The 72,089-nt window shown below is 42.1% G+C and overlaps 1 protein-coding gene across 1 annotated transcript; it reads left to right on the plus strand.

The window, feature by feature from the left end:
* Window positions 1-13,654: 13,654 nt before the first annotated feature.
* LOC147630044 (putative serine/threonine-protein kinase PBL7) lies at window positions 13,655-31,338 on the plus strand. Its single transcript, XM_086811658.1, has 5 exons — window positions 13,655-14,101; window positions 15,033-15,232; window positions 16,052-16,241; window positions 16,379-16,770; window positions 30,114-31,338. Exons 1-5 carry the CDS (start codon window positions 13,987-13,989, stop codon window positions 30,552-30,554), a joined length of 1,338 nt encoding a protein of 445 aa, XP_086667784.1. The 5' UTR covers window positions 13,655-13,986; the 3' UTR covers window positions 30,555-31,338.
* Window positions 31,339-72,089: the final 40,751 nt, after the last annotated feature.

Raw genomic sequence — 72,089 nt, forward strand, 5'->3', positions numbered from 1 at the left:
GATTGAGGCGATGGACGATTATTTCTCTGCTGCCGGTACTGGAGTAGCAAATCAGTCTATGCTCGCACGGTTTCGCCTCATCGGAGATGCTAAACTCTGGTGGAAACAGTGGTGCCGTAACAAGGAAGTCACCGAGCATTCTCAAACATGGGAAGACATCAAGCAGGCAGTGAAGGAAAGATATCTTCCTCCATCCCATGAATCCATAAAGATGAATGAGTTTTTTAGTCTTAGGCAGTGCAGCTTAACTGTCAAGGGATTAAAACAAGTGATTGTTTATCATATGAGGACGAATCAATCATCTCTACTGGCCATAGAAGTGATTTGAATATCCTCACATGTTGAGACAATCATCCTATTAAATTGTGCTTGTATCTTGGGGGTGCACATGCAAGATATTTGTACAATAAATTTAAGAAATAAGATTGGGAAGAAAACCTTTTGTGAGGAAAAACATAGGGTGATCAAATTAAGAAACTAGTGAGAGACTGAATGACTAGAAGGATAGACCGAAACTTGTTTAGAGAAATTTTCAGGATATATCTCATTTACTTGCATATTATAAATTATTAAGATTGTAACTCCATTAAGATTTGAATAGTTGACATGTGAATGCCATCCATTGGATGCTTTACACTAGGACGATCATCCAAGATCTAGAACCCATCTCAGACAACATGGATCTCGAATGTGTAATTCCTAGAGGATCATGCTCTTAGAGGTGTTAATCCCAAGATACTAGATGTGTAATTTTCAGAAAACTAATCATCTCAGATGTGTCAATTCCTGATAATTTTTGGATGTGTCAATCCCAAGGCACCATATGTGTAATTCTCAAAAAAATGAAGATCTCACATATATTAATCCAGAGTGCCTTTAGATATGGCGTTGTGATAAGTATTTGATAGTTTTGAGCTTTTCATGGATACAATGAAAGAAGCAAGTTTACCCTTGCTCGTCTAAAAATCGTAAGAAATGCCGAATTAGTTGGAAGCACTGTTGTCAATCTAACCACTGGAGCTAGAATCAGTTATGAGATGCCACGAAATTACACCTTCGTGAAAGGTTTTGTCCTCCAGGACTTCAAGAGAATAAAATGAATGAATTTTTGGAGCTAACCCAAGAAAGGAAGACCCTAAAAGAATACCACCAAACTTTTGTTAAACTTCTCCGATTTACTCCAGAGATGGATGAGGTAACTCTTCTCCATCGATTCATTTGGAAGCTTAATCTACCTTTGAATAACCTCATCAAGAATGTAAAATCATCCTCTATTTCAGAAGCCATAATTATAGCCAGAGACTATGATAAAGTTTTTATATAGAAAGTGTCGAGAAGGACATGAGTCCTTCCATGTTAATCAAGAAGAGGTCTCCTAATTCAAGAGAAACGTCAAGCCCACCCCTGGCTACAAGGAATCATGAGCTAGAGCAAAAATTAGGTCAAGAAATAGGGATAGCTGGGTTAAAGATAACCGAATTCAACAAGTATTTCTATGAGTAAATAGAAGAGGATTGGTACAAGATTCATGTGAAGTAATGTGCATGATGAATAGAGGTATTCTACAAGACGATACTAAGATTATGAAATTGCTATCATAGGTTAGATTGCGTAAAGAATTGATTTCCTTACATTTTTCCATGATAATTTATTAAGTACCATATTACATGGGGGTATAAAATAAGGAATTTGAAGGTTCATACCATATGAGAGGTATATGGATACATGAAATTAGGATAATAAGGTCAATTAACTTTAGAATAATAAAGACCTTTTGGAGGCACAACAAAATGAGCCAAGCACATGAAATAAATGAATCTTTAAGAACAATATTTAGATAAAATAAGATTTTTACCTAGTGGGGACACCACTTTGAAAGAGACAGGAGGATTTACTTAGATACTACCCCAGCTCGTGAGATGAGGACATCTCGAATCTTTTAAGTGGGGGAGATTATAAGGTCCCTCCCAAGCCATGTATGTATGTGTCTCTTTTAATATAGAATTCAATAAGGAAAGAGAGTGTAATTAGAGAAGAGTGAGACAACAAGGCTAGAAACATTAGGAAAGTGTTAGAATAAAAATATTAGCTCCAAAAATCCTAAAAGAAATAAGAACATAAGAATAGTTCTATTAGAGATAAGTATCCCCAAAAATAGAATTTTGAATTTAGGTGATAAGAGGTTATATTTAGAGTAATTTTACACATTTAGAGTCCATGCATACTAAAAATGTGGAAAAACAACGCGTTTCTAAAGATGGCGCGTTTGTGGCTATATACAGACGTTTTTGCCTATTCTGCCCATGATGGCTTGTAGACCAAATCCCTTCCCGTTCTTTTGACTGGTTATATAACCATATTCTGAGTTTTTATCAGAGAGTTGTGGTCGAAACAATTTGCTATTTCTGTCAGAGTCTACACAGAGAAAACTGTGAGAAGGCAGCAAGTAGCCTCAAGGTAATCCTAGAGTTTGAGATGTATATATCCCTTTATTCTTATCTAATATCTTAGAAAAGAAGCTTAGATTGCTATGGTCTTTCGGAGGAAGAGACCAAAAACTCCATAGCTTTTCTTTTAGAGAAAGAATAGTATGCCGTAGCCCTGTAAGAGAAGGCTATTTTGCCATAGACCCTAGAAAGAGAGAAGAGTCACAGTACGAGTAAGAGGAGATAAAGCTTGGAGATGATTGGATGATTTCAATCGTAAGACAAGCCGGACGACAGAGATGTTAGTAAGGCCCGGAGTTGGCCCATGGTATCCCTCATACCATTGGGAGAATGAGGTTTGCCGATTGAGGCGAGTGATTGTGATGCTGCCTAGTTCTGAGGGCCCAGGCTAGTGCGGTGAATTAGCCCACCCTAGTGCGCAGATATCCCTCTGAGGGGCGGGAGGATCGAGCGATGGAGCCTGAGAGGGCGACAGGCCGGCTTGAGTCCTCGTCGCCAGCGCGGCCGACGATGAGGTGTATGGTCCCGTAGGGTTTTACCCAGCATGTAGAGGCTGGAAGGCCGAATTCTAGATCATCGGCAGTATAAGAATAAGAGAGCCAGTTTGGCTTGTATGGAATTGGTTCATGTATAAACTTTTTATATAAATATATCTTGTCCTTGGTATGAAAAACATTAGGCTTAAGGTATTTTTGTTCTGCTACCATCATACATTTGTTGTAATGGACTTTCTACGCCAGCCGGATTCATATGACATTATCTTGGGCAGACCCTTCTCAACGAGGGAAGCCAAATCGATGCATGATTGGGTGTTAGACAAGTGTATGTTCGAAAAGTTTCACAAATTTTGAAAATCGATCTACAGACATGGAAGGCACACCCCATGGAAGGAAAATTTTTTGGAAATGATTCGGTCACCACCACAGAACGAACTACATCCTTACAAGTCTATCAACCAGTTGAGGAGAATTCACGGGAAGAGGAAGAGGCCAAAATATACGTGTCGCTTTCACCCCCAGATTTTAGTAAAATCTGGATGCATGTGCTTGCCACTATAGATGTGTTGCCCCCTAGAGGAACCCATTACCACCTCAGTGCGCATGGTGGATGTGCAACCAAGAGAAGAGAAGACGAAGGATGAAGCCTCTAGCATAAAAGGGTCTGGATCGCAGTACCGCAAACAACACCCAATGCCTTAAGAGATGGCGTAAATAAAAGAGGCATATCGCTCGATGAAATACCCTATTACAAAGTAAACCCAAGGATGCCCAGTGGTTAAGATAAATGCAAAAATCATATCATATGAATCTGAAATATACAGTGATTATAAAGGAGGAAATTGATAAGCTTATCACTACAAATTTCATCAATTTCATCTACAAAATTGAGCACACAGATTGGCTGTCCTCACCAATTGTGATTGTGCCAAAGAAGAATGGAAATTGAGAGTCTGTGTGTGTTGATCTCAAAAATATCAATGTAGCCACTAGGAAAGACCACTACCCATTGCCATATACGGAACATGTATTAAAATGGGTAGCAGGCGAAGAAGCATATAGCTTCTTAGATGTGATTTCAGGCTGTAATTAGGTGTCCATAGCACCAAAAGACTAGCACAAGATGGCTTTCAATACGATGTGGGGGACATATGCTTATAAGGTTATGCCTTTTGGCCTCACCAATGCCCTAGCAACTTTCCAACAACTAATGTGTATGACCTTCAAGGACTACTTGCAAAAGTGGCTAGAGTCATTCATTGATGATCTGTGTGCACACTCATGCTGGATTGAACACTTGGCTTCTTGCTTGAGGAAGGTGTTTGAGAGATGCCGATTATATCATATATCCTTAAACCCTTTTAAGTGTCAATTCTGGGTCAAGCACAATATGATCTTAGGGCACATTGTGTCCAAAAATTGTATTTCCATCGATGAGAGCAAAGTAAAATTGATCTTAGAATTACCCTCGCCAACTAATTACAAAGGTGTACAATGGTTTATGGGCCATGTTACATATTATCGATGCTTCATCATATTCTATGTTGAAATTGCGAGGCCATTGTATAGACCACTCATTGTCTTTGAATGGACTAAGGAATGCCAAGAGGCATATGATAAGTTGAAGAATGCACTGGCTAGTGCACCAATCCTGACATTCCACGTGCACAATGATGCATCAAACTTTGCTATAGGATGCATATTGGCGTAACCTAGGGAATTCAAATTGGATTACCTAGTTTACTTTGCTAGTCGTCGTTAATGCAGAGATAAACTACACCACCACTAAGCATGAAGGGTTGGCCATGGTTTATGTTGTAAAGAAATATAGACATTATCTACTAGCCAACAAATTTGTATTCTTTGTGGACCATTAGGCCCTATTATGTATGGTGAACAAGCCTTGCACCACATGAAGAATCACAAGCCGGTTGCTTCTACTCCTAGAATTCTACTTTGCAATCACGGCGGTGAGAAAAGGAACACAACATGTTTTGGCGGACCATATGTCTAGAATTCCAAATGGAGAACCTTCAAAAACCAGCATTGATGATGACCTCCCAGATGCTTGTCTGTTCAAACTTTACATGGTGCCTGAGTGGAGTGAGGAAATATTTGACTCTCTAGCTCATGGGTTTCCCACAAGGTCAACCTTTGAACAAGGATAAAATGCGTCGACTTATTAAGCTGGCCGCACCTCATCAATTGATTGTTGGAGAATTATATAAGCCAGGCAAGGATGATATCCTCAGGAGATGTGTGCGAGAAGATGAGTTTGTCACGATATTAGAAGAAGCACAATCAAGAATAGCCGGAGGACATTTTGCTGGAGAAGTTACAACTCACAAAGTGCTTTAAGCGGGATTGTGGTGGCCTACGTTATTCGGGGACGCCATATAATTTGTAAAGAAATGCAAGGAATGTCAACAATTTGCTGTTCCACATCAAAAGGACAAGTTGCCACTTACCCCTGTGATTGTGAGACAACCCTTTGAGAAATGGGGTATTGATTTTGTTGGACAGCAGTGCATCCGTCAAACAAGCCCCTTATGTGATTGTGGCCACAGATTATTTCACTAAGTGGGCAGAGGCGATAGCCTCTAAAAGAGCTGATGCTCAAACTACGGCCAAGTTCCTATATGAATAGATCATTTCTAGATTTGGCTGCCCACTTGAATTAGTCAGCGAGGTTCACGTTTCATTAATGAGGTGTTTGAATAATTACTTTTAGGATTCATTGTAGTCCATGGCAAATCATCACATTATTATCCACAGGAAAATGGCCAAGCATAGAGCACAAACAAGATTTTATGTGCTATCCTGACTAAAACCTTAGAAGCCAGTTACACGGATTGGGATCATAAGAGCTAACTATAGCACTATGGGCCTGTTGTACAACTTATAAGGTAGTGATAGGATACACTCCCTTTTGTCCAGCTTACGGCATTGATGTGGTAATGCCTATGGAATTTTTAGTTCCAAGCCAGCGAATTGCCATACAAGAAAGACTCATAAAAAATGCGTTAGTCGAGAGGTTGGTTGACTTGGAGAAACTCGATGAAACCCGGTTGATTGCATCGCATGGGCTTATGGTTGAAAAACTACAGAGAAAACATTGGTTTGACCATAACCTGAAACATAAAGAACTAGAAATGGGGGACCTCATCCTCATGTATGGTGTGGGAAGCACCAAGAAAAAGAAACCAAAATATAGAGAGTTACGGCCTTTTAGAGTGTTTGAAATCACTCCTCAAGGGTCAGTCTGAATTGAAACTATCGAAGGGGTGGAAATGGAAGGGTATATCAGTGGAAGCAAACTCAAGAAATATTATGGACCCCTAACCTAGGAAATGCTCACACAAGAGAATCTCCTAAAACAAAAGAAAGGTCTAGTCAAGGAAAAGATCAAACAAGCTCAAGAGCAATCCAAGGTGAGGGAAGCCAAAACAAAGACTCCAAGGGAGAATGCTACACATAAACATGGATTCACTCACCTTGCCTGACAAGGATGACCTGGATATTGAACCTGCATGACTCAATCTAAAAGTCTCTACAAAGGGTAGTTACATTATAAGCATCACATTAATTGATACAGGGTCAAGTCATAACTTGATTTCCTACGAGACATGGGTAGCCTTAAACAAACCCCCCTAGAGATAACTAATGCACAGGTTCGCAAAGTGCATCCATCTGTTACACAAACAATAGGACTTTTGAATATAAACATCTCAATTAGAAATAATCCCTTATTCGGGAAGGTACTTGTTATGCATTGCAGGAACCATGAAAGAGGAGATGCCTCTTGGATGATCCTAGATTTGTGCCAGCAAACTGTCACATCCAATGGGAAAAATGGGAAGTACAACTCAATGATGGCAAAGACACCATCATCGTGCCATTATGGAGTCCATCAAATAAGGGAAAATAGGTAGTGGCATGCGACATGGAGTCTCCAATGCCAAGAAAAGTAGAGGGCTTAACATAGCAAGCATCCACATCGAAAAATCATCCCTCTTCAAGAGAACCAATGCAAAGGTAGCAAAGGTATCCAGTCACAAAACAGTGGGCTCCAAAAGCCCAACTTCAAGCACAAGGATACTATGATATAAACAAAACCTCATGGGTATCAAGGCAAAAAAACCATGCTACAAGCAAGAAACACGGGAATCAAACCCATGAGAGAAAGCAGTATTCCAAGAAGCAAGCCCGCACACAACTTAGCATTCAACAACAGTGGGTCTGAAAAGACTTACTAGCGCACAGGGCTACTATCAAGAAATGAAATGGTATGGGTACCAAAAACCAATCCAAGACCCAATTCCACATGTACCTCCAAAAGAACAGAACAGAGCTATAAGTACAGACAGGACTAAGTCCCAGCTAAATCAAGTGCTAAGGAAGCACCAAAATTGGTCTAGAGAAAGAAACCAGTTCAACCAAGTAAACAAGGGAGTTCGACACTGCCAATGTCATCCACCAAAGAGGAAAAGTTGAACTAAGCTATGGGCCAAGGTAAAGAAAACATTCACTCACATGCACAAGAAGAAAAACAGGTTCACCAGGATTTTGGTGGATGTACTCCTCCACTAGATAGAAGGAAAAATCAAAAGTTCTCACTTAGAACTTAAGCGGTTGCAACAACACATACCCACAAGTTCCAAAGTACAACATTGGTTCCCGTGTAATAAAAGGAAGGATGACGAGGGGTACCCAACTCTAAGCAACTGGGTACAAGGTAAAGGGGTATGCTTTTCATGCTGTGAAACATGTTCATTCATTTCACGTGTACACTTCTACTCCTCTGAATGCATAACATGTGGCCTTAGAGTGTTTGAGTATATAGGAAATCATAGGGTATCAATATTTGCATGTATAAGGGTACAAGCTATTTCATGTCGTGAACTGGTTCAGGCTAGTTCACGTCGTGAAACGCTCAGGGCTGTTTCACGTTGTGAAACACTTCAACCTAGTTCATGACGTGAACCGACTCATGCCAGTTCACATCATGAAACGGTCAAAAAACCTCCACAAATCGTAGGTGGACACGTGGCATACCCAATTAAGATGGCCACCGGTGCCCATGGCTAGATTATATATACTTCTTTTTTTTTCCTTTTTGTGCATTTTTTGTTGGCTTTCTTCACGAGCTTCTCCACCGTTATCGTCTTCTTGCAATTCACCATTATCGACGCACCTTCTGCCGTGTCTCTAGCATCGATTGCTTATGTGTGCAACCATTTATTCTTAGAGGTAGGAGCTCAATGCACACTTTTGAATGTTTCAATCGTCGTTAATCATAAAACCATTGTTGAAGCTCTTTGTGGTGAAGCATTACAACACATCTCTGCATTTGTGCAAACTGATTGCATTTGTGCTTTTTCTTGTTTTCATCTTGACATCATCGCTCCACTTGCATTTTTTAAAAGTGAAATCTCCAACCAAATCCCCTCACAAAGGCATTAGGAAATTAATCCATAAAATAGCAGTCTGCTATTTCACGAAGTCCAAACTAAAATCTCAGTTTGGATAATAATGCACCGATAGCTACAGTTTGGATAATAATGCACCGATAGCTACAGTTTATTTTCTCACACCAAGCGTAAACCACCACTGACACTCGTTCCACATTGTTAATTATGACACCATAACCTGCTATTTCATGAACTAACAGACAGGTAGTTCACGCTTTAACCCTTCACAAGTTAAGCTTTCACATATTAACCCTTCACGCTTTAATCCTTCATGGGTTAAGCTTTCACATATTAATCCTTCACGCTTTGACCCTTCACGGGTTAAGCTTTCATGATTTAACATTTCACGCTTTAACCCTTCACGGGTTAAGCTTTCATGCTTTAACCCTTCATGGGTTAATATCTCATGCAGTGCTACTTCATGGGTTAACGCTTCACAGAATAACACTAATTCACACACATCCCTTCTTGATTCATTGCTCACCACACTAACACTCTTCCCATCATACATCCATGCACGCACACACAAAAAAGAAAGAAAAGGGGTAGCGAGCTCCTACCAATCACAATGAATGATGTTCTTTTCAAATGTTACCGATGGCCTCCTCCGCTACTTCCAAACCAGAGATTGAGGGGAATCCAACCGTAACTCAAGCCAGTGCCGTAGGGTCACCAACAGAAATGATGAAAAGAGCACCAAGCGGTACCAAGCTCACTTACCATGGTCTATATGCACAGGAACTGCAAGGGACAATGATGCACTCTGATATCCAGACAACTCAAGGGAAGATCACGTTCCAATATCACATCCCGGAGTGTATGAAGATCTTGGAAGATACAATGTCAAGTACAAGATGGAGAAGGTGGGACTTGGCAGAATGGCAAAGGTCCTTCCCTGCACCATCAACCCAACCTTATGTGCGCAATTTCTGAAGTCTTATGACAGAAATACCAAGTGAGGTACAATCACAAAGTTTGATGGATCGATTGAGCAAGTCCTCATCATGGAGGAAATGCTACGGGTAGCTCTACAGTTGCTCCCCCCCATACCGACATGTCCATATACAATCGATCAGATGCCCATGGAACACATGTTGGAAGAGGGTTTCCTATAACTCAAATGGGGTAGAGTATGAAAATATAAGGGATGAAGCAGATGAGAGAGCTTGCAAAATAATGTCAATGCTCATGCAGGTAAAGCTAGTGGATAGATATAACAGGATCCCTCTCAATCGCATAGCAAATGTACATGAGGAGAAATAGGAGGATTGGGCTTGGTATATACACAGGGAAATGGAGAATTACATGAAATTGCACCAATCAAAGGTGTGTAATCCGTACCTCCTAACCAAAGTACTCAACCATGCAGCAAATCTCCCTATTCCCAAGAAACTCAGGAGGCAGAGGTGCCTTAGTCTGAAGGAACCATGGAGCCGTCTGCCCTCATTTTAGAAGAGTTGCAGCAGCAGGGACAAGCGGTCCTGAAGGAGACTAAGGAGCTAGTTCAAGAGATAAAGGGTGGTAAGAAGTCAAAGAAAAGTAAAAAGATGCAGGGCAACCTCCAACTAGTAGAATCAGAGACGCTAGAAGAAGAGGTAGCCCAAGACATTGCGTCCTTTCAACACGTTCTGAAGCAACAGGAAGCAAAAGAAAGGGAGATATAAGCAAGTGCCGCTCCAGAGTCAACACTACACACACCACCTTCCAGCCCTACCCAGTTAGTCTTCAAAAACCTCTCCCCACTATGCGATTTAATAATCTTAGATCAGCCCACCTCAGTGGAGATTGGTGCAACACAAGCTCCAACGGAACAACAATTACCACAAACACATGTGGGTGAAAGGAATGAAGAGGCCACCTCAGCACAACTAGAGGCAACTCAAGAAGTTCAAGAAACTAAGAAGAGAAAGAGAGCCGATGAGACTCCAAGTTCCAATAAGCGAAGGTGAATGGACGCTGAGGGGACACAATAGGAGACGGATCCTTCTTAGACAATCTTGAGGCTGATCGCTTCCTAGAAGAGACCATGGAAGGCCTCAATAGGCTACTGCAGCACCAAATAGAAGGCCTCCATGAGTGCAAATATTTGGTCCCAAGAGCAAAGGGTATGGCAATGTCATTTGCTTACTGCTCATATGCTGTATGACAGGAATATCGAACTCTAAAAACAGGTCCAAGATTCCACTGACCAGGTGAAGGCGCTTAAGGAGCAATTAGCTGCAACGGATGCCACACACAGAGAGGTAATCCTAAAGAGTTTAAAAGCAATCGAAGAACAAGAGGCATGGCTCCAAACCTTGGAGGGCAATAACAAGCTGATCAACAAGACGATAGTCCACACCACCAAGGAAAATGCAGAGCTCAAGGCACAGGTAGACCAAGCAATGGCACAACTTCGAATGGAAGTGGCACATACCAAGTGCCACGTTCCAAGCTAAGGAAGAAGGATATACATGGTAGATCAGCACACTCAATGAAGCCATTTCTAAAGCAAAAAAGAAAGTGGTAAGCCGTCAAACCGAAAGAGCGCAACTGGACAAAGCACTTGCTACGAAGTTGAAAGCCCTTAATGAGGTGACGAGTACAAGGACGATGGAGATAGATCAGATGCTATTTAGCCATCAATAGGTGCTTGAACATGTACACTAGCAACTAACTAACAGCCAAAGCTTGGTAGAGGAGCGTCTAATGAAGGTTGAAGAGGAAAATGCTCAACCCACCACTTCCAAGATGGCAAAGGAGGAAGCTGCAAGAAGATATGATGAGCTGGCCGCCGCCCGCTGCTTGAGATGCGCGGGAAGCAGCCATCTCCACACTATTTACCACCAAAGATTCCAGGATACTGGAACTGGAATGCCAACTTGCCCTCCAACAAAGATCACAAAGGACTGATCAACCGGATGAATTATGCCAACTCATCGAACACGTCTCGGAGATAGGTTCCTTGCCAGTAACTCCTTGGGCCCTCCTCAAACTCTAGCATTGTTTTTATCTACACTAACCCTATCTCTTCTATAATACAAAATTAACCTAACCAAAGACCTTAGTTTAGGAGAACTAACACTAATTCATCACAAAACACAAAAAGGGATGAAGACCCAACCTTGGTGATGGGAATACTTAGAGGGGATATAATCCTTATTGACCTAGCTTATATTTTCTTCTTCCCCTTACATCCCATAGTGCTAAACCTTCCTATAGTTGGTGTTGGGTGCTGCGACAATTGCACATCTTGGATGATAGTGTCGATAAACAACTACTTAATTGTTGCACGTAGCTACTAATGGGTTATAAGCCATGGCTGGATTGAAGTTTATAATACCCATCAGCATCTAAGCCTCTCAGAATCCACATTATATCATCCTTTTGGTATTATAAAACTTTATCGAAATATCCATAAGCATTTGGAGGCTATACTCACTAACATGGTTTATAATTTTAATAAGGAACATATTGAATATCCTAATATAACCATAACAGATATACTTGACCTCCGAAAACTAACAAGCCTAGCATACCGCCCCCAAGTTCTAGAGAGGGTCAAGAAGAAACACCAAGAACCTCCACTTCTTTTACTTATCCAGTGTTATTAAATCCCTTTCCTAGTGTATCTCCTACTAACAAAAATGAGGTCGATTGTATCTTCTCTCGCTTCTCTTCTATCCCCATTGATTGTGTATCTCCTACTAACAAAACTGAGGCCGATTGTATCTTCTCTCACTTCTCTTTTATCCCTGTTCAATAACACTCTCACCCTCGAGGAGATGCCGACACCAACTCTATCTCCACCAAGGCCGGTCGATGAGGTGTGTGATCATCACCCTCAGGATGATATCCAAGCTTTTATTGATGTAAATGTCCATGAATCTTTGATAGCTCTGCACAGTACGAGGGCTTTTCCCGAGCAGGCAACCCCCTCTTGAAGCTAAAATTCATGTTCAAGGTGCTCATGCAAATCACACCATTTGAACCTACCAGAAGGATCTTGGTAGATGCATATTATCACATGGAATCACGGAGGCAGTCGTATGTACCATACCCTCTTTGAGCCCTAATGCCAGAATTAGAGAAGTTGTTACCAATGGGAGGATAGGGGACCTTATGGGAGAATGTGGCTCGTCACACCAAGCTGGCCAATCCGCACTTGGCCAATCTACTAGAGATCCGAATTGTAACATTCATGATCAACTATTGTTTTCGCAGATGTGTAAACAACACCCACAGTACATACAAGGGGAGGCTGTACAACAATAGAAACATATGATACCAACCCCCAACTAGCGGATTTTGGCATATAGCCAGATTGACGCAAGGAGTATCTGGCGGTCCTAGAATATAGTTTTTAGTACCAAAGCTCCCCACCACCAACATAACGAATGGATCCATCATTCATTCCAATAAAAAGACGACCCACTCCACTCTAATTCCAAGAAGCAAAGCAAATTGTTGGATTATGAATGATGATTTTTTGTGAAACGAAACGTTACAAATGGTATCAGAGCTAAGGTTTATGCAATCTGTCTAAAGGATGGAATTGCAAGATCTTGGGAGGAGTCGAAGAGCTTTCCTTAATGTGAGTACTGAAGATATGAATCCAAGAAGCATGGCAGAAGCCAGGTACAATAGTCAAGTAATATGGGTAAGTGCAGTTATCTTTATATTTCAATTTTGGATTGTTAAGAGTATATGTCACTTGTAAGTTATGATTAGATAAGCCTAAGTTTTGCTGCCTCTGAGGATCGAGTGCTTTGAGGAAGGGATGAACATAACACCCAATATTCAAATGTAATGTATTTATATATGAAAATAGATTCGAGAATTTTTATATAATTATAAGTGTCTTGATATTACATGTAAAAAAGAAAGAGTAATAAAATTAGGTACTTATATGATAAAAGCAAGTCAAATTTTATATACGATGCTATTTTGGAAAATGGCCCACTCAAAGCCGCTACGATAGTTTTAAGTACCAACAGGACTATATTTTGCTGCGTAACCAGAGACTTATGACTACTGCAAGATTCTAAACGTAACCTCCAATTTGAGCCCAAGTGCAAAGGGACTTGGACAGACAAGCCAAAAGAAAGGACTAGTTCAACAAGAAGTACACTCTCTTAGCCTAATATATATATATATATATATTCTTATATGTATGCTTGATAGATAAATGATATCCAGAGACAGAGAGCACGGGGGTTGACAAGCTTTAGAGGGGTCCAAACGTGGGTTCCTTTATAATTCTCCAAAATTTCTCTCTCTTCCAATGTGTCCTATATATTTTTGTATATACTCATTCTTTCTCTAGAAGGATTCCAACTGCTTCCATCTCTTCCTAGCTCGGCGTTTTCTCCTTTCTGCAGGTCCCTGCCTGAAGCTAATGAGAGGCCTCTCCCCCCATAGCCAGTTCTCTATTGGCATTCCTCTCTCTACAAACTGGGCCTTCGGATCCTCAGATCGGTTGAATGGGCTCTCTTATTCCCGATCCAAAGCATAGGGCGATCGCTTGATGCGTGTGTGTGTGAGTGTGTGTGTGTGTGAGAGAGAGAGAGAGAGAGAGAGAGAGAGAGAGAGATGGGTTGTTTCACTTCAAAGGGGCCGAACACAAATTCTTCTCTGAACAAAGCCAGCAGCATCAAGGATTCTACACACCCACCGGCATCTCAGCTCAGCAACAAAACGCCCTCAGGTGATCCAGCTCAACTCCCAATTCCTCTTTACTAAACTGATACCTTCAAATAAACCCTTTAGCTGAGTTCCAAGGTTTCGGCTGGCAAGTCTTCACTGGTGACCTCGGACCCTTCCCTGTCACCACCCAACTGATGGGCATGTAGCTAACACATCAGTTATTTACCGCGTTTGAGACCTCATCATTAATGGCTATGCATCTTTAGCATGCCTCAAACAGGCAAGTAGACAGCACATGATCGTTGACCATAATGTTGATGGAATTTATCTCAGTTGCAAGCTTTGCCTGACAGGTATGTAAGAGATTAGTTATTGGCCTCACTCTGTGATCGCAGACCCTTCCCTCATATCAACGTTCTGAGACCCATTTGATGGGCATGCATATAATTATGTTTCAGTTGTTGACCATGATGTGATTTATCATCACTGGCTATGGAAACTTGGGCAAAGCCCATCAGGGCATGTAGATAACAGGTCAGTTATTGACCATAATGTGACCTCATCAGTGGTGTGCAAAATCAAGCTTACTTATCAAATTAAGAATTTCTCAGAATTCTTTCATTTGATGGGCATGTAGATAACACATCAGTCATGACCAGGATGTGACACCATCAACAATGGCTATGCAAACATGCAAATGGGCAAGTAGATGAGAGATCAGTTAGCTCGCAGGTAGATAAGAGATCAGTTATTGGACCATCGTGAACTTAACAAAGATTGCTTGTTGGCATGCAGCTCGAACGACCCATTTTATGACTAGGTTGATTACTTTTCCAATTAGTGCCATTATAGTGGCTTTTGTTATATAATGGTTCATTATGTGATTTTCTTTGTGACTGCCCTGGTATTCGAACCCTCATATTACCACCCACTTGGTTGATCCAGCTTGCTCTTTTTTTTTTTGGGTTTTTTTTTTTTTGATTTGCTTGCAGATAAATTCAAGTCCAAGCCTTCATTTGATAGCAAGAAGGAGAAAGAAGCACAGAAGGATGGCAGCACACAGCATATTGCCGCCCAGACCTTCACCTTTAAAGAGTTAGCTGCAGCAACCAAGAATTTCAGATCAGAGTGCCTAATAGGTGAAGGTGGCTTCGGGAGAGTATATAAGGGGCGTTTGGAGAGTACTGGGCAGGTAAAAGTTATATGACCAAGTGATTTGTTGAAAATGGAGTTTCTTATTATCAAGTGAAAACAATGATAATATATTCATTGTCCTTAAATTTATCATTGCCTATGGCAAGAGAGAGAAACAAAACGACATTTGACTCTTTAGTGCTACCCTTCATCATGGCCGAGTCTTCCCTTTCTCCCTCAAAGAAGTGATATCAATGATTACTCAGCCTTGATTTGGTAATTGCGGGTGATACTGAATGTAACAAGTGGTACCTGAGAGTCTAGACTTCATTACCTTAAGCTATTTGGAGGAAGAAGAAGACAAGGTTTCGTAAAAATGAACAATACGTTCTCCTTTATGTCCCCTTGATGTGCATGACTTGCAAATGGTGAAAATCAATGGCAGTGATGTTAGAGGCCAACCCCAGCTAGGGTGTTCAAAGGGATGACATCAAGATGCTGCTATGACTGTGGCAAGATGGGTACAAGTCGATGGCCTGAGCATGGGGGATTCCAAGAAGTTTGGGTATGGTGGGCAAGCGTGAAACTCCCAAAAGCTTCAGATGGCTGATCATGAACTCCTCGGGCGGCATGCCCATGAGTCTTATTAATCCATGTTTGCATCATTGCCAATTGTCTTGAAGTCATCAATCATCTGGTCCTATACTTGATTCGGTAGCATTTCATCTCGTCCTATACTTGATTCGGTAATCCTATAATTTGGGCATGTAAACGATTTGGTCGTTTGTGTGTCATTTCAAGGCTTTATTGGTTTTTAAATATGTTTCCATGATACCTTTTAAGTGCTTTTCCTGAGCATCTTTGTTTAAAATGGCAGATTGTGGCTGTCAAGCAGCTTGATCGGAATGGTCTGCAAGGAAATAGAGAGTTTTTGGTGGAGGTGTTAATGCTCAGTCTACTTCATCACCCCAATCTTGTAAGTCTGATCGGTTACTGTGCAGATGGAGATCAGCGACTGTTAGTCTATGAATTTATGCCTCTTGGATCTCTTGAGGATCATCTATATGGTACTTCCCAATTTTTGTTGCAATTGCTCCTGCTAGTCGTCACACATGTACATAGTATCTTTTGTATGCCTGCCAACTATATATTATTGAGAGAGACTAACAAATGATAGTAACAGACCTGCAATTTTCTTTTGCAGACCTGCTACCTGATAGAGAACCTTTAGACTGGAACACTAGAATGAAGGTTGCAGCAGGTGCAGCAAGAGGTTTGGAATACTTACATGACAAAGCAAATCCTCCTGTAATCTATCGGGATCTGAAATCTTCAAATATCTTACTTGACGTTGGATTTCATCCTAAGCTGTCAGATTTTGGGCTGGCCAAGCTTGGACCTGTTGGTGATAAAACTCATGTCTCCACGCGAGTTATGGGGACGTATGGCTATTGCGCTCCAGAGTATGCTATGACTGGTCAGCTTACATTGAAATCAGATGTGTACAGTTTCGGTGTGGTCTTGCTTGAACTAATTACAGGAAGGAAAGCAATCGACAATAATAGGGCTAATGGAGAGCACAACCTTGTCGCGTGGGTATGGATTTATCAGTCTTGTGTATGTTTTGTTTTGAAGAACAAGGTTTTACACACACACACACACGTGTCTTTTTTTTTGGGGGGTAAAAGCACTGTTTTCTTTACTATACTAAAAAGGAAGCTCCAAGCGAGGGAAAACTTCCTAGGATGATACAAGTTAAAAACAGTGAAAAAACAAAGCCAAGTGGCCATCATCGATCTGTGGATTGACGCAAGGATTGACAAAAGTAGTGATAGCGTGCATTCTGTACGGAATGAAAAACCAAGTGATTTCTTGCATGCCATATTGTCCACAACGCCCAATATCTAGTCTAGATTAGAAAGGGCCGTGCATGATCCAATCTAGAAAGCCAAAAAAATCTAGAGAAGGAATACCTTGGGAATCTGAGTTTGAGATAATGTGAAATTTACCGAAGGAAACTTTTGGTCTCTGGACAAGACCAAAGAAGATGCATCACTGTTTCCTTTATGCAACGATCAACCGGGAGAACTCCCAACAAGCATCACCATAAAAAGAATCTACATCTGAGTGGCAATTTACTATGCCATATTTTCTTCCAGTTTTGTTTCCACCAACAAGCTATCTTAGTGAGGAGCCAAATCTCTAGATCAAAGCAGCTGAAACCTGAGAGAGAGAGAGAGAAACCACGATAAGATCTAGAGATTCATCTAGGTATATAATTAAGTTGTATTAGTGGACATGCAGATTTCACATTGTGAAGTTTTCGTCCGAGTTGCGGCCAGTTGATATTGTGCTTATTCTTTCCATCTTTAGCGGGTGCATTTGTCCTATCAACTACTTATTTGTTGTACTAATTCTTTCTATTTGCTACTTCCCTTAGTGCTCGGCTTCATTATGGTTGAGTCTGCTTGCATCTCTGGAGGTTTGACAGAAACTCAGTACGAAGGGCTTTGTGTGAATATATTGTTATGTGCACAGTGTGTATCTACCGTGTGCTACACGCACACAAGACTAGCTTCGAAGTTTGGGGAAGCTTGGAGCTAGGCAGGCTGATTGGCGAGCTGAGTTAGGGATAGACTAATGGGCGGGCACCCAAGTATGGACAGGCAGGCGCCCAAGTGTGGACGCCTGATGACCGGCCAAGAGCCTATAAAAGGGTGGCCAAGGTTAGTCATTAGTCATATAGAGTCTCGCGTGTCTTTGTGAGAGCTCTATGGTCAAGAGCCTGGATCTAGTGTAGACGTGCACTTGCTTCATGTAGCCGAGGCCAGCAGCAATCTCGAGGCCCGCGAGGGTAGCTTCGTAGTGGTATTGGACGTCACGAAGTAGAGATTGGTCGGTACGTCCATCTAGTTAGCTCAGCTCGTGGCTCGGTGGGGATAGCCAAGACTTGTGGGCTTGCCCACGGCTGTCAAGGTTGGCAGGTGAGTCAGGCTTGCACCCCCTTCATGTTTGTTTGGTTTGTTTGGAGGTTTCGAGTCTTGTACCAGGAGCGTTCCGCGAGGAGATCCTATGGGGATTTGACAGTGGTATCAGAGCAAGCCTCGGGAACGAGCAAGTTGGTAGGTAGAGAAAAAGAGGTCGAAGAAAAGGTATGAGTTCGAGAAGCTGCTTGTTTTTTTGAGTATACTGCTTTTTTTTTAAAAAATTCAGCATGTTTCTTTGCATCGTAAGAACCAGTGATGAAGGTTTTGGTCTTGTTAAGGGTTGGTTTGCTTAGCAAGAAGAAGGACCGTATGTTTTGCAACTGTATGAACAGTTTGTGGAAGAGAGAAAAAAGAAAAAGCCAGTCGGCTGTTGGTATGAGAGAGAGAGAGAGAGAGAGAGAGAGAGAGAGAGAGAGAAAGTAGCGCTGGTTCTTTGCTCTAAAGGCTGTATCGCCTATGTGTGTTGATGCTTGAAGACTGCGCAGCCTATACGTGTGAGGATACCAGCCAGTCGCAGTCGGGTTGGTACACTTAGGTGTGGGTTGGTACACAGGTGGGCAGGCGAGTGGCCTAGCACCCGTAGGCACACGCGCCTTGCAGTCGGGCTGTGTGCGAAGTCAGAGGCGCAGGTGCGCTGATTTTAGCAAGGCGCAGTCGGGCAAGCACGTGCGCAGGTGGTCCACAGGCCGATGGGCGTCAGATAGGTGGGCGCTAATTGCAGGCGTACGGGTGGCAGGCAGTTGGGCGTAGAAAAAAAAAGCGAACAAGAAAAGCGTGACGTGGAGTTTTTAGCTTTTGTTTTTTTTAGAAAAAACAAAAAACCCACGCCTTGTTTCGTTTGCTGACAGTACACCACATAAAGGGGCCGATGATAGGCTGACCCCCCCCCCCCCCCCCCCCTTTAGGTTATATTACCAAAAGAGTCTGCAAAGTACAAGATTACGGGTGCCTGGGGATTCACCACCAGCCTGCACTTGATTCTTCCAAATACATTATGATTGAATACATTTCAAACAAGAGAATCTGTAGGTACATCCGCCCTACACAGGTACATCCGCCCTGCACAAGCCTCTTCACAGGTACATCCGCCCTGCACAAGAGTATCACAATCCTCACAGGTACTCCGCCCTGCACAAGATGTAAATGGATCCTTAGGCCCTGTTTCCACGCGAGAAACTGATCCAGAAACCTGTGTTCTCCGCGAGCAAGTGTCCCCAATGCTTGCCCTAAGCACCTGCTATACCAGGAATCCTTGAGACACATCCATGCTCACATATTCCATTGCTGTCCGGCCTGTTTTGTGCAATAACCAGTCCAAAACAGCAACTTTCTGTCGCGAGAAATCCACCTGTAAAGGGTCGTACAGCCCTGTGGAGGTCCCTAGAGCTGTCCTGTACTGTCCAAGTTGACTTTGGACACCTGTAACCAGCCCAAAACTCGCAATAACCAGAAATTGCAGGTCTGAAATTTACCAACCAGCCCTTTAGAAGAGTGTGGGGATCGTTGTCCAAGCTTGTGTGAGTCCGGGAAGCAAGCAACCAGCCCTGTAGCAACTCCCAAAGCTCCAACCAGCTCTCCAATATGTTGAATCATGAGTAAAACAGCCCAAAAGGGCCTCTTGAGGGAGGCGCCTTTTTCAGGTGCCACCTCAGGGGCCTGGTGGGTACACATGCTGGCTGACATGTGTCCCCATAAGGTGTCCAGGTAGGTATCCAGTCCATAGTGCTCCATTTGTCCTGTTTCTATAAGTTTAGGTCCAACCAAATGGGAAATGGCCATAAGCTGTCCGGATTTCATTAATTTTGGTCCAACCAAATGCGAACGCATTATAAGTTGTCCGGCCACTTATTAATGAGTGTGGACCTGCAAACCAATAAACCTTAGTAGTAAATGAAGTAAGTTGTAAATTGAGTGTGGACGCACTTACCACCTGCAAAACCCATAAGCCCACAGTTTTAGGCCCAAACAGGAGTGCACACACGTGTCCACAAGGTGCCCGGGCGTCCCCGGTTCCTCGGACTTCACAAGCCAAAATAACAAGCATTGTCCAGGCAGCAAGACAATGTCACACAAAGTAAAATAAAGTTATGGCATGCATCATTTATGCATTGTGCACATGTAAACTTGGAGAACCACCTATCATCATTCTTGTACTTGAAAATATTCCGCCTGCCATCATAACACACCATGTGTGCATGGCCGGAATCCACACGGGCACCGCCCGAAAGTCCACAAATGTCCTGCCATGTTCTTGGACTCATATGCATCCACTCATATGATCCATACACATGCCCAAGTATAATACATACATGCATCCGCATGTTTCTAGGCCTGACACGCATCCGCATGTCCCTAGAATATAGAGGTTTGTGACATTGGTCTAGTCATATTTTTTCTTTTGAACATAGGAACACCCAGTATAGTATCTTAGGTGATTGTATACATCTCTCTCAGGGACCTCTTGTAAATACAGTTGATTTTGGTAATATAATGGATTCTTCTTTGTATACTGCTTTCCATTGTGTATTGATTCCACTTTCTTCATTTCTCATACCTTCTATGGATGTCAATGAATTAAGTGTATTTGAAAGCAAAGAATTACAGAAGATACTTGATTCGTTTCAAGATGTATTTCCTAAGGAATTGCCATCGGGCTTACCACTTGAAAGGACAGTAGATCATCGTATTGACCTGATCCCTGGTGCTCACCCTGTTAGTATTCCACCTTACAGGATGAGCCAAGCTGAGGAAGATGAGTTGGCCAAACAACTAGAAGATTATTTGAGGATGGGCGAGATCCGTCCAAGTAAATCACGTTGGGATGCAACTGTGTTGCTTAGGAGAAAGAAGGACAACACCTGAAGAATGTGTATAGATTACAAGAGATTGAACAAGCTGACAATTAAGAACCGTTATCCTCTTCATAGATCAGATGACTTGATTGATCGGTTAGCTGGAGCGAAATATTTTACGAAGATAGTTTTGCGTACTAGCTATCACCAGATACGTATTCATGAAAGGCATGTCGAAAGAACCGCCTTTCGGACTAGGTATGGCCATTACGAGTTTCTCGTATTACCTTTTGGGTTAACCAATGCTCCAGCCACTTTCCAGCAAATGATGAACGATCTTTTTCGTGAACATTTGGAAAAATTTGTGGTTGTGTTCCTGGATGATATTTTGATATATAGTCGTACTCTTGAGGATCACGTTAGACACCTCACGATTGTCTTAACTATTTTAAGACAGAATCGACTATATGCTAAATTAAGTAAATGTGAGTTTTTCATGACAGACATCATTTACTTGGGACACAAGATCACTAGAGATGGATTGAGCATTGACTATGACCGAGTTCAGAAGGTTCTGGCCTGGCCTATACTGCGGACAATGAAACAACTTTGTTCTTTTCTCGGTTTTGTTGTTTTTCTTTGGAAATCTGTGCGGGAGTACTCTCAGCTCACACTACCGATGACCAACTTGTTGAAAGGTCGTGGACGTAAGTAAAATCAACCTATCACTTGGAATAACGATCTGGATATGGCCTTCAGACTTTTGAAAGATAAAGTCAAGGAAGCGATCCTAGTCGGCCTTATGTTCTTGAAAAACTGATGCCAGTGACTAGGCTATCGGGGTTGCTCTATTTTAAGATGGTAGACTTGCTGCTTTTGAAAGTAAAAAGTTAGACGACACTCAATCTCGTTGGCCAACCCTTGAGAAGGAGCTTTATGTTGTGATTCACGCTCTCAAGGTTTGGAGACATTATTTATATGGCTCCAAGTTTGTGGTATTGACTGATCATCAATCAATCAAGTATGTGTGTGATGCCGATGATTTGAGAGGAAGGAAAGCTTGATGGGCTAAATTGATGCAAGATTTTGATTTTGAGATTCGTTATAGAAAAGGGTCCATGAATAGTATCGCAGATGCGCTTAGTCGAATTAGAGAGGTGAATACTTTGTCGTTCATCGAGATTTTTACTAACTTATTTCAGTCATTGAGAGGGCTTTGCAGGATTCATAGTTATTTTGGTCCATTTTGGCAGAAGATCCAGGACGGGAGCTCATTGATTGACCAAGACTCAATGACTAAGCAGCCTAACATTCAGGTTGCCGGAGGCCAGTGGATGATTCGGAATGGTTTACTATTCCGTAATGACAAAATTTGTGTACCACATTAGGTCCAAGATTCTTAAGGAGTGTCACGACGCCCCTTCTGCTGGACACCCTGGGGTACACAGGACATTATCGTTAGTGAAATACACTTTTTATTGGCCAAAGATGAAAGGGTATGTAAAAGATTATGTTCTCAAGTGTCAAGTTTGTGAAGCAAATAAAGCGGAACGCTTTGAAAGGCTGGGTTGTTGCATCCTTTGTAAATCCCAGCTAATAAATGGGAAAGTATTTCCATGGATTTTATTACCGGATTGCCAAGAACACATCAAGGCCACGATTCTATTTAGGTTGTGGTAGATCGGTTGACAAAAATGACTAGATTTTTACTGACCCGGAAGACCATTACAGCTACGCAATTAGCAAGGCAGTTTATCGAGTATTTGTTTAGATTGTACGGGTTACCGCAGGACATAGTTAGTGATAGGGACTCTAAGTTTACGAGTGATTTTTGGAAACTTGTTTATGAGAAGTTGGAAACAACTTTGAATTTGAGTTCCTCAGATCATCCTCAACGTGATGGCCAGACTGAAAGAGTTAATCAGATTTTGGAGGATATGCTTCGAGCATATGTATCCAAAAGGTAGAGTTCATGGGAGGATTATCTTTCTATGTTAGAATTTGCATATAACAGCACTAAGCATACGAGTACAGGTTTTAGTCCTTTCATGCTTATGGATGGTTTGCAACCTAGATCACCTGTTACAGTGGGATTCTCAGGACTTCAGCATGATGCAGCACGTAATTTTTTGCAAGATATGCAAGAAATGTTACAAGTTGCGAAGGAATCTATTAGAAGTGCTGAAGATCGAGACGGATTTTATTCTAATAGACATCATTCACCCAGAGAGTTCTTTGACGGAACGATGGTGTATTTGCGAGTTCCGAAAGATTCCAACACTTTACGGACAGGTCGATCTCCGAAATTATTCCCTAGATATTGTGGACTATTTCGTATTACACGACGGATTGGTTTAGTCGCATTTGAATTGGATTTGCCTTCTCATGTGAAAGTTCATCCTATATTTCATGTCAGTAGACTTAAGGAAGTACTGGGTGGAACAAACCAGTTAGTTACTCCTCAAGAAATCATAGATGTCGAGGACATGACATTTGTTGCACACGAACCTGAAAAGATTCTTGGATTTCGTGAAAGAAGATTGCGTAATACGCTTATCATGGAATACAAGATCAAGTGGAAGGATCGTGTTGAGGAGGACGCTACAGGGGAGACATTGACTACTCTTCAGAGAGATTACCCTGGCTTTTTAGTGAGCTCAGGATGAGCTCTTAGAGGAAGGGTATGTCATGTGCACAGTGTGTATCTACCGTGTGCTACACGCACACAAGACTAGCTTCGAAGTTTGGGGAAGCTTGGAGCTAGGCAGGCTGATTGGCGAGCTGAGTTAGGGATAGACTAACGGGCGGGCACCCTAGTATGGACGAGCGGGCGCCCAAGTGTGGATGTCCAATGACCGGCCAAGAGCCTATAAAAGGGTGGCCAAGGTTAGTCATTAGTCATATAGAGTCTCGCGTGTCTTTGTGAGAGCTCTATGGTCAGGAGCCTGGATCTAGTGCAGACGTGCACCTGCTTCATGCAGTCGAGGTCGGTAGCAGTCTCGAGGCCCGCAAGGGTAGCTTCGTGGCGGTATGGGACGTCACGAAGTAGAGATTGGTCGGTACGTCCATCTAGTTAGCTCAGCTCGTGGCTCAGTGGGGACATCCAAGACTTGTGGGCTTGCCCACGGTTGTCAAGGTTGGGAGGTGAGTCAAGCCTGCACCTCCTTCACGTTTGTTCGGTTTGTTTGCAGGTTTCAAGTCTTGTACCAAGAGTGTTCCACGAGAAGATCCTATGGGGATTTGACATATATGCTCTTATGTGTGTGTGTGTGTGTGTGTGGAGTGCGTGTGGAGTGTGTGTGTGAGAGCATATCTTGATACATAGTTCTACATCCACTATTGGGCACTGATGACGTTGTCAAGATCGGAAGCGGAAGCACACACGAGAGAGAGAGAGAGAGAGAGAGAGAGAGAGATGACGAACGCACGTGATTAGCAATGAAAGGACAAATACAAATGGTGGGCATGGGGTAAAATATATACTCCTCATAAGGAATTGACCGACCCACAATAGACAAATACATAAATGCCTAAAAGGCGGTTCCCACATGAGGCGCATATTCTAACACCCCCTCTGCAGCTCATAGTGGGCATAGATGAGAAAGCTAAGTTGAAGACGATGCAACCATGGACACCTCAGCATTTGCAACTATTGAGTACACCTTGGAAAACGCACCAATCAACTGTCTTCACAAGAAAATGCCATCTTGAGCTTCAGTTGTCACACAGAATAATGAACTGTAGACACTCCACGTCCATGATTCCCCATTCGTTGAACTGTGAACACATCACGTCCAAAAATCTTCAAACAATGAACTAGGAACACATCCTGTCCATAATCTTGCTAAACAAAAGAACTCGGAACACATCCTGTCCATAGTCTGCTAACAATGAACTGTGAACACATCATGTCCATAGTGTTGTCAAGTCGTGCCTTGCCAGATGCATGTGCCTTGAACTCCGACACACGGGTCCAATGCTCCTGATGGGAGCATTGATTAGCCCCCTCTCCTGCTCACGTGCCTCTCTCTGGCTGAAGCATGTGAGGGGAAAAATGCCTATGGGTTACATTGAAGCTGTCATCTTCCAATCCCCCTCTGCAACATTGGCTCGAAGAAGATAGAAATAATCTGCTCCATGAGGATAACAATATTAGTCCTCTGGTCCCTCTGGTTCATAGTCACAAGGGAACGTCGTTCCAAGCTCTTGGAACGGGGGAACGCGTTCCATAGAGATAGCCGTTCCCGTTCCCGTTCCAAAATGGCACCGCAGACCATGTAAGAAATATAAGTGAACTATGTATCATGTAGAACACTTCTATGCATTATCATGGCCACTACTGAGATGGTTTGAGGTTCTTTCTTTACTATGCCTCTTTCCAAAGCATTTACAGATATATAAAGTAAATTTATAAACACATTTATGCAATGATGTGGCGTTCCCGATTCCGTTCCCTTTTATTCAAGCTTTTCGTTCCCGTTCCAAACAGTTATCCGTTCCCCAAAACGTTCCCGTTCCCTTGTGACTATGCTCTGGTTGTCTGTACACCTGCAACATGATACTCCTCTGTAGCAATGTCAATAACGACCATAGAAACTTGACAAAAGTTTTCCTCGGGAAACCGGAAAGTGCCCAGGTTCGGTAATCATGATCCTCAAAATCACCTCTCGGGATGAAAACTCCAAGTTCAGGGCCTTGTCCACCTGTCCGCTTGTGCGGATGTCCACGCACATTCATAGCCAATGCCAAGAAATTCTGCCAAAACATACCTTGAGCCTTGTAGACTTGGAGGGAGATAGCGTGGGAATGAGCCCCGATAGTAAGAAAATAACCCGAAACCTTACCCTGCATGGGAACCATTGCTAGGCAAAATTTTTAATTATTAACACTGCCAATTTAATGCCTTAACGCTTGGTTGGCCTCGCCCCTCGCCACAGATGCTCGCGCACGGCTTTCTTGCCCGCCTAGGGAGTTGCGCGCTGCTTAGCTTCCAGTCCAGCTGGCTCTAATCGGGTACGCTGCTGTTATGCAGCCTGTTCTAGTGGTGGAAACAATTGCTTGGAACAAGGGGAAAAGGTTTTGCAGATTTCCGTGGGAACCACTCTTCTTGAAAACCTTTATAGGCTTAGTTGAAGAAGAGAAAGAAAATGCAAATGATCTGCACACGGCCGTGTCTACACGTTCCTCTTCTTGCCACACGTGGAAGATGCTGCCACCGCTTGCTCCTTTGCTACCCTCGCCTTGCTAGTGCCCTTTTTTTTTTTTTTGCTTGTGCAGTGCCACAGCCGCCCTTTGTAGTGCCCAAGCTGCCGGGTGCCTGTGTACTTGCTGCTGCGTTGGCTGCTTTGCCAACGCTGCCCTTCAAGCTGCTAGGCTGTGTTCGCTTTGGTCTTGCTCTTCCTGTTTCAGAAAGCTGCCCGCACTACCCTTTGTCTATGGTTAGCGGCTCCACGCTGCCTCTTGCAGCCTGCACATAATCTTGGCTTCACCTGCCACATCGTGTACTGACTGCTGGCCTTGCCCACCACCTTGGCTGCCTTCTTTGCTTGGCTGCTGCGCTTTTGCTGCCACCTCAGCCACCGAGAGGCCACCAAGCTTGCCCTCCACAAGGTTGTCTCCTTGCCCTGCTCTTCTTCGCTGCTGCTCTGCTGTGGCCAGGTTGCGCTCTTGCCCACACACAGGCCTTTGCTTGCGGCTGCCCACAAAATGCAACCAGCGCCCCAAAGTACTGCAGCAGCCACCTTCTCCAACTCCTCCGTGTGCCCGAGAATCAACAAGCATGCTGCTCTGATACCATGTCAAGATCGGAAGCGGAAGCGCACACGCGAGAGAGAGAGAGAGAGAGAGAGAGAGAGAGAGAGAGAGAGAGAGAGTTGACGAACGCACGTCTTGATTAGCAATGAAAGGACAAATACAAATGGTGGGCATGGGGTAAAATATATACTCCTCATAAGGAATTGACTGACCCACAATAGACAAATACATAAATGCCTAAAAGGCGGCTCCCACATGAGGTGCATATTCTAACAGATGTTAGTGGGGATGTCGTAGTATCTAGTCCATACTATGCATAATGGAGTTGATAGTTATATAGTCTCGTGGGTTGACTACAATGAGTATATAACATGCACGTTCCTAAAAGGTGAATTTGGGCATGTTCTTGGATTCATCTAGGTATATAATTAAGCCATATTAGCGGACATGCAGACTTCACATTGTGAAGTTTTCGTTCGAGTTGCGGCCAGTTGATATTGTGCTTATTCTTTCTATCTTTAGCGATGCATTTGCCCTATCAACTACTTATTTGCTGTACTAATTCTTTCTATTTGCTACTTCCCTTAGTGCTAGGCTTCATTATGGCTGAGTCTGCCTTGCATCTCCAGAGGTTTGACAAAAACTTAGTACGAAGGGCTTTGTGTGAATATATGCTCTTATGTGTGTGTGTGTGTGGAGTGTGTGTGAGAGCATATCTTGATACAGGGTTCTACACCCACTATTGGGCACTGATGATGTTAGTGGGGATGTCGTAGTATCTAGTCCATACTATGCATAATGGAGTTGATAGTTATATAGTCTTGTGGGTTGACTACCATGAGTATATAACATGCACGTTCCTAAAGGGTGAATTTGGGCATGTTCTTGGATTCATCTAGGTATATAATTAAGTTGTATTAGCAGACATGCAGATTTCACATTGTGAAGTTTTGGATTGGGTCTTTTTCTTTATCGGGCGGACACTTTGTATGGACACCTGTTGAGGACAACTGTAGTTTTAGTGGTGGAGAATGCAACACACCTGCAAGTAGGCGATGGACAACTTTTGTGGGTGGTGTTTGGACAGACAGGTTTGGGGCTGATTTGGGGCCAATTTAGCAACCCTAAAGGTGCCCAAAAGTGCCGAGGCAAGGCACCCATGGATAGGACACCCTTTGAGCACAATATTAAGGCATTTGGAATGATTTTTGATAATAATGTTACATGAGCAGAAGCTTTGTGTCTTCTTTCAGCCCTAAACACCTTTCCTTGGAACACACAGATGCAACAACCATGTAGAAGCAATGGAGAGAAGAGAGAAAAACGAGAAAAACGCAAAGTTTTTACACAGCATATTCATAATATCCAAAAGAGTCTATATATCTATACAAATTCTTGGTGGCCTTATGCACACCTAAAAAGGAATCTTGACAAACAAAAAGTCCTACATCTGTCCTAGTCTATGATCTATCCCAGAAGGAATGAGATGATCAACACAATAATGTGCCTTGGCTTATATAGGCCCCAAATCTGCCAGTCGGCCATTCATACCGCTGTCGGCTAGTTCTGTCCGCCATAAATCATCATTTAATGCAGGCGTATTCCACATGTGTGAGTTTGGATGACGAGCCAACTGAGTCTTTAGCTGCCAACTGCCTTCCGAGTCTTCTACTGAGCCTAAACAAGCCCTAACAATGTCCTAACTCTTGGCTGCAACTCTGGATTAGCATGGCCATGTGGCATGCACATGACAAATAACTTTTCAAGGTAAAAAAGGGCTGGTCGACCTGAATCCGACTAGGGATGTTTTTCCTATAAAAAGGAGGATTTGGTCCTCATTTGTTCATCTACTAGAGGATGCTCTCCGCTCACTTTAACAAAAATGTGTCCAATTACCTCCATGATCCCTCTTTACAACATACAAGATTGTGGGAACTAGATTATGGAACTAAGGTTATTGTTGGTAACTTCCAAACGAGGCAAGATCAATGATCGTACATGAAGTATTAGCAACTACGAATAGCGACTTTCACTGGTCAGTAGCACTCAGGTGCAGCTTGAGGTCAAAATCAGTTGTGATATATCTTGAGTTCGATTCAAGGAAGAGCCTTGACGAAAGTCCCTTTTTTGATGGCTTTCAGATTGGCATCTATAAGAGAGATGGACAATCTATCCAGAAACAGTATCCTGTGGTGGTGTATGAAGGAAGCATCGTGTCGATTGTGATATATCTTGAGTTCGATTGAAGTAAGAGCCTTGATGAAAGTCCCTTTGTTGATGGCTTTCGGATTTGCATCTATAAGAGAGAGGGAAAATCTATCCAGAAACAGTATCGTGGATGTGGTTGTGTATGAAGGAATCATCGTGTCAATTGTGATACCCATGTCAATCATGCCGACAATAATCTGGAAAGAGCGTAGCACCATCCAGCATCATGCTATCGTTCCTACGTATCATTCTTTGATACACACTAGGTAGCCTACAATCACAAGGATCTCCACAAAAAATGTGGATTCTACCCTGTATAGCACGGGTTACGGAATAAGTATGAGTATTACGGAATAAGTATGAGTAGATACCAACCACATTCCGTATATCTAAATCAAGAGTTCATCAAAACAAACTCATGTTCATCTAGGGCAAGACTAGCCCAAAGAGACTTTTGGTTGTCCAAGTCGTCGGTCTCTGCTTTGGGTACCTCTATTGTGGTTAATGTCTTTTCCAAAAGGAAAACATGTATCTACAACTAGACCTCTCAAATATCAAGTGACAATCACCTTGACTCAAATAATAATTGTCCAACTATTGACTCCACCCGTCCAACCAAGAGTACGCACACTCTTGGATCTGCTCCACTAAATCACCCCTAAATAGGAGAAGTCAGTCCAAGTTGTTCGGCTAGAGATCCGGGATTGCACATTTTGTAAGCGCTGCATCTCCCCTGTTGTTGGTCTCCTAAGGCAAGATTAGGCCAGCTAGCCTTGCCGTTAGCATCAGGTATCAAAACAATGTTGTTGAGCTACAAGAAGTAGAATTTGAGGAAACTAGAAGTCTTAGATGATTAGGGAAGTATTATTGCATATGATGAGCATCTACTAGATCTAGGACATGCTTGTAGGCTGATTACCTATGATGGTTGGTCTAGAAGGCATAATCCAGTGCGGGGGTCCGGGGATGCTCCAGCACAGTTTGCTTTTGAGTCACGTGATCCCCAGCCTGTGGGCTAATATTGTGGGACATGGTTTTATATGGCCATCTTAAAAGGATTGTATAAATAATGTCTTTTAGTGCTAGGTTTGAAGATTTAATTTTTTCCAAGGATCTGGATTCTGTTTTGATGAGGTAAGGGTTGACAAAAATCTTAAGTTGGACCATGTGTTAAGCCTCTCACTTCAAATTATTCCAGGCACGCCCACTGTTTAAGGATCGCAGAAAGTTCCCCCAGATGGCAGATCCAATACTTCAAGGTCGATATCCCACTCGAGGATTATACCAAGCCCTTGCAGTTGCAGCCATGTGCCTGCAAGAACAAGCAGCACATCGGCCTCTTATAGGAGATGTGGTAACTGCATTGACATATCTTGCATCTCAAACGTATGATCCAGGAGCTCACCCTGTTCACAGTAACAGGTTTGCTCCCCCCACCCCAGGAAGGGAGAAGGAGAGGAAGACAAGTGGAGTAGATGAAGCTGGACATAAGGCAACAAGGCAGGGAGGTTTGAGATCACCTCAGTATCAGGGTTCGCCTGATATGCGGACAAAGGATTGTGCCCAGCCACAAGCCCACGATGATACTGCTGCAGACCTACGAAGAGGCCAAGGAGGAGGGTCTGCAAGAAAGTACTGAAGGCTGGGAGACGCTAGAAGGGGTAATGGATGAGTTTGCGAAGTGGTGGCCAAATCCTGTGATTAGCCAGTTGGCAGTTCAGGATGAGACACGGAAGTGGCTGAAGCAAAGACTTGAGAAATAGCTGGCAAGGGGCAGGATGATACATTGCTTGTATGACTAGATTTTTTTGGGATCACTGGAGGATTTCTTTCAGAGGACTGGAATTTTCTTGCTTCTACTGAGTGAGTTTTGCTGCATGGCATCTCAGTGCCTGGCACGTTCTGATGTGCCCACCCAAAACCGACAGCACATGGTGTGGACATTAGTGAAAGGCAAGGTATCAAGGCTTTCAGACTGCCCATGCATAAATAATCTGTAATGCAAATGAAAAGGGATCCCCAAGGTAAGGTAATCTGTTTTGGTACTCAAGTAGATGTTGTCTTGAGGAAGGGTTACTCCATGATCAGGTGGGAACACAAAAGATGCTCTTCTGTAGATTTAGATACAGCGCCTTAGTGTGCCCGCTTCCAATCTGCTCTTTTGTAAGTAATCATGTTGAATGTCACTAGCTGCATGTGCAGCTACATTGTTGTGGTGGAGCTGGACAGGGCCAGAGACTTCAGTAGCATACGTTCCAGCTTAGAAGCTGCTTCATCTTCATTAAAGCTGCTCTTTGGTGTGTATGTTTTTTTAATAAAAAATTTCCTGTCATGGTTTTGATAGAAAGCTTACACAAAAGGGACATTTACTCTGAATATATCTTGATTGTATCAATGGGTAGATATTGCAACAGGACCTTATGTAGGTGTCGACGTTTATGATTTTGACACATACCGCATGGGTGCACTAGTTTGTAGTGTATGCTGTATTTTTGTATTGCTAGGTTGATTGCCATGTCAAGACAATTAATTTGGCATTGTTTTATTTTTGTTATGAAAAAGGCTTGAGATGCATAACTAAGGTTGTCTTTATTTGTCAATTGATGTCCTTGGGAACATGTTATTGCAAGGAAGTACTAAAAGTCTTCACAAAAGTAGGGGCCAAGAGAGAATGTTCTTTGTTTGGTTGGGTTAAAGGCATCACAAAGAGCTTGTGGTCATCGAGTTTTCTGAAAGGTAGAAAGGGTTTACAAAAAAGAGGTCACTATACCTTTGAAAATGCGTAAATGGAAGTTCATGCTAGGACTTTATATTCAAGGGACCTTGGATAATTTCCTACCTGGGAATTCCATTGAAAATGGAGAATTTTGACACACACCTCCACACCTCCACACACACCCATCCTCATTTATAAGGGGTGGCTATGTCATCTAACTGCTATATGTTAAGTTGTAGGGATCCAGTGAACCCAATTTTTTCATAATATAATCAACTTCTACTTTCTCTCTACATGCATGCCTTTGCCATGCACGTCGATGTGCATGTGCACATGTAGATGTACGTGTGCACGCACACAAATGAAGTCCCTTCATGTACACGAAGGTGTGCTGATTTTTTTATTTATAAAATTTGGTACTCCAACCTACCGTAAAAAACCTACCCTTGATTAACATTACTCTTCACACCTAAGGTTGTAAAATGATCTTAAATTAATATCATTTTCGTACCCAAAGTCGCGAGATTATCTTACCTTGGTGGTAATGAGGGGCCCTCTTCTAGTAGGAGGTGACACACTTGGCATTTCTTCAAGCATACAAAGGAGGGTATCAATTGGAGATCTACTTTTTATTGGTTTTGGTTGCCTCTCCAATTAATTTAGGAAATTGGTTTACCTACCACTTCATTGATTTGATCTTGTGAGCATCCATGGGGTTTCAAATGATTGTTTAGAGGGTTGCATTAAGTGCTTTTTTTTTTCTCCTTCATTTGGTTAAAAGAAAGCATGGTTTCTCTCAATTATTGGTAAGCTTGCTAGGATTTTTCCTTCTTTAGTATTATTTGAAGTTAGAAGTGCTATTGAATGGTACATCTAGCAAGCCTTTAAATTTTACAGCACCAAGAAGATCTTAAGGAGCTCACAAACTCACAAAGGCTCACAAATAGGTGGCCGATAGGGAACATTGACATAAAAAGGGACTCTGACAAGGAAAAAAAACATTAACACTAATCTAAAAATGGACCGATGGGATCTTTTTGTTACGTCTTTTTTGATAAGATGAAAAATTCGCCTATTCCATGATTATCCCTATTACTTTTTGGTACTTTGCAAACTCATATTTGTCTTCACGATGGTTTCCACTTTTAGAAATGTCAACCAAAGGATTACTTCAATGACTATTTTCTTCACAGCATAAAAAACAAAGATGGATCCGTAGATGAAGTTAGATTTCAAGTTGGGTTCATAGATGAAGTTATATTTCAAGTTGGATTCATAGTCCTTGAATTTTCCATAGGAGCTTGACTACAATATTCCATTTCAATTTAGATTTGTTCTAGTTCTTGTCACTACCTAATAGCCCACATAGAGTTTGCAAGAGGGGAATATTATAAACATTATCAATAACAACTTTTTAGTTTCAAGTAAAACGAAGGTTTTGGTGATGGTGGCTACTATATGTAGGCATTTCTACAAAGCTAAGGATATGTTCCTTGATCCTATCAAGGGAATCAAATATTGTCCTCACAATTATAAGTTTGAATCTTGTTCCTTGATTAGTCCTTGCTTATATTGTATGTATTAACATGTCATTTTCCTCTACACTCTTGTTTATTTGCCAAAGTTTTTAATTCTAATTTGTTGTGTTCTATAAAAATATTTCCATCAAACTTGGTGGAGGATCAGCCCTTGCAAATCCCTCACACGGCACATGTAGGTAATTTTGTGTTATTATATCTAATAAAGTCACTAAAATAGATGTTGCTTTCGATGGCATTTTTTTCTACACCTCAAAATATATAACATCATCACATGGAGGGGAGTATGGGAGGCTCATAGAAGCCACAACCCTCCTTGGGTAGTGTTGAATGGTGTATACTTGATCATTGGAGTAGGGATTCCTTGTGGATGAAGATGGTTCAAGATATTCATGCTTCAATGAGGTTTTCTAGGGGTTCTAGACCTAGTGCTTTGAGTTGGTTTATTTCAATTCACATTTTTGTGAATTGTTTTTGCTTTTTGTGAGCAAAGAACACCAAAAATGTGTATTTCCAAGAACTTGAATCATCTCTGCATGTGTGGCTTGTTTGGAGACAACTTAGAAGTTAAGGTGGAGAATAAATGGGAGATCACTATAGATTAAATGTTCTTAGTATCACTTTGAGATTTGTTGTGAGAATGTGAGTCTAATCCTAAGAGTTGTTAAACTCTAATAAGAGGGCTCATATTCTGTGTCCTCATCTTCACCATTTAGCATCTTGTTAAAAGCTCTACATATATCAATTGAAGGAGTCCAAGCTTCTCTGTTGTTGCATGCTCTACGTATCGAGATTGAAGTGGTTCAAATTGTTGTATCATTTTTGCAAGAATGCCTCTACCCATGTGATGAGTCCTTCTCATTTTAATTCTCTTTAAGGACTGGTTACCCTTGCATACAAGAATGCCCCTATCCATGGGATGAGTCTTCCATGTTTTTAAGTATATCTTCAAGGAGTGGTTACCCTTGCGTACGAGAATGTCTCTACCCACGGGACGAGCCTTCCTTGTTTTTAAGTCTATCTTGAAGGGTTGGTTATACGTGTGTATATAATTGTGATTGGTTTCCCAATTATGAACCAACCTTGTGTCTCACATGCGACATTTCGAGGATCACAGTGTGTTTGACCCTCTTCTTTGGAAATCCATCACCATGTGAATGTGAGTAGTTGAAACTTAGCCCGAGGGTCTTGATTTTACATCTTGCAGGATGCCCAATGGTTTAGCCATGTCCCAATCGTGAGCCAACCTTGAATCTTGCATGTAAGACCTTCCGAGGATCATAGTGTGCGACCCTCTTCTTTGGAAATCCATCACCAAGAATGAGTGGTGGAAGCTTGGTATGAGGGTCTTGATTTTTCCATATACCCAATGGTTTTTTACTACGTTCTCATTTAGCAAGCTTGACCACGAGGCTTGTGCCTACAAGTAAGCAATCCTTTGTGATTATGTTGAGACATCACCACCATCCAAGATTGTGGGGATTGTCTTCCCTTTATAGACGATAGATAACACCACATTTATTTCATTGCTTTCAAAATAGTGTCGTAGCTTGTTCGTGGGGTACTTTCAGTTGTCCTTTGGTCTTTGTGGGTATGGAAGGAGAGCGCTTATGTGGCATGGCTCCCCCTTATCCTCTTCATGCGCTCAGTGCTATATGTGCAAAAGAGAACATATCGGGACTACTCGGACTTCCAAGGATAAGAAGGCTATGAGGTCTACGCGGAAGATATTTGCACTCACTTCGGAGGTGCGGGCTTCTAAGCACAAGAAGGCTGTCAGGATTGCTATGCCATCATGCGGGTGATATTCGCACTCACTTAGAGGTGGGAGAGGACCTACCATCATGTAGGGGATGTGTACTGACCCTAGGAGGTGGTGCCTCTAAATGATGAAGTCGTTGTTGGATTGGTTGTGTAAGTAGAGGCTCTAGAACTACTGGCTCTTTCTGAGGCCTCTTGAGGATGGTTATAGGTTTGGTCAAGGCCTTTGGCAAAAGCTCTGAGTTTCCCTCAGGTTTTCTATTTGGCTTTGGATAGGGTATGAGATACTCTTAGGTGGGGTCAGTGGTTCTCGTACTTGACCACTTTCTCAAGGAGAATAGGCTCTAGTTCAGAGCATGCACCTTCCTCACAAGCTTAAGTAGGTTCAGTCATTCGTACTCAACCCCATGATCAAGGAGAATAGGCTCTAGTTCAGCCTGCACTCTTGGGGCTTGTTTCATTCGTGCCTTTTCCAACATGGGGTTGGGGTACTCTTTGAGTTTCTTGGGAAGGTTTGCATAGTCAATGGGCTTCTTCTCTTTGGGAATAGCTAGTTTGAGCAGGAGATTTCTTATTATTTCTATAAGGGAGGTAGCTTCAGAGCTCTTACCCGAGCCACTTTTAATAGTCATGACATCGTCAGCCTTAACAACTGATCATGCATTATGCTTCCGTGTGCTCTTTGAGGTCTTCTTATTTTGGTCCTCTGGCTCCAATCCTTTAGGCTTTTCAAGGGCTATTATTTAGGCTCTTTGGCTTCTTGCTCATTAGAAGCAGCCTCAGAGGTTCCTTCTTTGTTGGAGACCTTGGAGCCTTGTGATGGTGGCATTAAGTCGGACTATATGAATAATTCCTCTTTCTACATGCAACAAAGTTAAGGCTCATCAAAGTGGCTGATACTCGATTATCACTTTGTTGGGGAAATCCTTGTTGAAGCATGCTCAAATCTGCACTTGTAACATGTACCACTTAAGGAATGACATTGGGGATAGAGTTGGGGTACTTGGGGGACTTGGTGATGAAAGATCCTTGTTGTGAGGACACTCTATGATATGGTGTGGGTCCCAACGGAAGCATTACTAGCCTACGTACCATATTGTTGAGGTCTCTCACTCTTTATTTCACCATAGCTTTAAACAAGGAGGCATAGTCTATGGTTGGTGCCTATTCTGGGTATCCATAGGGATCATATTGGTTTAGAAGGCTCAGAGTAGCCCTCCTATTTCTATGTTTTTGAATTTGGAGTACTCTTATACTAGTGTGGTTCTTGGAGGAATGCTTTGAGGTGGTAGTAATTGAAGGTGGATATGGAAACTGTGGTGGGATACCTCTCGGTGTAGTAAGGGATTTTGGTAGTTAGATAGGTACTAGGTGCTAGAGCCTATGCTGACTGAGGATGCTAACTGAGGAGTAACTTGTGGGGTTGGTAAGGCTAATGGTTTCTTGGTGCGAGGAGAATTTTTCATGGTGGTACAATCCCACCTTGATGGGTTTCCTTGGTATACCAACAATGAGCTATGTATGTTTCCCATGATGGCGCTAGCAATGAGCATAATACTATTACTATTGCCTAGGCCTTATAATAGACACTCCGCGCTTGTATGGTTTTGGCATTAAATTGCACATCTCTCCATGGGAATAAGTGTAGGTGTATGGTTGTTGAACTAGCTGGGGCCTTGAGGTTTGCCTTAGGGTTGGCCTAATCGATTGAGTAGATTGTCTTCCAACTTGTCCATAAATATGGAGGCTAACTCCTAATAGGTTAGTCCCCCTCAAAAGAGATTAATATGTTAAAGGTAAGAGCTTTCCTTTGCCATAGGGTGATCCTAATAAGCTTGGAGGAATGGAAAAAAAAATGGAGCTAAGTCCTAAGCTATTTTCTAGCACAAAAAGAAGGTGCCAAATATGATTAAGACAAGAGCTTAGCCTTTGTAAAACAAGTGTTTTTTGGGTCTTGCCTTATAGCCCCAAATACAACTTCCCCTGAGTGTGCTTCCATCGTCTCCTCACTCTGTTGTCACACTAGAACATTTACATGGCAAGGGAATGAAGGAAGAGCTATCTTATCTACATGGAGGCAAGGTGAGAATAGCCTTCATGGTGGTTTTTTCTCACAAGGGGTGATTAGAGAAGAAGATCATGAGAGGGGGAAGCCTACACTCAATCCTATTCATGTAAGTAAATCATCAATCTATGTAAGAATTTAAAAAAATACAAGCAACAAGCAAGAGAGTAGAGAAGAGAGAAAGCTCACAAGTATTCTAATGCAAGAGAATGAATGTGTATTGTTGCTTAATGTAAAAAAATGACTAGCTTTCACACTAGGCTAGACAAAGTAAAAAAGAGTTCCATTTGCACTTATTCTAGTCTTAAGCAAATATGTACATGAAGTTTGGGACTTCCCTTTAAGCTCAAGGTAAGGCTGCTGCATAGATTCTAGCACCATCTTACAAGAATGGGCTTCTGCTACATGTAGATAAGAGGGAGAAATACCTTATGGTAAGATGAGCAGGGGAAACCACATTTACTAATGAAGTGGTTAGCAGTATATGCTTTCTCATAATCATGGCCTATATGACTAATAGTATGCTTGCTCATGTTTTCTAATGCGGATACTATCATTGTCTATGTTCAACTTTACGTTTAACCTGATGCCATCCTACCAGCCAAACAATGCTATCCTTCTCCATGTTTAACCTCATGCCTACTTGCTACAATGATGCTATCCTTCCCCATGTTTAACCTCATGCCTACTTGCTACAATGATGCTATCCTTCCCAATTGATATAACTTCATCTAGGTTTGATTTATTGTATTTATTAATATATATTTCAAGCTTTATGCTACTCATGGATAAAATTGGTGTACAGTCTCGTAAACATTGACTACCTTTAGTCCATTGTAGTAGCTAAAATTGATTACCTACAATTCATTTCAATTTATATACACATTTTCTCTAACCTCCCATAAATAACAAGAAATGGTGTTGCTTCTAGTCATCTTCTCTCAAGGTTTTTAAGTAGCAGTGAGTTAACCATGACGATATGAGCTTGAGTTTTGTGATGGACTAGGTAAGTAATAAACAATGCACTTGTAGTAGTGAGTTAAACATGATGATCATACTAATGGTCTAAAGGCTATGATGATCATAATAATGGCGCTTTGTTGACTTCTATGAAATTGAGAAGAATGCATGGAAGAGGGTGAGCTTGAGCTCCTTGCAAAAGAAACCTTCTTCACACACATAAGAATAGACAAACACATAAGAGGGAGATGGATGGCTGAGTTTTATTCTTTTTTCTTCACTACCATAACATAAAGATAAGAGTACATACTATAAAGGAAAGTATTCTACTTCCTAAAACATACAAGGTCCATAGTTTGAACCTGATTATATAAGCTAGTTCTATAACTATGCTACAACTTTAGTAACCAAAGTGGATGTCATAAAATAACTAGCACCATATCAACCATAATCTTACTAACCATGCTAGTGGCAATGCATAGGTTTCATCTAGACATGCATTCAGATGTGCCATCCATATATCTACACTAGTTGAGTTTGATATGTCAACATTTCACCTTGAGCTCAACTCCAAGTAAGCTTCTAAACATGTGAAGCTTCTTTGTACTTAGCCTCTTGATCCTTTATGACATAATCCCAATCCACATCATCATCATCCTCTAAACCTAAAAAGTACATGCCCTGCACTCCAAGTAAGCTTCTAAACCTGTGAAGCTTCTTTGTACTTAGCCTCTTGATCCTTTATGCTGACATAAGCCAAATCCACATCATGCCCTGCACTCCAAGTAAGCTTCTAAACCTGTGAAGCTTCTTCGTACTTAGCCTCCTGATCCTTTATGCTGACATAAGCCAAATCCACATCATCATCCTCCTCTAAACCTAAAAAGCTTCTTTCTACCTAGCCATTAATCCTCTATGCTAACATAAACCAAATCCACATCATCTACCACAACCTTCTCCATAAAAAAATGTTAATACATCTTAATGTGCTTTTTCCTAGTATGATATACTAGGGCACTGGCCAACTATATGCTGTTTATGTTGTCACAATAAATGACAACTTCCAATGCCCCTATACTCAGCCTCTGTACTTGATAAAGCAATTATTGGTTGTTTCTTACTGCTCTAGCTAATAACAACACTATGAAAAAAGAACATACAACCACTAGTAGATCTCTTATTTGAGACACTACCAACCTAATCTACATATGTACCCATGTATTTGTACTCGTATCCCAGTCTCATAAAGAAGTCCATAACGGAATGTGGAATTTATGTACTTGAGTATCCTCCTAGTGGTATCTAAATGTGGCTTCCTTGGGGCTTGCATAAATTGACTCACCAATCCACTAAATAGGTTAAATCTGGCTTGGTAATAGTAGTCATGTAAATCAAACTATTGACTATGCACTTGTACATAGTAGGGCCCTCCAAGATATCACCTATATCTGCAGCAGGAAACCTTCTACTTTGATGGGCCCATTGAGATTGGCTTACACCTTGTCATCCCATACTTGGACACCATGTCTAAAGTATACCATCTCTACAAAATCCAAATTCCATCATGTGATCTGAGATTGTGCATGATAGAGCACATGAAGTCAAAGCTTCATGTGATAGCCGCTACTAAAGGAGATGGTGATGAGCTTAAGAAAGTAGGCCGCCCAAGTAAAGTAATGGTCTTGGACAAGAATCAAAGAAATCTGATTGGGTTTTTTAAACCAATCCAATCCACAGGTACTTAATTCAAGAAAAGGACATTTGTTTTTTTTACAAATGAAATTTTTACTCTAACTTATAGTTTTCACTATGTTTGATATGTAGATGCTTCCAATGCATCAGATTCTAAGTTGCCACAAAGACCTTCAGGTATATAGCTTTAACAAGTCTTATAAAGAGAGAGAGAGAGAGAGAGAGAGAGAGAGAGAGAGAGAGAGAGAGAGAGAGAGAGAGAGAGAGAGAGAGTGACATAAAGAGAGGCAGAGTTGAAACATGTTGAGAGACGAAAAATAAGAGCCAAGAACAAAATAGAAGAGAGCAGTATTAAATTTGAGAAAATAGAAATTTCATATATATCGCCAAAATGCAAAGCCAAATCTAAAAGTTACAACACAATTTATTCTAACCATGCCTAAAGTTTACCATCTCTACAAAATCCAAATCCCATACATGATCTAATCACCTCTAGACCTATGAGGTATTGCAACACTCACCCAAATTATTCTTTCAAACTTCTTCTTAAGAGGCATATTTACCTCATGAATGTCATCATCACTATCATATGTGACAATCATGCCTTCAACATAAATGACCACTGGCACAATCCCTCTCTCAATCTTCCTCACATAGAGTGAGAAATGAACATTGGATATCTAATATTCAATAGTGACAATATACTCCCCTATCTTGTCTACTGACCATGCTCTAGGTGCTTGCTTTAAGCCATACAAGGCTTAGTGCTGCACAACTTGCAAATGAAATCTAGGTGCTTGCTTCAAGCCATACAAGGCTTAGTGCGTAACTTGCAAACAAAATCTACATATGCATGATCCTCATATCTTGGTAGCTAGCACACCAATTTCCTCCCATAGATCACCATGTAAAAATGCATTATTTGCATCCATCTAATGTAAAGGCCATCCCTTAGATGTAGCCATAGCAATGAATTCTCTGACAAGTTGCCATCCTAGCAACTTGGATGTCTCCTCATAATCGATGCCATATGTTTGTGCATATCCCTTTAGCAACCAATCTTGCCTTGTACTTGCTAATAGAACCATCTAAATTATGCTTCACTTTGTATACCTACTTACATCTAATTACATCTTTTCCTTTGGTAAAGACACTAACTCCTATATCTTCTTAGCATCTAATGTAGGCATCTCTTCATCTATGGCATCTTCTCGATGCTTATGTCCAAGTGCTTCCTAAAAACACGTGGGCTCTATTGCTTGTATAGCTTTGACCATATATGCATAATGATGGGAAGTATACCTATCATATCTTAACATTTCCACTTGCATATTTGACTCTATCGCTTATATAGCTTTGATCATATATGCATAATGATGGGGGATGTATACCTATCATATCTTAACATGTTCACTTACATATTTGACTATAGCAAACCTGTGTACATATGAATCACACTAGGTGCTCTCAACATTGCTTTGGCTCTTTGTACTTGAGCTGTAACAATAGTCAAGATCCTAAACTCCTCATCATCAAGGCTTTGTTTTTAGACATTGTCTCTATTAACAAAGTAGTGACTTGCTCTGAAACATCAACCATTATAAAAGGTTGATCCAACTTCTCCTTTCCCTTACATGATAATGTGAACGTGTTGAATTTTCAATACTCATAGTACATGACACATGAGAATGCCTAACACTTTTCCCCTGCAAAGTCTCATAGTAGATCTGTTTTTTACTAGAGGACTCTCATGGCTCACAAAGTGTGTGTGAAGCACTTTAAGGTACCCATCTGATTCTTTGCTTTAGCCTCCCAGAATCCTTCATTGGCATATACCAACTACTATCTCATCAAACACAACATCCCAGCTCACTCCCATCTCATGGGTAGTGGCGTTATAAAAATTATAACCTTTTTTCTTAAGGGAATAACCAATGAAAATACATTTTTTTGCCTTGGGATCTAGCTTACTTCTTACATCATCTCATATATATACATAAGAAATGTACCCAAACACTTTCAAAACACTTTCAAGTGTGCTAAATTTTGCTTTCTACTAGTAAATAGTCACTAATTCATTGAAGGTCATTGGAGAAATATTCTCCCCCACCATCTGACCCTTAGGCATTTAATGTGCCATAGCTTTGTGAATCTTTGAATGTGAGTAAACACTTCACTTTTCTCTTTCATGAAATACACCCAAATTTTCCGAGTATGGTCATCAATGAAAGAAACATAATAATGGCATCCTTTGATTTATGATGCCATCTTTGTTGGTCCCCAAACATCAAAATGCACCACATCCAAAGGTCTTTGACTTCTTACATGCTATCATGTAAGAATGGCTGCTTGTTTCCAATTAGCACACTTCTTCACATACTCTTTGTGCATTCCATCTACGTTGAACTTTGGCAAACCTATAATAGTACTTTGAGCTTACATATTCCATTGAATATTGACACGTCCAATATATTTATGCCAAATATCCAATCACACCTATACTATGTGCAAACAATGTAGTCCTCACTTTTAGGCATGCTTACATCAATGTAAACATTCTGCCAACTCTATTTCCCTTTGTAACCAAGCGGAACTAGTTATTAAAATCTTTCAAATAACATCCATGAGAGTTAAATATCACTTGCAGAACCTACTCAATCATTTTCCTAATAGAATCCATGTTCTTTGTTATGTTCTCGTCACATGTACGTCAGTAAGATACTTCATTTTTCCATCCTCCATATAGACAAATAGACTTTTCCAACATGCACAATAGGGTGAATTATATCATCATATGTTTTTACATAACGTGGTTTTTTCAAATCCCTTAATTCTCTGAACCAATCACTATGACTGGTGATTGGTTCTACATAACATGGTTTTTTCAAATCCCTTAATTCTTTGACTGGTGATTGGGTGGTTCTACGTAATGTGGTTTTTCCAAATCCCTTGATTCTCTGAACCAATCACCATGATTGAAAATGCCTCTAACCACATGACTAATTATCATGACTGGTCATGTGGTTAGAGGCATCCAAATGAATGTAGTATACATCTCTTGAATTCGTTGCATCTATAGTCATGAAACTAAGCATATGTTACATCATCAAAATTTATTCACTTTCATCTTCAACATGCTTACTTGATGAAGCATAGTTTCCTTGTGCTCTACAACTTCCCACTTTTTATATTATTCTACTTTTTTATAGTGGTCCTTTGATTTATTCTATGGGCACTCTATGCTATTTCCACTATAACTTCTTTGTCATCCACCTTGGCCTCTCTAGCTCTCCTTACCTCTAGAGGAAAGGAGATTACAGGCAACTCTAGAGGTAGTGAGGCCACTCTCCCTACCTCTAGAGTGGCCTCTTCCACATGTTTAAAAATCAGAGTCCTGTTCCCGCTATCCATGATTCTTGTTTCCATATCAGCCTCATTCCACCTTGGTCTCTAGATGATTATTAGCCTTTATCTCTACTTGGCCTTCTCCTACATATTACTGAAGGATGATTTATTCCCAACATTTACCTCCTCATCGATGAGAAGGGGCTATAAGGTCTTGAAATTTTGGAAATTTTTTCTGATTTTAGATAGATGATCATAGCCGCCTATATATTACTGGAGGAGGATCCTTTATTTCCAACATTTATCTCCTAACCGATTAGAAGGGGCTATGTGTTGAAATTTTGGGAATTTTTCTCGAGTTAAAAAAAAAGTCTCTCCTTTTCCAAGCCCATTCAAAGTAACCGACACTAAGTTTTCATCATCAATTGGTACCCCAATGGATGCGAGGGCATCTATAAGCCCTTTAATCTTAAATGAGTAATCATTGACACTACATGGTTATATGCATGGTAAGGTGGACTAAAATGCATTGTGCCGGATATTACTATTTAGTTGGTTGAATAACACCCATTTTTGATGCATTTAAATTTAAATTTTGATAACTGATTTTGTAGTCTTAGGTGGTCCCCCCACTCTCTCCTTCCCTCTCACGACTACCTGTCGAGCTACCCTATCTCCCCCTCCCTCTCACGACTGCCTGTCAGGCCACCACTCTCTCCCTCCCTCTCACGACTGCCTGTTGGGCCATCCTCTCTCTCCCTCCCTCTCTCATGACTACCTCTTGGGCATCCCACAAAAAAGAAGGCCCAAGCTCTCGGTACACCTGCATCCCTTCTTGTCTCTAGCATCATAGAGCATCTAGCTGCACCATGGCTGTAACTTTGTTCACTATTACAACTTTTTGAATAGTGCTTTATCAGAACCCTCCCACCACATCGAGATAGTTTCTTAACTTACCTCAAGGTGCCAAGTACTCACTTGTCTGAAAGCTGAAGATTTATAGCCTATATAATCTAGCATCAAGGGCCTTGAATGTATTGTTAATTTAATTTTTTTGACATTGGGTAAGCAATGGTATACCTACAAGCTTCCTTATAGTCTTGCATTTCACTAACTTGATTGGAAAAATGAATTCTATTTAAAGTGAATTAGGGTATTTTCATCTGATGCATTCTCAAAATTTCTCACAACCCTTGGGGTCTATGTGGGACATTGGATTTTTTAAGTCTTCCATGCTGTTTTTATAGGCAGGTCTACGTGTGGGACATGGATTGCATCTAGCAATACATATGAAGGGATGGCAATGCAAAGCACTCTCACACATGAGATGAAAGACATTGTGTTTCAAATTTGGGCTGTCGAGACATGGGTGTCTCGATAGAAAGATGTATATCATAAGGGGATAGGGAGAAACACCTTTGTCAAAACATTCATCTTCTTGATGAACCACATATTTTGTACATGAACTCCTTTTAGCTACATGCCCATCCTATCATCACACTATTTTTTTTTGGCAGTCTCAAGAATGCACACTAGTGCACTACCTTCTAGCTCCCTAATGCACAACATTTCATTGTATTATCATAGCTCTTTTGAACTACCGAGATTTTCTGAGTGCCTTAAAGCAGTCTCACATTGCTTTAAAGCACTTTCTCATAATGCACTTTAAAGCACTATATTAGTGATTTGAAGCACTATCTTAGTGTGAGAAAGTGCCTTAAAGCATTGTGAGAAAATGCTCACTTTGATCAGGTGCTTTAAAACACCGTCTCATAAGCACTTCCTCACAAGCACTTTCTCACAGTGTTTTAAAGCAATTCCTCATAATGCTTTCAAGAACTTTCTCACAATGCTTTCAAGCACTTTCTCATAATGCTTTAAAAAATTATCACTATGAGGAATCACTTCCTCACAGAGTGAAAAGCACTGTGAGAAAGTGCTTGAAATCTTTGTGAGGAATTGCTTTAAAACGCTGTGAGAAAGTGCTTATAAGGAAGTGCTTGTGAGATAGTGCTTTAAGGAAGTGCTTGTGAGATAGTACTTTAAGGAAGTGCTTGTGAGATAGTACTTTAAGGAAGTGCTTGTGAGATAGTGCTTTAAGGAAGTGCTTGTGAAATAGTGCTTTAAGGAAGTGCTTGTGAGATAGTGCTTTAAGGAAGTGCTTTTTGTGATAGTGCTTTAAAGCACTTCCTCACACTGCTTTTGAAGCACTTTCTCACAATATTTTAAAGCGCTTTCCCATAGTTCTTTAAGGCACTTTCTCATACTTCTTTGAAGCACTTCCCATAGTGCTTTAAATCACTTAACTCTACCCTTTCAACCTATTAGGTGCTTTCTATAGAGATTTCAAGTAGCAGAGCTAAATTGTTAAAAAGACGAATTAAGATGCATATTGTTGTGTTTATAATTTCACAGGTTGAACTCTTTTGAAGATTCAAGGATGCATACCCAAATCTCAAAATACAACAATGTTCTTTTGAGTACCTTAAGCCATTCTTCATGCGCATAAGTTAAAGGACAAGTATACCTGCTATTGCATTGTGCATGTTCAGATGACATTTTTGAAGGATGTGATGAATTAAATGTGGCATCACCTATTTGGCCTTCATGGACCAACATGCAATTGTACATGCTCAATATGTCCTTATGAGATGCATATGCATACAAGAGTGTTATAGATAGGTCTTTGGGAGTCTGTATTGTGTCCAAACCTGTTGGAGCCACCTTCCACAAACACAAATAGAAGCGGAGCCACAACCCTAAAGAAATTAGTAAGCTATACATGGAAGAGTTCAGGTCCGAGATTGCAAGAAGTGAGGAATAGGGAGGACACGGAATTTACAAACTCTTGGTGTATAAAATGTCAGGATATCATGTAATAATGGGATAAAAGAAGCCGAGTACTCATGCAACATACAAACAAATTAGAATTCAAAGTGTCGATGGTTGCCCCGAGGATGGTGCTGCATAGATTGAACTCCTAGGAAAATGAAAGCCTCACTTGGGAAGAAAAAGAGCTGTTCCAAGCCAAGTGCAGAACAATGAATGAGCCGCGAGTGAGTAGGGTGGATGGGAATAGTGAGGGAGCCTACTATAGCAAGAAGATCAAGACCACTAGGATGAGCTTACTCACACAATATGCAGAGGTAAGAAGGCAAGCAAGAAGATGAAGCAGAAACATAACAAGCACAAGAAGAAGAAAAAACTTGGACGGGAGAAGTTGAGGGAGAATGCAAAATAAGACAATTATAACCAATCCTAGAGTGCCATATGGCAAGCTTGCCAAGATCCTAAGAGGGTAAAAAAATCCCGTAAACTTTGTAAAAAGGGTTCAAATAGTTTCAATGATTCTTGGTTTGAGCGTTAAGCCTTCTTGGCAATTTGTACTCTAATCATCATTATAATACAAGCATTCATATGTAGGATGGATCCAGCATTGTTGATTACATCTTGATTGTTGTATTGAGAGTGAGTGAGAGTGAGCAAGAGTGTAACTGTCAGTGTGTATTGTAAATTCCAAGAGTAACTCTTTCTTTGCAGTCTCACCTATAGATTCTTGTACTTAGTTGGCCGTAAGACTAACTATATTAATTTAAGTTATTCATGTACTTGAATAATTCCTCGATATTGAGGAGTCTACAATATGTTTCATCGTGGGTATTATATTTGAATCTTGCCTTACATAATGATGACCACACTAGGTGCTTTCTGAAGTCCTTTCAGTGAGTACTAACCCCCAAGCTTTTGATCCACAATGCACAACAATTTGTGTTTGTCACTCAAGTAAGGTTCGGCCTATTAAAACCAAGTTTTTCTCCCTGTGCAACCAAGTTATTTCCATGGTTCTATAGCCAATGCATATCACTAAAATAGGACAACATTGAATCTATAGATATCACTTTTAGCTCTCAAACACCTTGCTGCCTACATATACCTCCCAATACACATACAACATTGAATCTATAAATATCACTTTTGGCTCTCAAACACCCTCATGCCTACATACACCTTGCAATACACATACAATGATCAATCAAACATGTTTTTAAGAGTAACCACATCTTGGCTCTTAAAGTTGAGAGCTCAATAGGAAGTCCACAACACATATGACATGCTATAAGTGTGTTCCATAGTTGCATAGCCATAAATTTCCATAATAAAGGGGGAGACATGTGTCTTATCCCCCATATGTGTATCATTTGCAAGGCCAAAGTCTAAGAGCTTGGCATCGAATTGCTAAAAGTTCATAAGATAGACCCTTAGGTTGTCTTTTGTGCATGTGACTCTTGTAGAGAAAACTTTAGACAAGTGTATATGGTCCATATATAACAATGGATACGATAAATCTAAAGCCCTCTCATTTATCATTTGTACACGAGTGTGGCACTTTCCCATGTGGACTTTTTAAACTAAACTTTATGGGGAGCCACCTTTTGGTAATCCAACAGTGGGATAAAAAACAATGCCCTTCAAATTTATCCAAAATTAAAAGACAATGAGAATGATTTACTTCAATCCACTTGATGAGACTAAAACCATTGATAATCCAAATAACGATGAGAGTATGATATTTGAGGTCTTGAAGTCTTTGATGATATTTGAGGTCTTGAAGTCTTTGATGACCAAGGCCTTGTGCCACATTGGTCATGGTATTTATTTGGATCACCCATGATAATGTTGGATGGTGACTTTCCTCTCTAATGTAAAGCATCATAAGAACAAAGCATCACACATGTCCATGTGATGTAGAATGATCATTTGGGAGTTTATTCTCTAGGGAAGAGGGATTGTTGACCGTAGTTAATGTTGAGAATCTAAGGTGCTAGGGATAGGCTTGGTAGAGTGTTTCACATAATGAGAGAGATTGAATTAGGGAGGCTTAAATTAATCAAGATAATCCATGATTAAGAGATATAGACACAAATAATCACACTTAACCAAATGTATTGCAATATGCTTTCAATCACACAATGAGAGGCTTCTAATATAGATAGACTCTAGTTAAGAGTCTTTGACATGTGGCATCCTTATCCATAAGTTGTCATCTTCCCAAGATAGCACCTACCCATGTTCTTATCCTTCCAACTTTACACAATCGATATAACCCAAAAATATACTTCCAACACTCCCCCTCAATTACATAAATATGTGACACCATATTTTTTAACACTCCTCTTGGTGTCACATTCCATGAATCTAGAAACACTTTGTTGATGCCACAAGAGACTTAACACCATATTCTTTAATAGTCCCCCTTGGTGTTATATTTGAATACTCTCCTACGATCCCAAAAACAAAATATGCCTCTCTCATGACTCTTATACACATACATGCCTCTCTTGGGCCAATTTCCATTTTAAGGCCCTTCGTGGCATGTGCATGCCACCCTCATGTGATATATTAGTGCCTCAACTGGGGCACAAACACTAAACCATCATGGCTTTCTCAACCATTATGTGCCATATAATGGGCATCACCTTGTGTTTCTACATGATCACATGAGCCCATCTCATGCCAGAGTTGGGCACGTCTTGCAACTCCCTTAGTTGCCTGAATTCAAAATCTCACCTTTGACTCATTAAGAAAAGAAGGTCTTAATCATGCACCTAGTTCTCCACCATGACCATTGTAAATCATGTAGTACATATTTATATTTACGGCATGAAAATAGCCTTTTATATCACAAGGTAAACAATTCTACTCCCCATATGAATAGCCTCTAGGACTAGGCTCTTTACTCTTATCTATCTCAAAGGTTTATTAAAAATCTTATCTTGAAAAAGCAAGAAAATTGCTTGTTCACTATGCACCACAAATGATTGTTGTGTACACTGAGCTCCTCGCCTCTGAGGATGTTGACATCATATTTTTGTGTTCTATTTGTAGTAGTTGAACCGTGAATCCTTCAGTCACTTTTGATGCTCACATCACTCAAGGATATATGACCTTGTCTCTCCTCTCTCTGTGGTTACCTATAGCCATAGCAATCCTCTCACAATGCCTCTTTGCTACCTTTGAGCTTTGTGCCATAGTGCCTCCTGTAGGCCGCTACTTAGTGCTAATCCATGGCTACACTCTATATGTGCTTACATCCACAAGCTATGCTATTGCATGTCTTCATAGTTACACTCCTTTGCTCTTCTTTGTAGCTTTCACTTGATCAACTCATTGGCCATTTTGAGCTTGCTTTTGTAGATGTAACCAAGCATCTTCTCTATCTAATCTCAATGCATTGCCCATTGCTAGACTGTGTTATTGATGCTAGGCCAATAACCCAATTTTAATATCATTCTTAGCCTTCTTTTCTTCTCATCTGGAGGTAGTGGTGGTTGGAAGCTTGCATTTTTTCCTATTACTGTGGAGGGCCTTCTTCTAAACATGCCATGGCTAATGAGTGTTTCCTTTTGTTGATGGCTGCTGTAAGCTACCATTAACTTAGCTTTTTATTTGTAGCTGTAGTGAAATTTCTAAGATTTAAGGAGGATCATAGAATATTATCAAATCCATGTCTTAATAAAGATAATTAACAACTTAAGAGAATTAAACCACACACAAGTAACAAGCATAAACAAAGCACTAATCACATTGCAAATTAGCTCTCTAATGAGAGAACCCAATAACACGATTTTATAGCTCTCAAGGAGCACTCATCCACAAGTTACATGCACCCTTGTGCTATCCATGTGTCAATAAAGGCTCACACTCCATGTGCCATCTTGTGCTTTCCATGTGCTACCTTTTTGACCATTGACTTCACCTTTTACATGTAACCATACAAATCAACCTATAAGTTAGGACCCTCAGTCTTTTTATTTCCTTTCTAATGTGCATGCTTTCCCCCTTTCTCTGCTCATGTTGTATCCTCACACATTGCTATTTCAACACTTCTCCTTATTAATATGATGAGGATCTACAACCTAACATGCTACACTAGACCTAAACTCCTAGTCATATGCTGGAGTGGTATATCTTAGCTCTGTTTACCTTGTGGGATACAATGTTGGCTTTGACTTTTCACACAGAAGCATGGGGTTATAACCAAGGGTGAGAATCCATGTTCTCGTGCACAAAATAGCTTCTCTAGGTTTCTTCCATATTTGGAAGCCTCACCTTTGTCTTCATCTTGGATCATGATATTTGCTGCTTCAGCATATTTCTTGTGTTAACAATCCTTTGCCATGCGCCCTATTTTTCCATAGTAGTGGCATGCTATCTTTGTCCTTAGTCCTTCTCTGGTTCTTGGTCTTGGTCCTTCTCTCTTGAGAAGAATGCTTTCTCCTCACTTGATGTAGCTTGAGCTACCTTCCCTTGAATCCATTTCTCTTCTTCTATGATGAGTGCTACTTTCACTCATGCAATGGTTATATTTAGGAGGTTCTTCAAGGTGTCCACCAAGGGGCTATACTCCTCAAGTGTCATGTTTTTCAACAATATGGCTATAGCATCCTCTTTTTCTACTATGGGTGCCCTAAATGATAGCCAATTGTTGTGTTTCACTCTTAATTTTGTTAAAATATGCTGAAAGAGATTCTTGTCTTTGATGTCCGAGCTAAAGAATTATATTTTAAGCTTATTTTTGAATTATTTTAAACAAATTTTATATGTCATCACAAGCACCCTTAGATGTATCTTGTTATGTAATGTGATGGATAAATCCATTCCCTAATCCTAATGCAATGATGATGGCCAATCCCTTTTCATCTCTGCTTAACCAAACATTTTTTTTCTCCATGGATTAGCCCCCAAAGTGATTCCTTCATTAACAAGAACTTGATCTTGACTTGACACCCCTCATCACCGCCGACACTTTTCAAACATAAATGGGGTTGCCATTGTATGCAAATGAGGTGAATGGGAAGGTTTTTGCACTTGAGTATGCCTCAAGGATAGTGTCTAGTCCCGGTACAAGGGTTTAATTGAATGAAGTTATTATTAATGAAGTTGACTTTGATGAAGCACTTTTTAATGAAGCACTTTTCAATGAAGCACTTTTTAATGAAGCGTTCACTAATAGAGCTAATAGAATATGCTAAAATGAAGCCCATGATGTAGGCAATGCTGAAGGTATACATATGGCACTCTCAATACAAACACAAGCCATTTTTTAAAATAGCCCATGTGACCACACCCTTTTGCAAGACTTTTTATAACAATGCCTTAAAGGATAGGGTTATCTTTTTAATAGCTCATGTGACACACCCTTGTCATACATTGATATGGTAGATCATGCCTTTGACTTTTCGAGTGGTGCTACATGGGGCAATGGCATGGGTTTCCATTTGATTCTACATGAGGCCAACCTTGAGATGAGTTCATTTGGCTTCCATGGGTGTATACATGATCCTATGATATTTGGAGTTGGGATATTCATCTTTGGGTGCATTCTATGCCACTTGAGATGTATGGTGGATGATTATGTGGCATGACACTCTGATGCACCTGCGACACACACACCTTTGTCTTGGCCTACATGATGATTCTTTTGCGCTAGGACCATTTTTCATTCCGACCATGTGTAATCATTCTTTTTGTGCTAGGACCATTTTTCATTCCTATCATGTGTGATGGTTGCATTCGGTGGACTCCACGGATGTCATATTTACATTATGGTCATGAGGATAGACTTACAAGTTTTTCATATGACCTAGGAGCTAATACATTGACATTGGAGGTCCATGATGTGCACCATATTTATCCATTTGGCCCAAGAGGGTTGACCGATCGTGCCATTGACATTGGCTCTTCACATTTTCCATTTGATCCAGGTGGTTTGAGGGCCATTTCTTTGGATCCACATGGCTTGGGTTTCTCTTTTACCAGGTAGATGTAGTTACATGGATTACTTTATCTTCAGGGTGACATTCATATATTTTCCATTTGACCCTAGAGGATGCCCGTCTAGCCTCATCATTAACATGAGCCCATTATCTTTTCCATTTGACCCCAGGGGTCATGAGATTCATGTATTGGTATTAGTGCTGTGTGATGGTGACATTTGGTCATGTATTTGGTTCATTTTATATAGCCTTTGTATTTGTTTTGTGCATGACCACCCTTTGATTTCGAGGATGAAATCATTGTAGGAGGGGATGGTTTGTAATGAAGTAGATTTGGTTGCACATGCACATGCACATGCACATGCACATGGGGAATGGGGCCTAGGCATTTGGGCTTAGGGTCATTTACATGTGTACTTTTGGGGGGTCTTGGGCTATATTAGGCATAGGACTAATAGGCATTGTACCTTTTTGATCATATTCACTCTATAGACATCTATGTGTTCTTAGTGTTCATGCCTAAGCTTTCATGGCCTTCTTGGCTATTGCCTTAGGATGGTGACCCACACACCCATGTTGTCACTTCATGCTTTGAGTGGCCAACCCTAGTTTCTTGCATCCTACTAGGAAGTAGGTGAGAGCAAGAATTGCTACTCAAAAAACTTGCACATGTAAAATGTGATTAAATGAGAGAATGGAGCTTCTTGTTTTGATAGAAAGAGATGCCTTATTAGACTCTTGAGAGCATGTCCATCTCTATTAATTATAATGAAAACAACAAACATAGAATCATTAAACCTAAGTTATAATTAAGATGAACCTCAAAAAACTCTAATCACATGTGCAGAGTATTTCCTAATTACCTCCTAACTAGGCTCTGATACTAAGTTAAATTTATAGGATCTAAGGAGGCTCATAGAACATTATCAAATCCATGGCTTAACAAAAATGATTAACAATGAAAGAGAATTAAATCAAGCACAAATGTTAAGCATAAACAAGCACTAATCACATAACAAAGGCACTATCACAAATGTTAAGCATAAACAAGCACTAATCACATAACAAAGCACTAGTGAGAGAACCTAATCACATGGTTTAATAGCTCTTAAGAAGCCCTCATCCACAAGTTACATGCACCCTTGTGCTATTCATGTGTCCAATAAATGCTCACACTCCATATTCCATCTTGTGCTACCTTTTTGACCACCATTGACTTCACCTTTTACATGTAACCATACAAATCAACCTTTAAGTTAGGACCCTTAGTCTTTATATTTCCTTTCTAATGTGCATGCTCTCCCCCTTTCTCTACTGATTTTGTACCTGCACACATTTCTATTTCAATAGCTACGTGTCATGAAAATCGGTGCATTCTTCCACTAGGTACGGAATTCTGCATTCTTTCACTAAGGAATTCTGCATCCTTTTTTCTTTTGGGACATATCTCTTCCTCTGCTGCCAACTTATCTCTTCTTGGATCACACTGTGGGTAGGAAGCCAGGTCCTCCACACTCCACCAAGAGCCTCCCACCATCACCGCCGACTGCTGTCATTGTGTCGATGCCCTTCGACCACCGTCATCGATAGTACCCTTGGATGGCTTTGACCGTTGTGGTACCCTCCGACGGCTCCAACCGCCATCACCACTGGTGCCCCTTTGACATCTTTGACCGCCGCCATCATCGCTAGTGCCCTCTGACAGCTTCGACCACCATCATGTCGATGCCTTCTGACGTCTCCGACCACTGCATCACCGCTGCTGTCATCGTCGCTAGTGCCCTTTGACATCTCCAAATGCCGTTACCACTGGTGCCCTCTAACATCTCTGACCGCTGCATCGCCAGTTCCCTTTTATATCTCCGACATGCATGGAAAAATCTGATGGCACTCATGGAGGAAACACCCCTCTCCCTTTCCCAAGAGGGAGGGCGAGATCCTCTTGAGCACCATCTCCCTTTTCTCGATTCAAGATCTTTCCTCTACACTACATGATGAGGGTTGGGACTTCGAGGAGGAGGACACCCAAGGAGGAGTTAAGGGGAGCACTCTCTCGGCAGTAGAGGAGACTCTCTTGTGTCACATTCACTCTAGCACATTCGGCGGAGAGCACATTCTTTGTGTTAGAGCATAGCCTCTCTTGTATCGATCTTGTCTACAGTTTGGTATACAATGTTGCGCTCTTGTGGTGTTTTGTCTATCTCTCTATGTGAGTAATGTGAGTGAGTGATTAGTGGTGGGTGTGGTGTGAGTGAGAGGCTTGTAGCGATACTATGGTGCTTTGTGGTGCTCGGAGAGCACGATAGATAGTGTAGAGCATAGGTCTTGCATGTCTAGCTAGTGAGGTCGACTCATCGTTGGCGGGTATAGTTCCTTGAGAGGATCCATGCTCCCTTTTCCCAAACCCTAGTGTTTGTGCCAGTAGTCCGTGAGTTCCCTTGCAAGGATTGACGGAGTCATCTACAGCTTAGAAAAAAATTAGCGATCATGGTGGGACTCTCCTAGAGGTCAAGGATAGTCTCAATTTTTTTTCTTTTTCTTTTTGGTGATTTCTGCGTGGTGAGAGGAGTTTCTGCGTGGTGAGAGGAGTGTTGTGTATGTCTTTGAAGACTAGAGCTTCTGGAGGTGATCATGGTGGGACTCTCCTAGAGGTCAAGGATAGTCTCAAATTTTTTTTCTTTTTCTTTTTGGTGATTTCTGCGTGGTCAGAGGAGTGTTGTGTATGTCCTTGAAGACTAGAGCTTCTGGAGGTGATTCACCCCTTCATTATCCTCTTTCAAACTAGTCGTCGTAGGGTTCTTCCTCATTTCCTTACTCTTCCCTCAGCATCTTCCTCTTTTAACCCTATGGTAGCTCCAGGGGCTACTATCCTTAACCACATGCAAGTTAAACTACCAAACTTCAAAGGTACCATCACTGAAGATGGGGAAGACCATGTGTGGCAGTTCTCCTCACTATGTGTAACTCACGAGGTCTCAACCGAGATGATGCATGCTTGGTCTTATTCCCAACAATGTTGGAAGAAAGTGCCAAACTGATAGTACAATCAATTTCTCGTCAACCACTTCCCGGATTGGGCCACCCTCCTTAGGCTACAGTTCTTGGCTACCTTTCGGCCTGGGAACTACTTCGACCTCATTACTCAAGAGCTCAACCAACTCTCCATGAAGGTCGGGGAGTTAGTGGCCCAACTTGTCACAAGAGCTAAAGTTTTGGTCACTCGGCTACCCTAAGATCCTGGAAACTACATGCTGCACAGTGGGTGCTTCGAGCACTCCGTACTCAAACGTCCATACTTAAACGATGATGAAGATGAGAGAGAGCTTTCCACCCCAAGGCACCCTACAAGACTTCCAAGATAGAGCTACACAATTGGAGAATGCTTGCCTCATGGCGGAGTGCAGTATCTCTTGGTCCCCACTTATCCCCAGCATGTGTTCGGCTCCTCTAACTGTTCCTCTAGCCTCGACCGTAGCTTCTACGTCCACTTCCATGGATGAGCTAGCCAAGCTCAAGAAGGAGCTTAAAGATTTCAAAAGGTCACAACAAGAGGACATAGCCCTGGGCAGTGCTCAGGAAGGAGATCAAGTAGCTCAAGGTCAAAGAACCCAAGACGAGTCCATGGTGCTCGGTATGTAGCTCGCAAGGACATCTTCCAAATGATTGTCCCTCTAAGAAATATTGCTCATTTTTCTCAAAGGCGGGTGGGGGGCCATGAGGACAAGGAGTGTTACTACCTCAAGGGACTTCGCCTTATGCAACAACAACTTAAGCAAGGTGCCACCCTGCTTAATCCCTTCACCACGGAAGACTGTATGGTGACCCTAACCAATAGTGCTTCAACTTTTGCCCAAGCCCCTAACCACCAACCAAACCCAACACCCTTCTTGAACCCTCAATTAGTAGCTGGAGTAGCTACCCCCTAATCCCAAACGTATATTAACCCTGTCACCACTAGTCCCTCCGACTTAGCTGCCCCACATATCCTTCCCCACCACCACTAGTCCCTCCTACTTAGCTGCCCCACATATTAATCCTGTCACTCACCACTAGTCCCTCCTACTTAGCTGCCCCACATATCCTTCCCTCCCCCATGGATACTTTTGTACAAACCCCTCCACCGCTCTCCCAGGCCACATCACCTCAGTAGGGAGCTCAAGTAGCCACGGTAGCATACACCAATACCCCTCATCCCGGAGCAACCCTAACATACAACCCCTAGCCTATGCAAATTCCATATTAAGTAGGCACTCTCCCAACCTGTCATCCGTACCTCCCACTCGTGCCGGTCTCACAAACACCCCAAGTCTATCAAAATCCACCCCCGGTGGTCTATGCGACAGGTCCTCTAGTACCTTTGGCTGGTAATAACATGTATGGGGCCAGGCCTAACCAAAGGTTTGCCAATTGCCGTCCTCCCAACAACCCCACCCGATACCTCATATGCTACCGTTGTGGGGGGAGCAGCCACATGCAAGCTCAATGCATTATACCAGAGGGCTTGCCCCCATGCCTCCATTTCTTGGAGAGCGGAGACTACTACACCCGGGATTGTCCTAGAACCCCACTGGTTAACATGGTGGAAGCAGTGGTGCCATCTCCCAAGGTTGACACTCCAATAGTGGTAGTGCTGCCCCTCCCACTACTACTGGCACTCCAATAGTGGCAGTCTCATCACCCGGTACCAAGGGGCCCCAAAGACACCAACTCCTCCTCTTGATGGTGCAATTTACCCATCCATTGTGGAACAAGCTTATAAGGAGGCTGTGGAGGAATTCACTTAAACACCACCCATGGAGATGGAAGCGGTGCCTACCTTGGTCATTCCCCCAACCACCACACCTTCAAAGGCCGATGAGAAGTCTACCCAACCCAAGGTTAGTAATATACATTGGGAGGAAGTGTTGGTAGGGGAAAAGGTGGAAATCACCCTTCCTCAATTATGTGGTTTGAACCAGGGAGGAATAGGAGAGAAATTGCTAGGCTTGGTCCAACATTGGATGGATTTGAAGGCAACTAGGGGTGAAGACACATCTAGTAGTAGTGGGGGGCAACGGCCTAGGGTATGCCTAGGGGTGGCCAATCACTGAATCCGGAGGCTGATAGTCTCTGAGGGAGGAAATCAAATTGCAGGGGCCATTGTGGATGGTGGTTCTGGTGTTAACATCATGCCTGAAGCTACTAGGCAAGTCTTGGGTCTCCGAATTACTGAGCCAGCTCCCTTTGCCATCCGAGTGATGGACCAGCGAGAAGTGATATCCTTGGGATTAGTCAAGAAAGTTCTGATAACTTTTGAGGGATTAGTATTTGAAATGAATTTTGTGGTGTTAGACCTCCCACTAGCTAGAGGGGCCTACAGCTTGCCCATCAAAAGGCCTTGGTTGAGGGCAGCTCAGGTGATCCATGATTGGGGCCGAGACAACTTGCATATCCCTAACCCGGGGGGGGGGATGGTGACCTTGCCCTTGGAAAAGGCCCCGATGAGAGTGCAAGGGGCACTGCCCTACATGACGTGATTCGCATTCTAGAGGAAGGACCTGGTGACAAAGAAGAGCAGGAGGAATGGCAAGGATTACTAGTGGATGAGGCTTGGGATCCATTCGGCTCAGAAGGAGAGGCGACATAACCTTTATGGAATTGGTTAAATTCCTATGAGGGGTTCCAATGCAATATGGTGGACATAGTGGAGCTAGACCCAGACTCCATTCAAGAGGTGTCCCAAGAAGAAGAGCTCTCATAAGACATAGTAGTTCGGCATTGGATAAAATTCTTGCTCACTTTGGCCTCTTCCTATGCACCAATATCCCAACATGAAGCAATAGAGCTCATAGGTCTAGGGGAACCAAAGTTTTCTCGACAACCTAGAAAGAAGGTCTCTCAAGAGGAGTTGTCTGAGGTGTTTGTATCCCCTCCTAGACACACTCGCAAAAAGGAGCGGCAGGTAGTGCACCTCAAGACTAGGGAGGAAACCTTGTCCCAGTAGAAGAGATACCTAGCTAGACAGAGGAATGTATTGGTGAGTTCCCTCTGGACATCACCCCAGCCCATGACCCCTTATCTCTCCATCAAGCCACACTCGGCACCGCTCCTCTTCCAACCACCACTTACGCCCACGAGGAGGTGAGAGAGCTAAACCTAGGCACAACAAAGGAGCCACGCTCCATGTTGGTGGTAGCTTGGGTCTAGGAGGACCCGTCCACTCTTCTGAGAATCACCAACTTTTTCAAAGATCACCAACAAGATGTGTTTGCATGGACTTACAAGGATCTGCCAGGGACAGACCCAACCATTTGCACCCACAGAATTCCACTAAAAGAAGACAGTCGGCCAGTCAGAAAGGGCATTTACTACATGAACTCAAAATATTTAGAAGTAGTGAAGAAAGAGCTGGACAAGATGGAAGAGGCCGGTAGTATCATTGTTTCCCATGAGCACTTGGAGTGGTGGGGTGATTCCCAAAAAGAAGACCAACAAGATTAGGATATGTGTAGACTTCATACCCCTCAATCAATGCACAATCAAAGATGGGTTTCCCTTGCCCTTCATAGAGTGGGTTTTGGAAGATGTGGCCGGCCATGTGCTCTATTCCTTCATGGATGGGTTCAGCGCGCAGCGGCTACAACCAAGTAGTGATTGATGATGAGAAGGATCAGCTCAAGACATCATTTGTCACACAATGGGGAACATATGCCTACAGGATGATGCCGTTTGGTCTTTGCAATTCCCCAACCTCTTTCTAGAGGACCGCCACCAAGATTTTCCAAGAGTATTTGAATGATTTCTTACGCATCTTTATGGATGACTTCTCTAACTTTGGTTGGAAAAAAGGCATGCTAAGGGTGGTGGTTCTAGAGGAACACCTGCCTCAACTCACTTTGGTGTTCGTGAAGTGCAAGGTATCCGGTCTTCGCCTTAACCCCTTCAAGTGCCACTTCCTTGTGGGTCATGGTGCCTTGCTAGGTCACATCATCTCAACCGATGGTCTTTCTCCGGATCCTGACAATATCATTGTTATTCTCAGATTAGGCCCTCCGTCCAATCCTAAAAGGCATGTAGGAATTGCTTGGGCATACAGGCTACCAACGTCTCGGCTCGTCCACATGTATGCAAATATTTGTTTTCCACTCAAATGCTTGCTCCACTTGGATTTTCCCTTCCATTGCGGCCCCAACCAAGAGTGAGCCTTCACTTTTCTCAAGCACTGCTAGTGCAGACTTTGGTACTCTCATCACCCTGAATTGGGAATTGATCTTCCATGTGCACACGAATGCCAGTGCAATAGCAGTAGGAGTAGTGCTAGTGCAAGCAGATGTAGAACTGAAGATGGATAAGCCTATTCACTATGCAAGCAAGCATCTCAATCGGGCCAAGAGAAACTACTCCACCACGGAGTGGGAGGGTTTGGGAAGATAACCTCCAGTGATGCTGCCTGCTTTACCCTTTTCATCATCAACGGTTTTCTTAGGCTTAGATTCTTTACACTTTAGCACATTCGACGGAGAGCACATTCTCTGGTGTATGACATCCTATGTGTTGGGGCATAGCCTCTCTTGCATCATTCTTGTCTACAGTTTGGTATACAGTGTTGCGCTCTTGTGGTGTTTTGTCTATCTCTCTGTGTGAGCGAGGTGAGTGAGTGGTCAGTGGTGGGTGTGGTGTGAGTGAGAGGCCTGTAGGGATACTGCGGTGCTAGGTGGTGGTTGAAGAGCACGGTAGATAGTGTAGAACATAGGTCTTGCATGTCTAGCAAGTGAGGTCAACTCATTCTTGCTGGGTATACTTCCTTGGACGATCCATGGTCCCTTTTCCCCAACCCTAGTGTTTGTGCTAGTAGTTTGCGCGAGTTCCCTTGAGAGAACCAGCGGAGTCATCTACAATCACCACCACCAACTAACCTCTACTATCATGAGATTTACATAGCCTCAATATGGTCACCATCGTGGCGCACCATTGACAACATGCATGCTTTCCCTCTTTACATGACAAATCTTCATAATAAGGGTGGTCTTCATAGGTTTCTTTTATAAAACCATAGTTACATAACATCATCATTAAAGGCTTCCACACTAGTTTACACATCTTCCATGAGAAAATTCATAGCACTACCACTTTCTTTTGGTTTTCTCACGAATCTACTCTAAACTCTACTTAACCCTGAGAACCTAGCATGGCTCTGATACCTTGTTGAGAATCTAAGATGCTAGGGATAGGCTTGGTATAGTGTTGCACATAATGAGAGGGATTAGATTAGGGAGGCTTAAAATAATCAAGATAATCCATGGTTAAGAGATGTGGACACACTCAACCAAATGTATTGCAATATGCTTTCACCTATACAATGAGAGGCTTCTAATATAAATAGCCTCTAGCCAAGACTCTTTGACATGTGGCATCCTTACTTAACCAAATGTATTGTAATATGCTTTCAGCTATACAATGAGAGGCTTCTAATATAGATAGCCTGTAGTCAAGACTCTTTGACATGTGGCATCCTTATCCATGAGTTGTCACCTTTCCAAGTTAGCACCTACCCATGCGCTTATCCTTCCAACTTTACACAATTGATATTACCCAAAAATATATGTCCATAACACTCCCTCTCAATTACATAAATATGTGACACCATATGTTTTACACAATTGATATTACCCAAAAATATATGTCCATAACACTCCCTCTCAATTACATAAATATGTGACACCATATGTTTTAATAGTGAGAGAATTTTTAAAGAAAAAAACAACCTAAAAATATTCATAGTTATCATGGTCAAAACCACGTGGACCCATTAGAACTCAGTATGTTTTTTTAAGGAATGTGACTAAAAGACAACACGTTAACAATGAGAGCTATGAAACTATCATTAAGTCAAAATTTGATGTGCATGATGTTGCCAAAGACAACGATAGTAGGCAAGATATAAAGATATAAACATATATGAAAGGGGTGAAAAGGTAGATATCACTCACTCTAGAAGGGATGTTTTTTCAATTTTCCACGGACATGTTCCCATAGCATCCTAAGCAGAAAACTAAAGAGATTTAAAAGATTGGGATGATGAAGTGCATCAAGAAAGTGCAACTCAGCCTAGAACACATGTCAATCATATATTCAGTATATATGTAATTCAACTTATTTAGTACCCTGCAAACTTCAGAGGGCGCCCACACCAGCAACCCTTCTTCACTTCCTCTGTAGCTCGGCTACTCTCTGTCTGCTGCTACCTGTCAATTGTCGTAGGCGAGCCCCACTGTCTCCAGCCCACACATCAGCACCACTTCTGCATCCAACACACCCAAAGATCCAAGGCTCCCTCTCCGGTCAGCATCCATGCACTGCCTGCAATCATCGCCCATACAAGACCAGCTACTCCTCTCCAGAAGGCGCCCACACCAGCTAACCTTCAACTCAGCAGCTCCCACTCTCTGTATGTCGTGACCAGCAGCTTCACCAACCACCAGAGCCTTGCACAATCCTCAGCATCACGAACCACTGCTCAACGCAGCATCACCAGATATCTAGCCCAAGCCAGATCTTCTCAGTCCCTTCCTAACAGCAGCTCTCTATGCTGCTCCAATCATCAACCCATACTGTCACGATCACCCAAGGCCCACACCAGCCTGATTCTTTACCTGCATCCAGCTTTCTTCAGAATCACCAGAGCTGCCCCAGCACCTCTACTGCAAGGCAGCAACTCTCTGTCCCCAGCTCATCGGAGCTCCTTCACATGACGAGGCGATCACTTTCTCACAAGGCCTCCACTCTGCCTGTCCCCTCGTACCCTTGGCGCCGTCTCCTTTCAGACCCACCAGTGCTTTCACTGGCTCTCACACGGCCAGCTCAACGCCTTCATCATTTTCTTTTGCCACTCCTCTGCGCATCCCTTGTCTGCGTTCTACTAGTCCCACAGTCGTCACAAGGTGGCCCACACTTGCCTTGCACCTTGACGCCAGCAGCTCCCAAGCGGCTCCCTTTTCTTCACACGACTGTGCCTTCTCTTAACCTGCTGCTCTGCGGACGACTCCTCTTTACACGGAGGCCCCCCCCCAGTTCAACGCAGCGGCCACAGTCTCCACAGTGCTTCGCTAGTTGCTGCTGCAGACTCTCGTCCATATAAGACCAGCTGCTGCAGATCACCTGCGCAAGGCGACTACTCACTTTCTTCGCAGCGCCTCCTCTTAACGACCCTTGATATCTGCAACACCTTCGCCAGCCTTCACACACACAAGGCAGCAGCTCTCTGCTTTTCCTCCGCTCATGCTGCAGCTACCCTACCTTTGTCTCACCTCTGTGACGTCGCCTCACACTAGCAACGCCCTGCTTCACTGGCAGCACACGCCCAAGAGCCCCGACTCTCTAAGCAGCCCACGCTGCCTGCGCCTACAGCGTTCCAGCAAAGGTCTTCCTCTGTCTCGTTATCTGCAGCACCTCCCACACCAACACCTACGAGGCCCCCAATTCTCAAAGCTGCTCACCTTTCTTTCGGTGACCTCCTTTTCCTCCGTGTGCCTTCGAAGCGCCACCCTTCGACCATCTTCTAGATGGTCTCGTTGGCAGCCCATAACACCCCCACGTGGCCCTTTAGAAGGTGACCATATATACATATGTATTTTTAATTTTTTTAAAAGCCTCAAAGCCACCAAATGATGACCACCATCCAAACCTTAATACCTTGCTTCTCAAGTTCAAGTGCAGCACCACGACTTTCCAAAATTATGCAACATCTGCCCACAGTCTCGAATCATCAGCATCAACTTACCAAATCCGACAATTTCCAGTCGGTGCTATGCATTTAGTAACCATCTGTACACCATATGTTGCAATAAAACTCCCAGATCTCCAGCGTCTGCTCCGGAAAAAAACACGTGCAAATACCAGCTCACAACAAAACCACTCAGCCTGTACACTTGCCAGGGCATTCAGGGCAAATTTTATTCACACACCACACGCACCATATGTACACTGACCAAAAACCCCTTTCAAATTTTAGCCTGACATACTTTGCCCAACCCCTAGCCTGCTGATGAATCATTTATGATCAGCAGAAAGCATATGACCACGTTTCCCTCCGTCAATCCTCTGAGCATCATACAGTGTAATCAACACATCTCTGTTCCAGGTGATCCAAGAAACTCTGTCATCCTCCACAGGCATAATTTTCCATCTTACTTCCCACAACACAACACCAGAACTTCTGGAAACAAAGTTCCTAACATGCACACCATCCCGTCTCATCTCAAGCCCAAAATCCCTGATACGATCAGCACCAATATCGGAGAACCAGTGCAGCAACTCCTGCTGAGGGTAAAAATTGATGAAAGCTTCATCAAAAAAACCTGCTGTGCAATAACACTTTCCTGTCTATCCACATAAGAAGCCTCACCATCAAAACCGGCCACCACAGGCAAAACAAACTCCTCTTCAACAGGCATCATTGCCAAAGCATCCACCTCAGTTCCTGTATACTCATCTTCATCAAAACCACCAAGAAATTCCTCTATTACAACATCCATAGTCTCATCCATGGCAGCAGCATCATTCAAAGTCTTCTGTTGCTTTTCCTTCATAGCCTCAATTCTGGTCATGGCTTTCTTAACATTAATACACATCTGGTCATCCAGCTCCAACTCAGGCTCATCATCCTGTAGACTGTCTATTTCCCACTCATCCCACACAGGTTCATTATCCAAAGACTTAAAAGCAAGCTCTTTCACATCACAGGCATACCTTTGCTCATGATTCACTTGTACCTTCTCGCATTCCTCATGTATGGCTTCTTCTTGTTCAGCAGCCTCATCACCAAGCACTTCCCCATCAATAACCAGGGCATCCATCTCTGCATCCTCCTCACTGGATGAAGTATCCTCTGTTCCCTCACTAGTAGTGGTGCTAGTGGTCGTGTCATCACTCGAATCAGCTTCACTTTCCTCTTCATCACGAACCTGTAGGCTTCTGGTTATCCATATTAAACTGCTTCTTATCACCTCTCCTGTCGTCATACAGAGTAATGACCCCTTTCCTCCAATCCTGAACAGCCTTCACTGCTCTCAGCCATGGTCTTCCCAAAATGATGGGGAATGCACCCATTCTTGCAGGCATAACATGACATTCCACAAGCACCTTTACATCAAAAGCTTGCAATTCTAACTCCTTGATCATACCTAAGCATTTGACCTTCTAATGATTAGCTAGCCGAATTCGGAATCTAGATGCTTCAGTAAAATTAAGACCAAGCCTCTCCACAGCTGCCAATGTGATCACACAAATCTGTGCTCCACCATCTATGTATGCTTCCCCCAGATTCTTCCCTTTATACCACACATTCACCACAGGACATATATCAGGCAACTCCTGAACAGATAGAACAGTCACTATCCCCGTGGGGCAGGCTCCTTCTCTCTCGGGTTCACAAGTCTTTTCCACTGACGCTTCAAATTAGGAGCTAACTCTATCAATTGCCCAAAAGTAATGTTAGCCTTCCTTTCAGCCATGTCTTCCTGCAAACTGTAGCTATCCTGCCCACCCCCTAGTGGAAAATCAGTTACCTGAAACTTCCTACGAGACTTCCTCTTCTGCTTGACCTTCACATCCTCTCCTTCCTTCACTTTACCTTTCTTCTTACTGGGCCCTGCAGCATCCTTGTTTTCCCTTTCCTGTGGCATCCGTTTCCCCAAAGGCATCACATCAGCTTCTGCTTCCTTCGTCTTCTCAAGGGTGACCACATCTATCACCTTAGTTTTACCTTTCTCTTCAGCTGTGATTCCATTGGGACCTGCTTGATCCCTGATATCAATACCATAATCATTTGACCTGTCAGGTAGCTGTGAAGGTAGTGGGTACATGTCACCACCCATTCGTTGAGGCTTATCACAATCTGTACTCAGATGACCAAGCTCACCACAGTTCCAGCATGTAGGGATGAAATGACGGCCCCTACCGCGACCACGTCCATACCCTGCTTGTCCATCTCCCCCTTCAGGATTATTGCCACGGCCTCTACCACGTCCACCACCTATACTTCCCATTAAATTTAAGCTCAAATTCTTCATAAGATCAACCATCTGTTTCATATCCTGCCGCAATCCCTCATTAGAACCTGCAGGAACCATAGGTACTCCCTGACTAGCTTGTGGTACCATCTGCATAGCTTGGGCTTCAGTGGGCTTCATCCTCTCAATCACTGCATTCATAGGTGTAGCCTCCACTCTACGAATCTCCGGCTGTGCTACAATTGGAATCATCCCCAGCTGATTCATCCACTGCAGTTTCCAATCTTTTGACTTAGCAATCTCCACCGCATCCTCAAAAGACCTGGGCTTCTTCAATTCCACTTTCCAGCGAATACTCCTCTTAAGCCCGGCTACAAACTTGTTTTTCTTCATCATATCAGGCGGTACCTGATCTTCCCCTAAAGCCCTGCATAAAGTCTCCCATAGCAAAGAAAATTTCTTCATATAATCATCTATTGATTCAAACTCATCTTGTGTCAGAGCTTGCACCTCATGCCAAACCTTGTCGAGGTCTCCTACCTTCTTGAACCTGTTGCTAAGTGCTGTCTTTAATCCATCCTCAGTCATCTCAATGCGTGGAACACCATCCCTTAATGACTCCTCATAGGCTCTGTACCAGGTCCTTGCATCTCCCTTCAAACAGATGCTCAGCAGCCGTAACACCTGTATCGACTCATTAATATGGTTGCTTATACATGCAACCTCCATCCTTTCCAAGAAGTCTGCCACATCCTCATTCGGACCACCATAAAACTCTGGATAAGACATCATCTTGATCCCCAAACTTCACCTTCAGTCCCAAGAAAAACCCAAAAACTCCTTCCTTCAATCTCTCACTCTGGGGCATACACCCTCGTAAGAGAAATCCCTGAGCTATCCTCAGTCAAACAATCTCTGAGCAATCCTCTGTGGGGGCACCAGAAGGATGTGAGGTGAAAAAAAGAAGAAAGAACCTGCCTCTATAGCCCTTCCACCTCCCAAACTTGGAAACACTACCACGAACGGGGCACCACCAGCCACCGGCTGGAACACTCTCTCACCATTCGCCACCCACCCACACCATAAGACAGCTCAAAACCACGAAGGACAGATGATCATTCAGCAAAAAACCTATACAGCATCAACCATGTACAACTCAGCAAATACACCAAAGACCAAGACTCTGGCCAGGATTTACTGCCAAGGGAATACACCCTTGCGTCTGACAACCAAGCCTCTGTCTCCCGGTCCCTGCAAACTTCAGAGGGCGCCCACACCAGCAACCCTTCTTCACTTCCTCTGTAGCTCGGCTACTCTCTGTCTGCTGCTACCTGCCAATTGTCGTAGGCGAGCCCCACTATCTCTAGCCCACACATTAGCACCACTTCTGCATCCACCAACACACCCAAAAATCCAAGGCTCCCTCTCCGGTCAGCATCCATGCACTGCCTGCAATCATCGCCCATACAAGACCAGCTACTCCTCTCCAGAAGGCGCCCACACCAGCTAACCTTCAACTCAGTAGCTCCCACTCTCTGTATGTCATGACCAGCAGCTTCACCAACCACCAGAGCCTTGCACAATCCTCAGCATCACGAACCACTGCTCAACGCAGCATCACCAGATATCTAGCCCAAGCCAGATCTTCTCAATCCCTTCCTAACAGCAGCTCTCTATGCTGCTCCAATCATCAACCCATACTGTCACGATCACCCAAGGCCCACACCAGCCTGATTCTTTACCTGCATCCAGCTTTCTTCAGAATCACCAGAGCTACCCCAGCACCTCTACTGCAAGGCAGCAACTCTCTGTCCCCAGCTCACCGGAGCTCCTTCACATGTTGAGGCGATCACTTTCTCACAAGGCCTCCACTCTGCCTGTCCCCTCGTACCCTTGGCGCCGTCTCCTTTCAAACCCGCCAGTGCTTTCACTGCCTCTCACACGGCCAGCTCAACGCCTTCATCATTTTCTTTTGCCACTCCTCTGCGCATCCCTTGTCTGCGTTCTACTAGTCCCCCAGTCGTCACAAGGTGGCCCACACTTGCCTTGCACCTTGACGCCAGCAGCTCCCAGGCGGCTCCCTTTTCTTCACACGACTGTGCCTTCTCTTAACCTGCTGCTGTGCGGACGACTCCTCTTTACACGGAGGCCCCCCCCCCCAGTTCAACGCAGCGGCCACAGTCTCCACAGTGCTTCACTAGTTGCTGCTGCAGACTCTCGTCCATACAAGACCAGCTGCTGCAGATCACCTGCGCAAGGCGACTACTCACTTTCTTCGTAGCGCCTCCTCTTAACGACCCTTGATATCTGCAACACCTCCGCCAACCTTCACACACACAAGGCAGCAGCTCTCTGCTTTTCCTCCGCTCATGCTGCAGCTACCCTACCTTTGTCTCACCTCTGTGACGTCGCCTCACACTAGCAACGCCCTGCTTCACTGGCAGCACATGCCCAAGAGCCCCGACTCTCTAAGCAGCCCACGCTGCCTGCGCCTACAGCGTTCCAGCAAAGGTCTTCCTCTGTCTCGTTATCTGCAGCGCCTCCCACACCAACACCTTCGAGGCCCCCGGTTCTCTTTCAAAGCTGCTCACCTTTCTTTCGGTGACCTCCTTTTCCTCCGTGTGCCTTCGAAGCGCCACCCTTTGACCATCTTCCAGATGGTCTCGTTGGCAGCCCATAACACCCCCACGTGGCCCTTTAGAAGGTGACCATATATACATATGTATTTTTAATTTTTTTAAAAGCCTCAAAGCCACCAAATGATGACCACCATCCAAACCTTAATACCTTGCTTCTCAAGTTCAAGTGCAGCACCACGACTTTCCAAAATTATGCAACATCTGCCCACAGTCTCGAATCATCAGCATCAACTTACCAAACCCGACAATTTCCAGTCAGTGCTATGCATTTAGTAACCATCTGTACACCATATGTTGCAATAAAACTCCCAGATCTCCAGCGTATGCTCCGGAAAAAAACACGTGCAAATTCCAGCTCACAACAAAACCACTCAGCCTGTACACTTGCCAGGGCATTCAGGGCAAATTTTATTCACACACCACACGCACCATATGTACACTGACCAAAAACCCCTTTCAAATTTTAGCCTGACACTCGTCAAGGTTTTAGTCTTTATTAATGTGTTTTGCGTTGTTGTTAGTACCCAAGGGGCCTTACAATATGTTACTTTTACATTTTCTTTGTCTACTATTGTCAATAATGCTTGCTTTGTGTGAAGAGAATATCCCATCTCGATCGCTTCTCTTTATCGCCAACAACAAGATGTCTCCATAAGATGCCCTCACATTTTTAAAAGTGCATGGGGTCTAAAAGATGCACAATATTTAAATCATGCCAATACTCTAGCTAATAGGATATTGATTGATCTTACTTTATTGCCTAAGGTCCCTCTTCCTCCTCTTCTTATGATCTACGAGATTTAGCTTCTTGTAACCTGCAGTATGACTTTTTGCAATCCATTAGGGTTGCCTTCTTGAAATCTTGGTGATCCGTCTTCTTAGAATCCCACAAGATCCATATTCTTTCTCTTCTCATTACATATAGTACATTTGTTATGCCAATCTAATGGGTGGATATGGATGATCATCTATGGTGTCAACAAAGTAATGTCTATCCCTAGATCTATATGGACGATCTTTAGGCAAGAACTTTATGTAATTTGGATTTATCATATTCCTTACGTTCTTACTTCTTTCTACATCTAAATCATCCCCATATTACTTAGTTTAACTAATTTTATAACTATATAGTTCAATATGAATTTTTTTCTAGGTGATTATTATTGTTGAAAATGTACTTCTCACCTCCACCAAGGATTGACTATTGTATTAATTAATTAGATCATCACCTCAAACAAGACTAGATTGTGAATTTTTTATCATTAAGAAATTGTAAACATTTTTGGCTTGTTTTCTGAAGTGATAATAAGACACCAACCACATGGGAATTCGCACCTTGTTTTCAAGAGAGAGCAATGTTAGAATAACCTAGTTTGTAGTGTACTTTTCCTAATTGAAATTAGAAAACCCTAGTTGAAATTCTTTATTAGATTTTTTTAATTGAAATTAGAAAATCACAATTTAAATTCTTTATTAACTTTTTTTTCAAGGGATAAAAATTATACATTTAAGTTCCATTATCTATTTTCTAGTATAGTTACTTTTACGCATTGCCTTGCCTTGCCTTTATTGGTTGCTTTATGTAGGACATTACAAGGAGTGGAAGGATTAGATTAGTCAAAGGTGGTTTTCTCAAGTATACCAGCCATCAAGAGCTATGATTTTTTTAAATGTTTATGTTTATATTTATATTTTTAAAATGTCACATTTGATATTATATGTGCATTGCTATAAATAATGGGCCAAAAGTTATGTCTTTTTTTTGTATTAATAGTAAATATTCTCTTTTGAATGGTGGTTGTAGGGATCCATTTACAAATTAATGATAATTTACAATTTGTTACCAATAGCAAGACATAGTGAGGAGTGGGTTTTTAGTCCAGTCAAAGCTTCTTTTGGTTAATCATCATGTAATCTAACAGTGGAGAAAATTTTGTGTATTTTTTTTTATTTTGCTATTTTTGTTTTTTAGAAATTTTAGATTTGTTGTAGATATGCTTTTTAAAAGGGAGAAGGTTAGGTTTTTGAAAGATCACTCAATTTCTCAAAAGAGAAAGAGACTTTGAAAATTTCAAAAAAGGAAGAGGGGGAAGGGTGGGTAGGCTTAATAGACTTAGGCCTTATAAGGCATATGTAAGCTTATATATTAAGGGGTGTTCTTTTCCCCAAAGCAAAAGCATTGGAATTGGGAATTTAGATGGGGGAAGAAGAATTCGTGTAAATGGAAAAAGAGAGCTAAAGTTTGAAATTTTTAAATAGGGGGTGGGGCCTAAGAGGCTTATGTATGTAGACCTTAGGTCCAAGGCCCTATGTGAGGCTTTGCCTTAGGCATTATGTGAGGACTATAATAAGGTCTTTTATATTGTCTATTTCAAGGTAAGGATAATGCATTTTTATGTGGTCTTTTTCAAGGTAAGGATAAGGCATTTTTATAAGGTCTTTCCCTTCCTCACAATTTCCCACATCTCTTTCTTATATATATATTGGGTCTTGCTTAATGCAAATATCATGCAGAGTGGTTTCTTGGTTTAGTTAGAGCTTGCTTTGGTCAATCATCATGAGATCTAATACTCTATATATTTTTTGAAATTTTTATTTGTACTTAAAAAAAAGATGTGAAGATATATGTTTTGATTAGTATTTATTACTTGCGTACGTATACTATAATAGTTATGGTTCACAATAAAAAGTTCATCAAACAAAGGGTAAATGAATATTCTAATTTTTGTTTTTAAATTTTTTTCATTTGGTGTAGGTAGATTTTAATTAGTTTTTTATGCGTTATTGTTCACAATAAGAAGTTCATCAAACAAAGGGTATATGAATATTCTCCAATTTTTTTGTTTTTGAACAGTCCATTTTGAACAGTCCATTTTTTTGTTTTTGAACAGTCCATTTTGACGGGGTGACGGGTAGCGACTTCCAGTCCGCCGCCCTCAGCCTTCTACCGAAGAGCCTCCATGCATAGCCTGCGCCTTGGAGACTGCGGACTAGCCACACATTGCTGCTACGCTTTGTAATGTTTTGTAATTGTTGTTTGAATTTTGCAGTGCTTTAGCTATTCCATATTTAATTTGTTTGTTATATATATCTTGACCAAAGTGCATAGAAGTTGTTTTAATAACTATTCACTCCACTCTATACTACTGCCACGTGGGTAGAGGAGGGAGAGGAGAGATGGTTTTAGAGGAGATGTTAGAAAAAGTGACCTATACTTAAAAGGATAGATTTATGAATGACGCTGTCTCTGTGAGTGAGTGTGAGTGTGAGTGTGAGTGTGAGAGAGAGAGAGAGAGAGAGAGAGGGGTATTACAGATGCTGTAAGGATGAGAGAGGGAGAGGGAGAGAAACATAAGACAATTGTTGATGCTGTGGGGATTAAGGAGAGGGAGAGAAAGAGAGAGAACAAGTTTTTATGCTCGTCGTGACAGTGAGAAAAATTTCACACAATCAATGCCCTCCTGCTAATGAGGGGGACAAGAGAGAGGAAACATTGCTAGAGGCAATTATTACCTACATGTCTGCACAGAGAAAACACTATTGTTGAGAGACAAGTCAAGACACCTCTCTTATGTAGAGAGAGAGAGAGAGAGAGAGAGAGAGAGAGAGAGAGAGGGGGAGGGAGGGGTGGGGCCAAGAATCAACCCACCTTCCATGGGAGGGAGGAGGTTTATGTTATATATTGTGGTGCCAACACACGTGGCACTCTCATTCTCTCTCTCTCTCTCTTTTTTTTTTGATCACTATCACTATATCAGGGTATATTGAAAAAAAAAAGGTGGTCTCAATGTGGGACTGCAGGTGTATTAGTTACAGCACAAGGTCATGTGCATTAGTAGGATGTGTGTTCAAATCTAGTTGGGTGCATACATAGTTTCACTATTTTATGAACATATTGAAAAAAATAGAGTGGCCTCAATGTGGGACTATAGGTGTATCGGTTAAAGCACAAGGTCGTGTGCATACGTAGGATGTGGGTTCAAATCTAGTTGGGTGCATACATAGTTTCACTATTTTATGAAAATATTTGCCTTTGACGAAAAAGATCTCTTGTTAAGAGATGGACCCACCACTCTAATAAGACAAATTGAGGATGCCTACATCTATCCTTGGCCTAGTAAGAGAGAGGTAAGAGAGAAAACACTAGCTGAAGATGTGGCACAATGTTAGCATCCACCATTTGCCTACAATACAATGTGTGTGTGTGTGTCCTAAAAGCATCCTAAAAGCACAATGCTTTTTTCCTCTCTTGTTAGAAACTAGTTCTCCACCTACGTGCTATTACAACATTGCCCCCACCTGTGCAGCCCCTTTGTACACCCCTGCCATGTGGTTAGAGGAGGATATGGTTTTAGAGGAGTTTATAGGAGATCCTAGAGAGAGCAATACATGGTAGGGTGAAAACCTATGCATAATAGAATAATCTTTAAACAACCTTTGTTAAATTATCATCTTCCCAAGAAGGACATTGCAACCCAAAATGGCTTGGGAATGAACCCACCAGGCTTGATTTTTTGACACTAGGCATTTGGAACGTTTTTGCCCATTTTTTCTATTGTGAACATTTTTACATTTCTTCCACTGGTTTTGGGCTTTTATGATTTCTTTATTTTACCCTTGTTTCATGTAAAAAAAACCCATCAAATTCTCAAAAACTATAAAAAAGCAATAAATTCCTTAAAAAGAACACAT

This window comes from Cibotium barometz, chromosome 17 (assembly GCF_041138505.1).
Source record: "Cibotium barometz isolate CiBa-2024 chromosome 17, ASM4113850v1, whole genome shotgun sequence".
Taxonomy (NCBI): domain Eukaryota; kingdom Viridiplantae; phylum Streptophyta; class Polypodiopsida; order Cyatheales; family Cibotiaceae; genus Cibotium; species Cibotium barometz.

Coding starts and splice junctions, on each gene's coding strand:
- LOC147630044 (XM_086811658.1), top strand. CDS start 13,987: ATGGGTTGTTTCACTTCAAAGGGGCCGAACACAAATTCTTCTCTGAAC. Junction 14,102..15,032: donor CAGCAACAAAACGCCCTCAG/GTGATCCAGCTC, acceptor ATTTGCTTGCAG/ATAAATTCAAGTCCAAGCCT. Junction 15,233..16,051: donor GTTTGGAGAGTACTGGGCAG/GTAAAAGTTATA, acceptor TTAAAATGGCAG/ATTGTGGCTGTCAAGCAGCT.